This window comes from Engraulis encrasicolus, chromosome 13 (genome assembly GCF_034702125.1).
Source record: "Engraulis encrasicolus isolate BLACKSEA-1 chromosome 13, IST_EnEncr_1.0, whole genome shotgun sequence".
In the NCBI taxonomy this organism is placed as follows: domain Eukaryota; kingdom Metazoa; phylum Chordata; class Actinopteri; order Clupeiformes; family Engraulidae; genus Engraulis; species Engraulis encrasicolus.
This window is the reverse complement of record NC_085869.1, coordinates 41174861-41239860: the sequence shown is the minus strand read 5'-3', so window position 1 is coordinate 41239860 and position 65000 is coordinate 41174861. Positions and strand designations below refer to the sequence as shown.

The 65000-nt window shown below is 42.9% G+C and overlaps 1 protein-coding gene and 1 long non-coding RNA gene across 2 annotated transcripts in view; both read right to left on the bottom strand.

Moving 5' to 3' along the window:
- Window positions 1-43069: 43069 nt before the first annotated feature.
- On the bottom strand, window positions 43070-45085 carry LOC134461782 (uncharacterized). The gene is made up of 3 exons (XR_010037412.1): window positions 44818-45085; window positions 43469-43558; window positions 43070-43363 (listed from the first exon to the last, which is right to left on the bottom strand). It is a non-coding gene; the product is annotated as an uncharacterized LOC134461782 (long non-coding RNA).
- An 18816-nt stretch (window positions 45086-63901) lies between these two features.
- Window positions 63902-65000, bottom strand: part of LOC134460564 (uncharacterized) — a 7135-nt gene continuing 6036 nt past the window's right edge. The window contains exons 3-5 of the mRNA XM_063212942.1: window positions 64604-64695; window positions 64425-64496; window positions 63902-64325 (exon numbers count right to left, since the gene is read on the bottom strand). Of these exons, the coding sequence (XP_063069012.1) occupies window positions 63902-64325; window positions 64425-64496; window positions 64604-64695 (588 nt within the window). The remainder of the gene's footprint in view (window positions 64326-64424; window positions 64497-64603; window positions 64696-65000) is intronic.

The window sequence follows — 65000 nt, the reverse complement described above, 5'->3', positions numbered from 1 at the left end:
CAGTTGCTAAGGGTCTGGAAGCCGTGGCCCCTGCCCTGTAATTGACAACTGTTTCAACCCACAATTCACTTCCAAACAATGCATGCTGGAAAGTGCCTGGCCTCTTACAGAGGGGGAGCGAGGAAGAGGAGCTGGAGGATGGAGCGATGAGGAAAAGATGGATGGAGGTTAAAGAGATGAGTGGAATCCAAGCAAGGGTTCGACTTTAAAGGTAAATGAGGAAGGAGAAGATGTGGAAAAGAACAAGGATAAATGGGAGAAAAAACAGGTGGGAAGTTAAAGCCCCATTTATTATGAGTGCTATATGAATGGTAAACTGGGACGATGAAGGAAGGGGTGGAGGACAGAGAGCACAACTGCATAAAGTTAAGTAGGCCTATGTCTTACAGAGGCTTAAACCAGGAAGTGGATGAGGAAAGGGAGGAGGAAAATAGAGAGAGGAAGGTTGGATAAGAGCCCACCCAAGTTTACTGTATGTATGCCTCCAGACTTTAGTATCAAACTTCGGTAACACTTTACTTGACGCTGGTGTCATAAGCATGTGTGTCATAATAGTGTCATGGCACAGTTATGCACGTGTCATAGACATTATGGCCATGTCATGAACATGTTATGACTGTTGGCCTTCAGTGACATTTGGTTATGGCAAAGACAACCCAAGGCCAACAGTCATAAAATGTTTATGACTTACCTATGACTGCATCATGACACTATTATGACACTGAAATGACATGCTTATGACACCGGCGTCAAATACCCAAACTTCTGTGAATCACCCCATTTGACCCCTGCAACAGTAGTATCAACAGTAGTAACAGCTCCATCTATCTCCCGCAATGTAGTGATGGCTTACCAGAAACAAGGCCAGCAAGCAGCAGTAGCACACTTTCCACATTTGAAGTCTTAATCGCTCTCTTGATCACTGGTGCAAAGACAAAGCCTCAGCGATGCTAATTCCTTGGCGGTTTTCCTCCTCTCATTTTAGCCAAGGCATGGCCTTTAGCCAAACAGAAAAAACCCCACCTAGCCTACTCTCATTTGGCTTGGTCAGGAGTTTTCTTGTGACCTCATAGTGCCAGGAGTGGAGTTTCAAACTCGGCAACCAATTGCTTTAATGGTCTCTCGTCAGGGAGACTAAGAGACAGAGTGTGACTAGCGCATGGCTAATAGCTACCGGCGCCCACAGAATTAATGTACTCAGAGTCACTACCGGAGCGTAGCATCAGTGCTAAAAAAAGTACCTTAGGCTAATGAGGTAGCAGAGCATAATATGTTTATATAATGATACTGCTAAAGTGGTTTATCTATTTTCTCCCCGTATTTCTCCTGAATTTTGCAGCACAGGCAACGGGTAAATTATTTTGTGGTTGGATTCTTTCATTTTCCATACAACACACCCAAACACACATGAAAACATACACAGGCACACATGAACACGCGCACCCACACAAACACAAACAAAATCTTGCTTTCTCTCTTTCACTTTCATTTTTTCTTCTTTCTCTCTCATTTTCACTTTCTCTCCCTCGTTCAGTCATCACTCTGCCATGCAATGATTTGATTAACTTAAACTACTAAAGCCGAGGCTCTTCCGTGTCTATAAAGCGGAGCGTAATAAATGATACAGGTTCCTATGAATATGAATGATTTTCTTGTGCATGTGTTTAGCATCCATATTATTGCAAGTACATACATAGTGTCTAATGCCTGTCCTTGAGAGGGATGTCTCAGCACCCACATCTTTCCCGCCCACACCATAACTTCCCCACCCTTACTTCTCCATTATATCGCTGCAAAACTCTCCATATACATGGATTGTAATTTTTCGTTTTCCCCTGGCTGTGCGCAACTCAACTGATTGTTGGGAACCGCTGTCGGTCAAAAAAATAGCTCACGTGGTTGGCTTCCATAGTCTTGCCCTTGCTCACAACACCATGTTTATAAAAAAAAAAAAAAAGATCCCCTCCCCAATGTCTCTGCACCCTCCTCGTGCTCCCATGTATTACCCCCACATCTCGATCCTACCACCCACCCAACCTGCCAAACCTCCCTCCAATATCTTGAACATCCTCCTCTTACCCTCGAATCCTCCCCCTGCCCTTCAGTCCCTATCCCCACTGCCTACTTCAGCGGTTCTCAAACTTTTTTGAATAAATGTCCCCTGCACCTCATCATAAGTCTCCCAACGCCCCCTTGACCTCATCATAAGCCTGTCAACGCCCCTCTTAGTATAAAAATTAAAATGGACTAATGCCACCGAATGGCAGCTAAACACCGCCCCCTCTCAGCTGTATCCTTCTCCCTTGGACTCACTCTGTTTATCTGCCGTGTCTTTGTAAACATTATGGGCATATTTGTGAGAAATAGAACACACACACACACACACACGCACACGCAGTTAAGACTGAAGGTGCCCTTGACGTCCCGATTTCTTTATTGCCGAATCATTTGCATATTACCCATCAGCCCTCAGCCTGCACGGCCATGCATCAACTACATGTTGTAGCGGTGACCAATGCTCCCGACAGTTTGTGTGTGTGTGTGTGTGTGTTTTTGTGTGTGTGAGACCTTCTTGGTCTATCTCTGTGGTGCTAAGGTAAGCAAACACTAGCACCCACCCACACTCATTCATACACACATCTACACTTATTCTCACGAATACATAGACACCCACACACAAACACAAACACACATGCACCTGCCGAGAACAGGTCAGATGGAAAAACAAAGGAACGAATGAACTTTCTTCTTCACTATGACCACCTCCTTTCTCCTTACCACCTGCCTACACACACGCACGCACGCACACGCACACACACACACACACAGTGGAAGGCACAAATACATGGCATGGTAATTACAACACACATGTACGTATGTGTGCCTGTTTTGTGTGTGTGTGTGTGTGTGTGTGTCCTTGCATCTATGCGTGTGTGTGTGTGTGTGTGTGTGTGTGTGTGTGTGTGTGTGTGCTGAAGTTTGTAATTTATTTCTTCTGTCCTTGTTTTTTGTGGATGTGGGGAAGAGAGGGAATTGGCCTCGGATTGAATTAGATCAGAGAGGGATAAAGAGAATTGGGTGATGCACTGAGTGGTAGTGAGGGTGGGATGAGGAGGAGGATAAGGTGTGTGTGTGTGTGTGTGTGTGCATGCATAGTGTGCGTGTGTGTGTGTGCATGCATGTGTGTGCGTATGTGTGTGTGTGTGTGACTGTGAGTGTGAGTGAGTGTGCGTGTGTGCGTGTGCATGCATGTGCGTGTGTGTGTATTTGTAAGTGTGTCTGTGTGTATCTGTGCATTTATCTGGAGGGGAGGCTCAGGTGGGTAGCGGTGATTTTGTATCTGTGGGTGTGTATGCATTTGTTTGTGTGTGTCTGTCTATAGGTCTGTCTTTCTGTGGTTATCTGTGTATGATAATCGGCATGTCTACATGTGTGTGTGGGGGGGCTCCTGGGGGGGGGGTGCCGGCCCGTAGGTAATGGAGCCGCAGTAAGTCTTAGCTGCTGCTCTTAGCTGGTGAATAAGCAGGGCGATGAGGGCCCTAAATCAGCCTTTATCTGTCAGAGGGGGGCCGCCTGCCCAAGGCTCCCCATGGACAGAGAGCCATCATTCAGGAGAGAGAGAGAGAGAGAGAGAGAGAGAGAGAGAGAGAGAGAGAGAGAGAGAGAGAGAGAGAGAGAGAGAGAGAGAGAGAGTGAGAGAGATGGTGTCATATAGAGAGTGAGAGATAGATATTAGAATGTGTGAGGGAGGCAGGAATGGAGAGAAAGATATAGAGGGAAAATGAAATGGAGAGAGAAACAGAGATACTGGGAAACACAGGGAAGAGGAAGACAGCAAGTAAAATGGAGAGAGAGAGAGAGAGAGAGAGAGAGAGAGAGAGAGAGAGAGAGAGAGAGAGAGAGAGAGAGAGAGAGAGAGAGAGAGAGAGAGAGAGAGAGAATCACATTGCTGGTGCAACCTCTCCCTTCCTCACACTCACCAGAGCCAGGTATTCCAAGTGGTCCTTGAAATCATTTCATAAAAATAAAAATCATATTTGCGTGTGTGTTGCTGTTGATATATTTGAGTTTTATTTGTTATTGTGTCAGAGGTGGCCCCCAAACGTTTTTGCCAATTTCGATTAGGCCCCAATACACTGATAGATAGAGACTCACACAAACAGTTGAAACAGGATGTGTGTATGTGTGTGTGTGTGTGTGTGTGTGTGCGTGCGTGTCTGCTTTTTGAAATGACAGCTCACAGATTGTGAGTCAAAAAAGAAAAAAATGAACAAGGGCAATGTAGAGACACACACACACACACAAGGAGAAACCTAACAGTGAGAGAGTCTGCAGTATGTGGTGGCTTGCTGGGTGAGTAGTTGAACTTCACAATCTCTCATGCAGTGTGAAGGAGAGGTGTGTTTTGTTGGGAGCCTTTGTCTTTTTGCTACCCATTTATCTGTGTGTGTGTGTGTGTGTGTGTGTGTGCGTGCATGCGTGTGTGTGCGTCTGCCTGCCTGCCTGCGTGTGTGTGTCAGATTGTTAATGACCAGGGCAGCACACATATGCCACCCCACCACCTGTGTTTTCTCTCGATCACACAGACATTGCCTCAGGCGAGAGAGAGAGAGAGAGAGAGAGAGAGAGAGAGAGAGAGAGAGAGAGAGAGAGAGAGAGAGAGAGAGAGAATTGAAAATTGTGTTTGTATTCAAAGAGGCAAAATAGATTATGGATTTAACCCTCCACCACACACCCCCTGTGCTCTCCCCGTGTCCTGGCCCACACCAGAGGCTCCCTGGCTGGGCAGCAGCTCTGTGCATCTGCTCCCCATGCTGGAGGTCTGCCTGGCCCACTGCCTTTGCTCTCCATAGCTCTTCTCATCTTCCCACCCGGGGGCTTCCCCTGTGAACACAGGCGGGATCACACACACGCGCACAGACACAGACACAGACACACACACTACCACTGGGGCCTCAGCTTGCCATTCACCTGCCATCCTCACCTCTCCCTGACACTGATGGGGCCTTCAAGCCAGAAAGAATCTGGAGCCTTCTTTTATCTGCTTATTCAGCAGACTTGCACTCTCTTCCATGTGGCCTTTTGAATGTCCTCCTCTTAACTCCTGCACACATCGTGCTTTTCGATCTTTTTCTACTTCTAAATTGTACCCTCATTCTTTATTCTTCCCCTTTTTGTCTTTCCTTATTTCACTTTATTTGCTGTTTTTTTTTTAAACTCTTTTTCTGTTTTCTCAACTGATCAACTTTTACTCTCTTTCCCCACATGTTCCATTAAAATGTATTTTGTTACATTTTTTCTTCTCAACCCGTCTTCTGATGTCCTCATGTATCTTTCTCATTTATTTATTTTTCCTATTCACTTGATGTCATTTTATGGTGTGTCCTTTTCTGTCTATAAAAGAATGTATCTTTAAACCTTCCATTTCATTTCTGTGAGGTCTCTGATCTGCTCACAGTGAGCTTTAATGGGTTATTCAGGTTTGATTCTTTGCGTGGGTGTATGCAAGCGCAAGGCTGTTGGGCTCCTGTCTGCCTCCTGGCTGTTAGTGCCGGCTTGGCTACAAGATGATGACTGCTGCTACCACACTGGAGCCTGCCCAGGTGGTCCCTGAACACACACACACACACGGCTGATCTGATATCTGTATCAAGTGGCATGGCTAGCTCATTGCGAAGGGAGATGAGTGTGTGTGTGTGTGTGTGCGCGTGCGTGCGTGAGCCTGCATGTGTGTGTGTGTGTTTATATTTGTGTTGGATGAATCAAAGTGTAAGTCTTGACTGTTATGTCTTCTCTGCTTCTCCTGTGGCCCGCTGTGTAAGGCAATAAGGCCCCTCTCCAATACTTTTTTCAGGCCGATTAGAACAGTTCTGGTACCTGTTCCTGCCCCAGTTCCGATCGGAACTAAAGTGCTTACCTATACAGCATGTTCTTACCGGGCTCTGAACCTTTCTGTATGTGACCAACCTGCTGACGTCCAAATTGTTGTCACGGTTTGCATGATCACTCAGACTTGCGGCGTGATCTTGGTCAAGGTTTGGTGCGGGAACGGCCACCGGCACGTTTTTGTGTCGGACTTGAATGGGCCTTATGTGTGTGTCTCTGTGAGTACATGCATGCGTGCTTACTGTACATGTGTGCGCGAATATGTGTGGACCCAGGGTGTAGTGTTCTTTCATAGTCCTTTGCACAACTTGCACATTCTGCGACTGCAAAAATGTATTACCTATGCACACTAAAAAAAGCTGGGTTGTTTTCTCTACTCAAGTGCTGAGTTAAAGGTGTTGGGTAATTACATTGGGTTATCTCTACTTATATTGGGTTATTTTATTTCATCCAATGGCTGGGTTATTTATTGGGTAAAAAAATAATGAGGGCAAGGGCCTTGTAACCCAGCCATTGGACTTTTTAAACTCAATAAAGGTGTTATTTTTTAAATAAACTTGTATGAAGCGTTGCTCATCCATCTTTTGACCATCTCATCTGAATGAAGACAAGTACTGACTGACAAAGGGGCCAGTCTCCAGCACAATGGTTTAAGGTCAGTAGGCTATATACCTCTCTATCTTTTTACATTTAACAATACACGATAGGCTACAAATGTGTAGGTTAGTAATTGTATTGGAATAGGCTATCCTGACACGAGTATCCGTTTATTACCTACTCAACCCAATAGCCTGGGGCATTGGGGCATGGGTCCCACAGAATTTACTTGGGATTCCAACATTTGGAATCAGATGAAATAGGGGCCTACCTAATAGGCCTACCAATGACACGGGACAAAAATTATTTGTTTTTGCAACAAGACCGTCGGTCTGGTAACATACAAACCAGGGACACACAACGGGAGACAAAGGATAGGTTGTCATGTTAGCATTAGAGCTCTGGGCTACTTAGAACAAGCGAGATTTGGGAGCTGTCCATTTTGTGAAGCACACCTCGACATTAGGTATGGTACGGTTTACGTCGCAAACTGAAACCGTACGGTTTGCATGTCACGGAACGGGGTAATGCGCAACCGCACGGTGCCCACGGTTTCAAAAAAAAAAAAAAGCGAGTGACCACCGGCGGACAATGCAATTAAAATCCTACTACTTTTACAAGCATACAACACAAAGACTACTTAGGTTATTGTGTGCGGAAAGACTGATTTCTATCAGCCAACTGAAAGGCATAATGTAGCAGCATGCACCAGCAGACTAGGCTACAGTAGCCTGCGCAACTGCAGGTCGGTCAGCAGCGTCTCCCCCCACGCAAGCGACTGCCCCCAGCCTTTATTCTGACCAATTTAAATTAAATGAACATGAATTTACAAAAAATGACAGATTAGCAGAACAAAGTAGACTATGACTTACGTTACAGTAGCCTAGTGTAGGCGATATCCACGTGACATTGAATGGGGATTCCAGACGGCAAAATGCGAGATAATTGAACATGTCCACCCAAGGAGGTCTACAGAAGTCCACCAGATTCACTGCGCTGTCCTTAACTGGAATCAACTGTATTCCTGATATGTAGCCAGTTAAACTCTGATGGAATGAAGGGAACTTTGTGCTGTTGCCTAGTTAACATTGATTTTTAACACTATAACCAAAATAAAATTTGACTGTTTTAACAGTCTCAGCTTCACAGGAGTTTTTTGAAACATTCTTGTGTATTGTATACACTTCTAAAAAAAACGATCTTTTTAAATTATTTGTTACCTTAACTTTTACATTTTAACATAACTTAACCCTCTCACTTGTTCACTTAAAATTGAATTTGACTTCTGATTTTACTTCTATGCTTCTCACGGCCGGCAGTTTCATGATAGGAAGCAGCTGATTCATCCTAAGCGCAAAACTCGCAGAAAGCGGTATCAAAATAAAAGTCCAATTCGTTCTCAGTGTGTCATTAACCAAAATAGTCATACTGCACTGACCTAATGGTCCCATTGCCTACAGGAGCGTAGCTGTTTTATTTTTACACGTCAAATGTGTTATAGTATGTAATATTTGAATATTTGTCAACTTAAAAGTTAGGACTTAGTTCTCCTTTTTTGTGAAATAAATGGAAGCATGTTAAAATCATTGATATCTTTCCTCTTTCAGTAACTTCACCTTGTTACAGGTTAAATGAAGTCAAATTCAACATGATAAGCTTACATTTTCATTCTAATTTTTATATTATACATTTCCAGTGCATAATAAATTTTATTTATTAAAAAATAAAACAAAAAAAAACAGAACCGTACAAAACCGAAAACCGTGACCTTGAAACCGTGACATGGACCGAATCGTGTCTTTTGTGAACCGTACCACCCCTACTCGACATCACTGAACCGGTCCTTTATCCCAAAGACCAAGCAAAAAGATGCTGGCCAGAATGTAACAGATCGCAAACTTATAAAACGTCTTATGTGTCTCAGTTTAACAGGGGAAAAGAGGCGGGAATAAAATACCCAAAAAAGTAGTAGGGGCCATTGAAAATCCACTGTTTTGTTGAACTGAACACAACGTTGGGTTATTTCCCCGTTGATGATAACACCGTGCTAATGCTTATCTCATCCTTTCTGGACCACACCGTTCCGTAGTCGACCACCTTTCGTACTCGACCTTTCTGAGAGTGTTGCGCCTTATAGCCCTATATTTATTTCAGGTCAGTAATAATACATATATGCACAACTGCAATTATTATCTGTGAATTTGTAATGGTTTATGCGTCATTTTGTAAAAACAAGTTAAAATCAAAGATGTCACGGTTGCAAATGCTGAAGGTCACACACTGGCATGGCTGCTGGCAAGCAAACAGATATTGTTGTCAATCTGAAGTGAGTTCAAAGACCTACCTGCTACATTACTTTCCCTGACCAATATAGAATCGACTTTAAGATTCTGCTGACAGTATTTAAAGCATTAAATGGACTTGCCCCTAGTTATATCTCTGACATGCTCTCTTTTTATGCCCCTGCTCGAGCTCTCAGGTCCACTGATGCCAAGCTGCTAAGGACCCCACCCCCCCACAAAAGAAGATCGGCGACGCCGCGTTTGTTTGCTATGCGTCCAAGAGATGGAACGCCCTCCCCATCGAGATCCGATCAGCCAGCTCTGTCGACTCCTTCAAGAAGCAGCTGAAGACCCACCTCTTCATCCTTGCCAACTCCTAGCTGCCAAGGCGTCATAGTGTCCCAGCTGCCACAGCGCCCTTACTGCTCACAACCAGCCCTGGCCGCTGGTCTCTGCCTGAAGTTTCTTCCTGACTATAGGGTTTTTTTTCTCAGACCTCACTGAGCTTTTTTCCCCCCTACAAAGTATGATTCAAGCGAAAGGGAGTTTTTCCTCACCCCTGATGCCACCAGGGGCCGCACCTGAGCGCCCAATCTCTGTGTGACTATCTATGACTTATGATAGGCCCAGCCACTATGGACCTTACGCATCTAAGAATCCTAGTCCTAACCTACGTTGACTTTATGACTCTACAATCTCTGTCTATCTCACCTTCCTCTGCCTTCCTGCTATTTCTGCTCTCCTCTATACCTCTCCTTTTAAATCCATCTCTAACAATGATGTTTTTCCCATTTGTTAAGCACTTTGAGTTACATGCCTTGTATGACACATTGCTATACAAATACAATTATTATTATTAAATTATTATTACCCCCAGGATAGAGCAGGCTAGATTAACCTGAAAATGATTGAGGAAAACTACTATTACTGCCTAGAGCAGACTTAAGCGCTACAATAACTAAATATCTGACACACAACTTAATACTGCTAATTATATTATAGCCCAGGCAATTAAGAATGCAAGGAAAAGGTAGTTAAAAGAATCAATGTGTAATGAAGAAAGTAGTAAAACACCAGGTATAAGAATTCCCCCCAGACAAGAATACTCAATATGTAATTAAAAGTATTTGTAGTAATAATTTTAATATCGGCAGACAAGCAACTCAGGTGGTAAGCACTGCAGATTTTATTGTTAACGGCCGGAGAAGTTACTGCGTGGAGACAGGAAGTATTCCACCCAGAAAGTTCTGAAGTGAATACAAAAGGCAACACTATTTAACCATTTCCCTCCCCCACAGTCCATGTCGTCAGCTTCTTCTGCGCATGTGGGGTCCCGCATGGCCAGATGCCCACTGTCCATTGTCTTGTTGTCCAGCATATGCAGTTTCATATTTGTTGTTCAGCAGCCACACCAAGTAGATGCACATGTTTCCAATAATGTTGAGTGTCCCTTGACCCAATACAGAAAAGCTTACATACAAGAATATGTCACTATATGGGGAGTTCCCCAGCCAAATCATGAGAATAAAATGAGAATATAATATAAGAATAGTAGAAGATTAAGAAAACTAAGATGAAACTAAAAATTCACCACATATTATTGACACTTTCCCAACCAGGTGTAAGAATTCCTCTTAGGCAATAATACTCAATATAACACAATAAAGATATGAACACGTTCTCAAATAGGCATAAAAGTTCACCCCTGGCAGTAACAATCAAAGTACATCATATCAACAACCTTCAGTGTCTGATAACAATACTTCTCAATACCTGACCATTTAAACCCGAGCGGCAAATACACTTCACAGAGGGTTAAATGAAAACATGGAATTACATGAGAGTGGGGCTCATTATAATCACTCAGACCTTACAGTAGGCAGTGGGCTGTGCTGCGCACAGTAACGTGTGTGTGGGTGTGCGGAGGCTCGCTCTGAGGCTCGAAGTCTCTCTCTTTGTACCTGTGTGTGTGTGTGGATGTGTGTCGCGAGGGTCAACGCGAGTTCAGTTCAGTTAGGTCCAGTTGACCCTGCGAGTGTTATGGGCGCGCATAGGCGTGCACAGGTAGACACGAGGTGTTGCTTGAGCAGCACCAAGTTGCCTTTAACGGACAAAAGTGCCCTTTTGAAAGTTCGTTTTTTATTTTTATTATTTTATTCCTTAAATGTAGGGTTAACGCTGTAGTCGATGTTCCCATCATCATTTAGACATGACTGTCAATTAAAATCGCGTGATAATAATGCCTCATACCCCCTCCAACGGCACACATCCCTCCATTTCTCAACGTGAGCGCGCTTGAACTGACAGATTCGGAAGCGCGTTGCGGAGGCAGCAGTGTGGCGGGCAGCCCTCACCGTTCTCCCCTCCAGCCAGGTAACAGTCAATAGCCTATTTAAGATGTTGAAAGTTGCTTGTGAGTGACTTTGGAAGTGATCTAAATAGAGCCTTGACTTTTATAATGAGACTTTGCTAATTGTGCATTTATCAAATCTACCGCAGAAGAGGTAGCCTTATGTCAACAATTAACACAGTGTAACATGATTGTAACAACCGTTAGCCTATAATGAACCCAGAAGTTGCTCAAACAGTTTCAGGTCTAACGATGAACCTGTTCTGTAGAATGTTTGGGAAACAGCGAGAGGATTCATGTAGGTATTCTATGTTTGGGAAAACGTCGGCCTCCTGATGAAATATGCAGCGCGCCAAATCACATTTGTACAGACGGCGGCATGGAACAGAACAGCGGTCATGGCCAGGGAGGGGAAAAAAGTTTGTGGGAGAATGCCAGCAAATCTGCCACTTATAGCCTTCTGCACAGCAATAATAACAGGGTGCACAGTAATGTCTTATGCGGCGGTAAACAGGATTGTGTTTAATGACACCTCCAGAAAAGTGTTATTAGTCTACTTACACGGATACAATCTCCGACCCAAAGAAGCAGTTTTCACTCACAATACCAGTGTAATATGATTTGATGATGTCTTGCAATGACAGTTGGGCTTTATTATCGGTCTTAACAGTTTGAAAACACACATGAACTAATTACAATCAGTACTAATGGAGGAAAAATGACCGGAGATGCTGAGTTTTCCAAGTAAGGAATCTGAATGAATCGCTTCCTGATGACTGCAAGTATGTTCAACTGTTGCGCTGGGAGACGCACAGTTAAAGCGACAGTAGGCCTACACTTTTTAGTCCATGCGGTAAATTATGCTCTCGGCATGGTAATCTAATTATTTTAACTTTCCTACATAGTATTCATACTTTTAAACATTTTTAAATGTTTGGTTTAGCTTACTGTGGAATGTTCATTAAAATGTGATTAAAAAAATAAAAATAATTATAACCGAAGCGTGACAGCCGCCAGTTCCACATGCCCCCCACCATCACCCCAGGACCTGCCCCCCAAAATGTCTGTGCACGCCAGTGTGGGCGCGTGTGTGTCGCGAGGGTCAACGCGAGTTCAGTTCAGACCCTGCGAGTGTTATGGGCGTTGTGTGTGTGTGTGTGTACGTCGAACGTTTATTTTCAATAAGCTGCAGTGGAGCTTCCTACTCCACACGACCGTTACTCAACGACGAACTAACAAAACAAACGTTGTTTTTTAGCGGTACAAAACAACAGTAAGACTATTCCGCGTTTACCGAGCTTAAAACACACTTTAGTTTTCACATGTTCACGGTACCCGGCCAACTTCACTTCATCAACTTCACTTCATCTCACATATTCTTCCCTCCCGCGGCTCGGGCTCCCCCCGCGTTCACGAGAGTCCTCGTCATTAAAGGCACAGGGCTCTTTTAGCACCCGCTGCATTCCCCCCTACGAAACCCTGCCATACCATCCAGCATCAAAAGGTGACGGGGTTTCTGAAAGACAAACACAACAAAAAAACAAGATAAAACATTAGTAACCTGTTTGCATCACTCCATTACGTCACATTAACATGCATGTTACAATCCTCAGGGACCACATCAACACAGATAAGTAAAACACTGGTAAGTATTCAACATTGGTAAATACGCAGGTAAGTAAAGGAACACCCAGGAGAGGTTATTACATACGGTCCCATTTGTGCAACAGGTAAGTATTACAAATTTAAAACATCAAGAATGCGGTAAGATGAACCTGAGAACAAGTAAGTGCATAAGAGCTTTCAGACATTCTAAAACATATCACTCCAACACATAGTCATTAAAGGGGTATGCCACTATTTTGGGGCTCAGTACTGTTAAAATCCCTGCCCTAGGTTTTAGTAAGGAGGAAATTGGTCCTATTTTTCACATCAGTGGATGTCTTGTTTTAGACTCCCTCTGGAAGGCGAAATGTAGCTAAGGTAGCGGGAGTCAATCTAAACACGTAGCACCACCCACTAAACATGATTTGAGAAAAAAAAATGTTTTACTTCTAATTGACTCGCGATAAACGCTCGTTTATACCGAGTACACATAACAAAAAAAGGTCTCCTAATTGCCGTCTTGGCAGTTGGGATTGTTGGGGAGAAACAATGCAATGAGCGCAATGAGTTTCTTCTTGTTGTTTTGTCGCACAAATTGTCTGTTCGTGCAAAACTTCGTGCTGGTAGGCCTACAGGATGTGATTAGGTTAATCACATGATTCGGTGTTCCGAGGCTGTTTTATGCGTTGCATGAACTGACGGTTTCTTAGTAAAAGAGTGGGCGCACAAGCGCTACGGAGCTCGAGGTTGACAGCTCATATTTTCAAGGATCTTCAATTCTTGGTGGTATCTGGCATACCGTCTTCTGGCAGGTAGCTTGATAAGCAAGACCCTCTGGCTCTCTCTTCAAGAGGGGGTGTGGCTCGTCGGACAGGGCCGTGGGTAGCCCATAAATAGCCTACTGGACCGACAGTGTTTTTTGATCATGTGAAAAATTCGGGATATTTCCGGGAAAAAAATCAAATCGGGAAGAAATCGGGAAATGAGTCAAAATGAAGGAGTTTCCCGGGAAATTAGGGATGGTTGACAGGTATGCATGTTTCCCTACTCATTGCACACGGGATGCCTATGACACACACACACACACACACACACGGGAGAAGTATTCCGTGGAGTTGTGGCCTATTTCAGAGGTGCGACTGTGTGGAGCGACCAACTTGGTGGCCCCGCCGGCTCCCGTATTTGGGTATGTAGCCGTCGCCTGTCCTATCGCATAGCTAGATTTTTATTGCACAGGTGCTCAGGCACCGATGCGTTTCGAATCGCGCGCGACTCTTTTTTCTTTTTTAAGTGTCACGGTGTTTTCAAGTTGGACACTGCGAATCGAAGCGAGTTGGTGTGTGGAAAAAAGTAAATAGCAGTGTTGCCTCGGGACCCTCCGTTATGCCATTGTTTTTTTTTTGTTTGCCATATTACATAAGACATAATAAGTAAGTAACCTAAAAGTCAAGTTCTGTGTGCATCATACCAGAGCTCTATGTCGGCAACGTTGTTGCTTTAACTGTTTGCCTGCAGGATATCGGACCAGCGCAGCAGGGGAAAATAGGCTTCAGTTTGGTGCTCTTATTTCGGACCAGCGCAGCAGGGGAAAATAGGCTTCAGTTTGTTGTTCTTATTTCCTCATAATATCTTAAGTGGTCGACATAGTCCATATTAAATAGGCCACATTAAATAGACTACATTAATAGACAGCTGTGTGTGCTTTTGCCAATTTCAATGGCACACCGCTCACATGCCATGTGAAAACTCGCTCAAATTATATTTAAAAAATAAATTGCTGCGTGCCAGTAAGCCCTCTCCAGCGCAATCGCCTTGTTGGTGTCGAGACTCATGCACATCCCTGCTGCAATATAAAAAATAGTCTGTGTGAATGTCATCATGAAGCAATGATTTGTCGGAATAGCGGCAGTCGGAATAGCGGTTGCCCCCTGAATGACGCCACCAGCATCTCGCCTGGGCCCCTCAACTCGTGCTCTCACAACAAACCACTACCCCACTCCACATCCCTTCCACAGACACCCCCTCCCAGTCTGCCTTCAAAACATCCACCAACAAACCTTTGCCTTTCCATGCAAAACACATTCCTTGACAAAACAGTCTCCAACTTTCTCCTGAACCCCCTGGCCAGCATGCCAATTGTCGCCGAAAGCACCACCCAAAACACTCTCCATTCTCCTCTCCTCCAGATACCAACCAATGTTCCACACTGTAAAAAATGCCTGTTGAAATTACGGCAAAAAACTGTCAAATTGCAACAGTCAGTGACCGTAAAATGTAAAACAGTTTGTCTCTGTACTAAATACGGCAAGCTACTATTAAGTCAAAAAGCACTACATGACTTTATTTTTGACAGGTGTCATATGTAGAAAATACTGGACTGTTCTCTGTAAACGAAAAAATATTGGAAAATACCGTTAAGTGAAGATGAATAGTCAAGAAAACAATATACATAACTTTATTTTTCACTGGTGTCTTATGTAGAAAATACTTAACTGTTCACTGAAAAGGAAATATTTGAAAATACTGTTAAGTGAAGATGAAGTAGTCAAGAAACGGTACATGACTTTATTTTTCACTGGTGTCATATGTACACAGCAAATTTGTCAGAGTTAGATTGATCAGACTGGTTAGACTGGTGTTCAGCCAAAATCTAAACACCAAGAGTTGCAGCAAGACTACACAGTGTTATTTGACTCCTCTGGATCGGAGTTGTTGAGCTAAGAGAGCTAGAGAGTTAATTTTTAATTCCCCAGAGAGTTATGAAAACCATGCCTCCTCAAATGTCAAATGTTTTGGCAACATGAGCAGCCATTTTTGTTGAGTCCCCTATAAGTGAACCAAACTCAATCCTCTGTAAGTGAACCAAATTGTGAACCAATAGACAAAGAACTCTGTTCTGCTTTTCTTCACATTGTGTATACTACACAAAATAGGTGCTCTTTCTGGTCGTGTTAGGCTTTTTAAGTCCTCTTTTTGTCCAATAGATCTCTTGTGATTGCACTTGTTCCAGGTGCAACTTGTCAAACCACTGATAGGCTGGTTGTAACAGGCAGAGTTTGATGTCAACATGCTATTTGATTAGTAGCCATCAAATAACTTTGATTACAACCCTCTGCATGTGTTCAATTTCATCCTGCGCAAAATTTCCCTTATTGGACTTGGAGGCTTTGCCATCAGAGTTTTCGAGTGAGAGGCAAATTGACAAAGTAAACCTCTCTAAAACTCAGAATATCCTTATTTACATTCCTCCTACCCAACAGAAAGCAATGGAGGTTATAATGAATTAAATATTAATTACTCCACAGAAAACAGATTGTCTGTCTGCTTGGCTCCAGGTGCCTCCACGTTGTAGATTGGACAACAGTGAAGCTGGCAACTGAATAAACTGTGCAACAGTTAAGGACATTTTGCAATAATTCACTGTAACTTATATATTTCTCCGGTAACAGCCTACAGTTTAGCCTCATTTAATGTGTAAAATATACCTAAAGGCTAGCATGATTTGAAAAACTCTACCTGGGACAGTAATCCCTTGATTCAGTCTCTTAGAAGTATACTAGTCTATTTGAAATTGTCATTCTACTTCATCCAAATCAATCTGTCAATCAATTCCTGACCTCACCTGAGTGCTAAGGGCTGTCATGCAATGATTAACTTACTGCCTGCACCTGCGAAATGCCTCATCACTCGGGTCACATGGTTCACTTGAACATGTATTTAAACCGGGACTGTTGCATTGTACTGCTCACTGGTTGGCAGCTAGCTAGCTAGCTGGCTGACTGGCTGTAAGGCCGACCGGCCTGCCCTCACCTGGCCTGACCTGGCCGGCCCGGCTAGCAGGTCACGTTGTAAGGGTGGCTGTATGCCTGGCTAACTAGCTTGTTTGTTAGCGTGCTTGCCCCGCTAGCTGTGGCCTTCATTTTACTCAAGGTTTTTTTCAGGCCTTTTTCAAAAAAGGAATGCATTTTCATACCCTTGAGTGAGTAGAATCAGTCCAATCAGTTGTCTGATTGTAACTCTATAGGACTCACCTATTATGGGAATTCCACTTAAATGCAACACATATAAACTTTGAATCCTACGCCTGAGCAACACAATTGTGCTGCTGGTTTAGCAATAAATTCTGTGGAATGAATAGAGATTCACCTTAAAAACAAATGCTTTATACTGTAAATTGAACAGTCATACCGTCAAGGCATAAATAATTTCTGTTGTTTTAACAGAAATTGACTGTAAAATAGGCAAATGAATGCTGTGGAATGGTTAGTATTTCACTTAAAAAACAACAGGGTTGCATTGTTAATTATACAGCTGTATACCAAGAGCCTACATGAGTGTCACTGTTATTTAAACAGTAACTCCCCTTTATTGTAACATCTTGAAAATGTTGATTCTACAAGTCTTAATTTACCTTACCGTAAATCCATATACAAGATCTCTGTGTTTTATACGGTGAAAAAATGGCAACCACAGCTGCCAGTTTTTCACCGTAATTTTGACAAGAATTTTTTTACAGTGCAGCCATTCACTCCCAAGGCAACGCTAGACAACTCTTACACAACCCCTTCAACCTTCCAGAACCCATAAAGGACTTTTCCCTTTATCCATTCTCAAGATGGTGTTCAGCTGAACCAATACCCTCGAACTAGCCAACTCACATCCAAATCCCCTTCAAAAGAATCCACCAAGTCCATACAACACCAATACCTCTGTTCACCAACACCAATCCATCCCCCCACAACTCCTCCTCCTGGCGGTCCCCCACCTCCAATCAACACATTGGTCCACCACTGGAGTCCCTTCACACCCCCTTCAGGCCGCGGACCGTGACGGACTAACCAACCCCAGCAACCGAGCTGCACAGTGCTCAAGTGGTCGAAACAGTCTCGATGACGCACCGCTGACGACAGATGTCCCAACACCACACGGCCTCCTAAAAAAACCCCACAGTGATTAGTTCCCTTCAGTTGACCCACAACTCCTTCACATTTTCCCACGACAACACACCAATTTCTCCCACCGAGTCGATCCCCCCACACTGGTCAACAACCTACAATCCTCCACATTCTCCTCCACACCAACACGCATCACAGCCCTGAGAACAAAAGGTCTCCGCTCCAAGTCAAAACCCCCAAGATTCTATCCCGAAGCTTAAAGCCTGGCTCAAACTACGCGACTATCGCGCCGATTCTCGCCTGAAAACCCCCCTTACGACAATCGCTGGAACGTTACCCCCCAGGACCATCGCAGGCGATTGTCGGGAAAGATTTCCTCGTCGTGGGCGATCACGTCCGAAGTTCTGAGATAGAATTTTGCCGGTTCGAAGCGTCGGCGACCACAAATCGCTGATATCAAACACTGTTTGATATCTACGACTCGGAATGGAATGTTGAGCGACCGCGTGAATGGGCTCCTTGGCTACAAACTGAGCTGACATAAAAGTTAAAGTGACATCGGTAAAAAGAAAATAAACCCACGACACGAACAAAGCAGATTTATATATATATATATATAAAGGAAATGAAGTGGACAAACCAGCTGGAAGAAGCACTAGTGGAGCTCTGGGAGCAGTACGAATGCCTGTACAATGTTTCCAGCAAGACCTACCATAACCGAACCGAGAAGGACAAGCGCTGGGGGGAAATTGCAAAAGCGTTGGGTACACCCGGTGAGGAAAACAGCTATAACTTTAAATAAGTGTTTAAGCTATAGGTCTACAGCAGTTCTGTCTGTCTGTCTATCTCTATCTGTCTATCTATCTATCTATCTATCTATCTATCTATCTATCTATCTATCTATCCCTGCCTGCAACAGATATAACTTTAAAGTGGTAGTTCGCTATTTTAGACATTAAGCCTTGTTTGTGTGACTTCTGGGGTGAAGTAGAGATGTTCTCATCACAATTTTGACATTTGGTGCTGAACGGAGCATTTGGGTATTCAAGACTGCAGCCCCCCCACCTTTACATTGACTCCAATGAAGCACTCAAGCAATCGATCATAAAATGTTATTAAACTTTCGTTTGCAGAGACATGAAACTCACCGAGTAGTCAGAGGTGGGCAGCGATACGTTGGCTCGAAAATCACCGCGAAATACGCTTCCAGAGAAGATATATGTATTATTGTCCGTCTTCATTGATTGTATTGGTTTGACTAGTATTACTCCGCGCGACCGGAAATGGGGGTGCGTTTGTTTACGTTATTATCTATGGTTTGTATGCAAGCTGTAGTTTTTGTAGCCAGTCCCGCTCAAAGATAGCCGTTCTACCTCGCTCCTTGATGTCTACATAAACAACACACTATCGCTACCTACTGGCTGGATGTCTACTGCTATTCAACGGCGTCTGGGGAAAAATAGGTCCGCCAAATGCTAAACAACAGTTAGAAGGCATGTTTCGCTGCAATTTTCGGGTCAATTTATCGCTGTCTACCACTGACCACACGGTGAGTTCCATGTCTTCTCAAACAAAAGTTTAATGCCATTTTATAATCGATTGCTTGAGTGCTCTATTGGAGTCAATGTAAAGGTGGGGGGGCTGCAGTCTTGGATACCCAAATGCTCCGTTCAGCACCAAATGTCAAAATTGTGATGAGAACATCTCTACTTCACCCCAGAAGTCACACAAACAGGGCTTAATGTCTAAAATAGCGAACTACCACTTTAAATAACTTAGCTATAGGCCTAGGTCTACTGCAGTTCTAAAATATCCACCTGTCTGTCTGTCTGTCTGTCTGTCTGTCTATCTATCTATCTATCTATCTATCTATCTATCTATCTATCTATCTATCTATCTATCTATCTATCTATCTATCTATCTATCCCTGCCTGCAACAGATAACTTTAAATAACTTAGCTATAGGCCTAGGTCTACTGCAGTTCTAAAATATCCACCTATCCGTCCGTCCGTCCGTCCCTGCCTGCCTGCCTGCCTGCCTGCAGTGGATGAGGTGAAAACACGGGCCAAGAGCTTACGGACACAGTACGTCAAGCTGTTGAGGCCCAAGCCCAGTGGGAGCGATGACCGCCTTCCAACTACAAAACAATTGTGGCTACTACGGTCCTTGGATTTTCTTAAAAAGCACGTCAGTCAGCGAGCAGCAGAGACCAGTGTAAGTTCATAGAATAATAATAATAATTATTATTATTATCATAATAATAATCCCTATAATGGGGGCAACTTCAGCTAAGTGCAATGTATGTTGTAATGTAGTAATAATAACAATGGCGGGGTAATAACAGGCCTACATATAAGAATAATGATGATAATGATAATAATAACAGTAGACCTATAGCTTGATCATATGTCTATGAATTTACTTATAGCTTGACCAGTCCATAAAGGACATGCTTGCAGAGGATTCTGACGACAGCTGTCCAGAAGACCAAGAAGTCCTGACCCAAAGTCAACCATCCCAAAATCCCAACCCACCTCAAAAGCGCAAGGCAACTGTGGATACCATTGAAAAACAAAAATTGGACATTCTCAAAGACATGGCCAGCAAATTGGAATCCCCAGGTAGGCCTACAGACGGGGACAGCACATTCGGTGCTCAAGTGGGTGAGGAGCTGAGATCAATCAAAAACCCCATAATCAAAACAAGGCTAAAGAGGAAAATTATGAATGACATTTATGAGGCACAGGAGTGTGACCAGTCCATGGCCGCGTCTTTTGTTCCACAGACTGCACCTGCACCATACATGCCTCAGCCAACTGGCTCATTAATGCCAGGGCAGACCAGTTATGCAGGCATGTCAAGTGCCTTCATAGGTTACAATGAACAATGAATGAAAGGCCATTAAACGTATTTCTATTCATTACACTTCATTTTATTTTATGCACAATAAATATATAATTATAATATTTCATTCAAAGGAAAATAAAAAGAAAATACTGAAATGGTACATTTGCTGTCATCTGGTTATATTATTTATTTATTTAGGTCTTCAGATCAGACGCAGTTCTCCTGCCATGGCACAAGGCCAGCAGGGGACATGAAATAGTCCTTAAGAAGGTCTCGTTGCTGCTTTGCAACATTGCTAGCATTGCGTGCCCTTCCGGGTGGAAAGTTCTCCAGGCATCCAAGGCCATCCCTCCTCCATGTGCCTTCGTGCAAAATGTGGTCTCCATCCTCCCAATCCACCAAAGTCGATGGCATGTACATTTCTGACCGATTTTCTCTAAGAAAGTTATGCAGGCAAACCGCAGCCCATGTGATTGTGCTGACATAATCTGGGTTTAATTGAATCGTGGTAAGAAAAACCCTGAACCTGTTGGCCAGAATGCCAAAGGCATTCTCCACCACCCGTCTTGCTCTAGAGAGGCGATAGTTGAAAATCCGCTGGTCATGCTGCAAATTGCGAGACGGGTAGGCTTTGGCCAGATCACACCGGAGTGGATATGCCTCATCTCCCACAAGCATGTATGGTACAGCTAGATCCGAATTTGGGAGTTTTTCTGTGGGTGGGACCCCCAGTAAACCTTTGTCTAGCGCCTTCTTAAAATCTGACTTCCCAAAAAGCCCCCCATCTGACACCCTTCCCTGTGTGCCCACACTGATGTACAGGAAATTATAATTGGCATCTACCACTGCCATCATCAACACAGAGAACCTATGTTTGTAATTGTGCCAAACACTGCCACTTTTTGCTGGGGGTTTGATAGTGATATGCTTCCCATCCATAGCCCCAAGGCAATGTGGGAATTGCCATTTTGTTTCAAAAGCCTCTGCCACCGCCCTCCATTCTTCCTCGGTTTTTGGAGTCTACAAAAAAAGAAAAAGTGACAGTGAGGCATAGCCTATAGTTATAGATTTTCTGTTAGTATACATAGAAAGCCTTTCTTTTCATTATACAAAGTATACTGACACTCAAGCTTCCCTACAAGGTGCACAGTCCTGTAGCCTACAGATGAACATTGTCCAGTAAGTGAGAGTTCATTGTTGTAACAGCTTTGGGGAAGAAGCTCTTCTTCATCCTATTTGTTCTGGCTGGTAATGCCTTGTAGTGCCTGCCAGAGGGCAACAGTGTGAAGAGATAATATATTAGACCTATCACAAACCTTGAGATAGTCTTTTTTTAAGACTTGATGCAAAGCTTTGCAGGTGGATTTGATGATGCTGGACACTGTTGTTGCACCAATCCGGTACTGGAAACCCAGTGACTTGAAGCTTTCGCCTTAAAGAAGTGAAAATATATAGTATTAGACATTGTTGTATATTATCAGCCTATTTAGGAAACCACTAGGCCTAAACCTACAATACACACCAGTTGCCAAGAATCTGAGGGTCACGGACAGCCTCTCATTTGCTGTTATTGCCTTCCTCATTTTTGTATCTTTCTTTGTTATGATCGGCTCCACTGCTCTCAGAAGGGTTCCAAACTCTTCAGGGGTCAGCCGCAGCAGCTCCCTGAATCCTGATCTGTCCTCTATCTGAAATAAATAATTGTATGTTGTGAGTCTTACAAATAATTGAAAAACTAAACATAAACATACCATAACATAACATTGAATAGCAAAAAAAATGTGTAAGGTGTGTAAAAGGTAAATATAATCCCTTTAGTTAAGAATGGCATTATTATAATATACTGCATGAACATTAATAGGCTGTTTTGTGTTATTTCACATATCCTAGTGGGGCACTCACAGACCTAGACTATGGTTGTGCAAAAGGAAAAAAGGTTGTGCACCGAAGAAAAAAAGTGTGGTACGACCAATGTAGGCCTAAGGAGGGCTGTAATCTACGGGTGGGCTATATGGGCTTGTCATGGTAAAGTTTGGGAACATCCGCTTTACACCACTAGATGTCAGTCTTTGATTAAAAAAAATACAATGAGAGTTGCGAAGTAGCCTAAGGTCAGAGTTCAAAACAAATCAGTGTCACAGATGAAGCCTCGGTGAACTGCGTATACCAGGACAGTAGACTTGCTATTTTATCAACGGCCACAACCACGTATCAATAGGCTATCGGATTAATGTCAGGACACATAGGCTATCGGGACTTCAGCTGGGTAAGTTGTACATGTGTGTGTGCTACAGAAAAAAAAAACTTTTAGCTGGTTGACCAGTGGATCGTCATGGCTAGTAGGTTAACTGGACCTAAGCTACTTATATTAGCTTCCTATGTAAACTAGCTATGAGATGCTATTGAATGAATGGCAGTGCGTACAGTTTTTTTTGCAGTGCTTGGTGTGACTGGCACCTACCTCAAGTTCTCTTTGGAGGACAGACAACCCATACTGTCCCCTTCCAGCCATCCACGATCGTGTCCAACGTCGCTTTTTTTTTGGCTTTTCTTCCGAGCAGAAAATGGCCATAACAAGACGCACTGCATCAGTAGTAGCGACAGCCATGACTGATTCCGTTTGTACGTTGTAGCATGACAGTTAAACTTTGTGTTTTCTACTACAACAAGCTCGTGAATTATATTCTATATTTGAATCTCAATTCCATTCCGTGCTTACAGTACTGTAGCCTGCTTCACTTTGGGCTACAAAGCTGTAGTCGTAGACCGTAGCACAGCCATAGCCACCTTTAGATTTGTTTGCATCCTACTGGTCTGCCTACCCATCAGCAAATTCAACTTACAGTTAACATAACATGACAAGAGCATTGATGTATGGAGACATGGTGTCAAACACAGATGACATTACTGCTTTCTATCTTCTTATTATTTATTAAACTGCAGCAACACAACGCATTTCAGACATGGCATTCAAGGTTCATCGCTTTGTGGAGTTTTGACATGTTGACATCACTGACAACAGCATTATATTTCAATATCTTGCAAAAGCTCAATTGTAGAGTCTTTTTCTCATTTGCAATTGGGATGGTGAATGAAAAACAGTCCCTCAAAAGTTGTTGTGGCTAGGCTGACAGCTGGGAAACTTTATCGTTTTCTCCACAGAGGGGCCAGGAGGCGGGACGAGGAGACAAGCGCAAGTGGAGGAGGCAAGGTAGTGTAGTCGCTTGTCGCAATCGTGTAGTGTGTGCGTGTTTACGATTGGAGGCAGGATTATCGCTTCCGATTCTCCTTATGTGTGCGGCACATGCCGACTTCGAAATCGCATACGATTTTAAAATCGCGTAGTTTGAGCCAGGCTTAAGGATTACAAATTAGTGGCAACGCATCCTCCCTCGTTCTGCTCCAACTCCTGTGAAAGCTGTTTCGCTTTTCAGGAGGGCGGTTCGTTGTAATTTCACACACACCGAACCCAGCATGTCCCTCCCCTCCTTTCTCGAAGGGATATACAGCTTCCAAGGGACCTCTCACCTCTGATCATCAAAACTAAATCCTCCCTTCCCCATACCACAATTGGGGACATTCCTCCACCAGTGTTGCCAGATTGGACTACTTTTGACAAGTGTCTGCGGGTAAAAACGGGAAAAATTGGCCATTTGGTGGTTTTTTCCCAGCCGTTTTGGGCCCATAGAAGTCAATGTAATTTCTTGAATTTGGGTGGAATTTAGAGCATTTTTTAGGCATTTTGGGCGGGATTTGGTCAGACACATCTGGCAACACTATCCTCCACAGAACCCATTACAACCCTACTCTCAAAAACCTCCCAACCTTAACCCCAAACCACACATCCCTTCAAGTCTATACCACAGTTGCCTCACAGTAAGACTATTCCGCCTTTACCGAGCTTAAAACACACTTTAGTATTCACAACATGTTCACGGTATCCGGCCAACTTCACTTCATCTCACATATTCTTCTTCCACTTAACTTTCCTCCCGCGGCTCGCGCACACACACCCCGGCTCGTGCCCCCCGCGCGTTCACGGGAGTCCTCGTCATTTAAGGCACAGGGCTCTTTTAGCACCCGCTACACAACCCAAGCACAATATCTGCAAGTAGTGTTGCCAGATGTGTCTGACCAAATCCCTACATTCCGCCCAAATTCAACTAATTACATTGCCTTCTATGGGCCCAAAACGGCTTTAAAAACCACCAAATGGCCTATTTTTCCCGTGTTTGCCCGCCGACGCTCATCCCAAGTAGCCCAAATGGGCGAGCACCCGCCCAATCTGGCAACACTGTCTGCAGGCAGAATTTCAATCTTGTGCCACCCCTTTCAAGGGATTGGAGAGTGAGTATAAACAGACACTGTTGCCAAAAGAATATCAGCCAAAGTCACTATGGGCTTGCTGTAAAGTGGCTAGAAGTCGCTAAATGACGTCATGACGTTGCGTATGATGTCACAATGTCACGCACGGCACGTTGATCTACAGAAAACGTGCCCACATGCCATCGTCCACAGTAAAAATGGGCGGTGCTAGTTACTTTTTGGAGATCAGAGCTATTCTGCAGCCCTGCTTAACCAGAGAGAGTAGAGAGAGAGTTTCCATTGGCCCATTGTTTCTTGGTTCTATTATGGCCCCCATTAGGCCAGAGTCCTGCACCGGGTCGGGTACCCACGGGTACGGGTAAATAGTTGCCCAAACGGGCGGGTTTTAACGTTCCGAAATTTCACGGGTGGGTATGCAGGCGGGTAGGTTAAAATACGGTTGGGTAGCTCGGGTAGCACGTCAATCAAATGAATAGTACTAGGAGGCTATTTTCTTCTTTTTTTTTTAATCTATTTAGATTAGGGGTGTGTACGTATATTCGAATGTCACAAATGAAAACTGCTGCAGGGTAACATTAGGCCTAAATTAACCTAGTAGCTCCCCTGTATTAATGTCTCTGGTAGTAAGACATAAGACGAGTGTGTCTGATAGCGTCCTGCCCCCGCCGACACGACACACACACAGCCAGGGAGAAGCCACGCATCTCGTGTATTTCAGGAACGGGCATTGGGCATTCATAAATAAATCGAGGACACTGTAAATCTGCAATTGGTGATGGTTTTGTAAACATGGACTGTCATCTGCAACTGTTCGGGAATAATGTCACATCAATTTGCGTCTGATTTGGCCAGCGTAAACTTCTGCAAGGTAAGCTACTTGTAATGCCTAGCTGTTTGCAATGTCAGCGTCAACAATGGGTTATTTCAATATCTCTAACGCTAATAATGATAAGCTAACAAGCGAAGTAAACTATGAGTACTCTTAAGCTGAGGCCAGTATCTGCTCACTACACTATAATCTGTAACTATTTGGGGGTCGTTTCATATGGCGTTGCTTCGGATTTGTAAAACAAACTTTTCCGAGCCCTGTAGCCGTGCGAATCGGGATACTGTCTGTCAACAATGTCAATTGCTAACTAGTTCTAATGCAGCCCAACTAGTGAATAATTGTTCAGTGGGGCTTACTTTGCCGTGCCACGAGAATGGAAGGAGGGGAAGGGAGTGAGAAATATTTCTAGTCACGGACGCACAGACTCCCTCTTCCAGTGATTGTTCAGAGGTGTACACTCGACAGCATTTTCTAGCTATTGCTCCCCCCTGGTGCTGTAGATGGAAGGCCACTGTAAATAAGTATTGAACTCTTGATACGTCGGCGGAATTTAGGCTACATGTTTTCAAGGGATGACGGTGGGAGTCCATCAATGAAATGCACATCCCTTATTTAGATTTATCTATCCATTTTACCTATTTTTGATATCACCGCAGCCGTTATGACATCAGTCACGTCATACCTACTTTCGATTTGAAGTAGGCTATTTTTTTCACGGGCACGGGTGGGTAACGGGTAGAATATTAACGGGTCCGGGTGGGTACGGATTTAACCAGTTAGCCGCGAGCTGGTCTCATAGGACTCAATGTTAACTGCTGGCATGGAGGTAAAATTTGCACTGCCATACCCAGAGGATGGTTGAAAGTACAGGAGAACGGTAAAACCCTTTTATTTAACTCAAGGGGAGGCGTAAAATGAGCTTATTTCAAAAAATGGGACAGTATCACTTTAAGTTCGATTTAACTCACTTTAAATCTGATTAAAACTTAATTCCACTCTAAAAATATCATGTAAACACTTACCGAACAGGATTTAAGTTTATTCCGATTTAAACTTAAGTCTGATTAAAGTGGGTGGTTTATTCCTCTTTTAAATCCGATTAAACACGTCCCTCTGTCATGTAACCTTTTATTCGGAATTACAATAAATCCAGTCGGTCCACGCATGCTCGTTGACCACAGGATGGCGCCAAGAGACCGTGCTCTTTGCCAGTGAGAAAAACATGGCGGCACTTCCTGTTGATTTTCACATGAAAGTTTTGCTTAATTTTAAGTCCCTAAGCGACTATAAATGTTGTGGCTTCCATATATTGATGTAAAAGTGCCCCACGAAGTAATGAAGCACAACAAAGTTACTCCACATTACCATTTGACCACTCGTTTTTCTATGCTAACAGGGTAGCTAATGTAGCATTGTAAATGATCCAGGGAGAAAGGGGGAAATGTTGTGATTTCAGTCCGCCTGAGGCAACGATTTTCTTGGGGAAGATGACCTGCATCTCGGTGGCATTGGACCACGCCCCCCTGCCTTATTTGGCTCGCTCAGCACGTGCGTCCTCAGTCCAATCGCAATGCTTTATTTTCCCCAGACGTTTAATCGCATGTAAGTGAAAATGCCATGTATACACATCGCAAAATAACTCTTAATCCGATCTATTTAAATCGCATTTATTAAATCGGACTTGAAAACATCATGTACACGTAGCCATAGTAGGAGTATTATGACACGGCCCTTTAGGCAGACCGGAACCTGGTCGCGTTAGGTGCCCATAGAAACCTATTATGTTGGCATATCTCTATACTTAAAGAATCTGGCTTAACCGTGGGAAGCGCTTCTGACGGTGGCGCAGAGTCAGAATTATGTGGAAAAACTATGAATTTGTCACTGAAAATGCACGTTTAAAAAAGTCGCCAGATGCACCAAAGTCAGTTTTTTGTCGCCAGTGCCCGGGATTCACTGTGGTCGGTGCGGCCAGCCTGCTAGTGCTCATTTAAATTAGTCGTACTGGTATGCATATCCCAAGGAGCCGTTGTGGTAGTTTTGTGAGACGCACCGGATTCGCATGGACCCTGTATCTGCTTGTAGGGTAGACCGAGTAAAGTTAAGTGCAGGGTACAGTTGAAGTAAATCAAATATACCTGTGTTACAACAAGACTCTGATCTAATTCCAAAGTGTAGGCATAACATAAATGACAGTCCCAAAACATTTGGTGACCATATCGAAGATTGTGTAATCTCGGTTTATGTTGACATTTGGTTCCTACCATATCTTTGTCCCATATCGCTCGCCGTAGCCTCATACAAGCAGATGTACACGTGCATGAGAATTCCTGTGCGTATCACAAAAGCTGCCACACCGTAGTGCATCATGTGTCACATCTGTCTCTACCCGTCACTGAAAATGCATTGTGTGGTGTCGTGGGGAGGGAGACTGATTTGCCTCTCACAAGACAAGCGAAATAGTCGCTAGATTCGGCCAGATTGAGCCTGAAAAGTCGCTAAGTCGCTAGATGATTTTTTTTGTCGCCAGAGGTGGCCGAAAGTCGCTAAATCGGCAACACTGTAAACAGAGTGAATTTTTGTAAAATCGGGAGATTTCATCTCACCCATCACAGAAAACCTGCCAGGCATTTCATATATGCAGCAGACAGATCCGACAACAGGATGTGTCAAGCAAGTAGCTATGCCCGACACATTTCAAAGAACTCCCCTTACACCACTCCTCCAATGCCTCTTAGGTTTGCCTGGGGTGCTCAACACGATGCTGAATTGGCAGCAGAGGCAAGGTGATGGCATGAGTGACTTCTTCGATGGGAAGTTGTGCGAACAGCCCCTGTACAATACCGGTACAAGCATGGCCGTAGCCCCACCACCACCATCACCTCCTTAATTAAAACACCCATCAGTGCTGCCCCTGCATCTTCCCAACCAAGAGGAGAGACGCCATCCACCACCACCCCCTCCACCAGGGCTGTTACCTCCACCAACAGTGGCCCCACATCCACCACCACTGCTGCATCTTCCCAGCCAAGAGGAGAAACACCATCAACCTCTACCTCCACCAGGGCTGATCCGTCCACCAGCCGTGGCCCTGCTTCTACTGCGACTTTGAAGTCTTTGTTGGTGGGAAAAGACTTCAATTCAAGGACATTGGAGAAGTCAGTCAAAAAACTGCTGGCACCACCCCACGCAAAGTTTCAGCCTTGTAAGTATTGAAATAGAAGCTGGCTGATACTCATATATACTCAATATGTTAAATATGCAGAAAAATTAATACAATTTTCTTACACACTATTTTCCTTTCTAGCCCTGCGGTGTCTGCAGCACCAGATAGAGGCCTTTACCTAGCAGCAGAGACTGTGGAGGAGTCGTTAGCAACACGTAAGATAATATGTGATTTAATGCAGTGACATTTTGGGGCATTTATGGCATAGTAATACATGAAACTTTGTAGATTCACATTCTACTTGCACTAACCCAAAACATACATACGCACAAACAAACATCTTTGCCCCTCATCATTTACAACGATGACTGAAACAGTGAATGTTCTTGGATCCAAAACGGGCTCACACAAATTAGGCTTCATCTACTTCACCATCAAGAGCTTGCCACCACACTTACTTTACAGGCTTAAGTCAGTGTTTCTTTTGGGGGTGTACAAGACAGATGATGCAAAGACTTATGGCCTTGATTCCATCCTGAAACCAATAGTGCAGGAAATCAAATCTCTGGAAATGGATGGACTTAAAATCAATTCTCCTGACTTTCATGGCATTGTAAAAATCAGCATTGCACAAGTTGTTGGTGACAATTTAGGCCTAAATGCTCCGGCTACATCGAAAGCTTTGCCGGCCAACACATGTGTCGCTGGTGTAGCGTAAAAAAGGACGTCCTTAGACAACAGCAGTCAGAAGACCCAGCATTGCTTCTCATTAGGCAAAGGAGAGAAGTGGAGATCCGTGGCTGCTCCATCGATGCTGTGGAACAGATCAAGGAACATCTGTTGCAGCTGGTGGCCCAGAGTGATGGCGAGGTGTGCCACATTAATTCTGCCCTCATTGACTTCTACCTGTGGCCTTATGCCAAGGAGCACCACAAAGAGATGGCACATATCCCCATCCACCACACACGCTGCATCTACTACTGACCCACATTTACTTTGTACTTACTGATTTTTTTATATACTGAATAAATAATGGTTCAAATAAAAACAACAATTGTTTGGGTGTCTTTTCTTTTGTTACTGCCAGCATACCTCCTTTCAGACAGAGGTATTCAATCTGTTTTTGGAGCTCTACCACCACCTACACTTGCGTCATGAGCACCATTTTATGTTCCACTATCCTGCTGCCATGAGATGTCTCCAAACTGTGAAAGTATCATGTCCCAACTCCCATTACTTTTTAAATGGCAGGTGTGTAAAAACGGCAGGGCTGACCCAATAGAGCTTGAAAGTGACGTCACTTGCCCCGATTTCATGGGACCTCAACAGCGTTTTTAGCCAAAAATCGTAGCATGTAATCCAATGGCGGTATTAAAATGATATTTCGATCCCCTTCGAGTTGTACCACGAGCTCCACATATGTTGTTTCTGATATTTCTGTTAAATTTTTCGTACGAACCCCCAAACTTTTTAGAAAGCTGTGTTTCTTCACATTTTTCATGCAGACGGCCTCGGAACAAAACATTGATATTGCATGAAAAATCTTTATCTAGCCTCTTAAACAGCATATTTGTAGCCCAGCGCATATTATGACTAAGATCAGAAGATATTTACTCGCTACCATGTTGTTAGATGGTCACCTTAGGTCCCGTGAAATGCGGAAGAAAGGGGCGGGACTTTCAAGCTCTGGCTTTTCCCATTGACTCTTGAAGTGCCTTTCTGAAGAGGTCTGCGCATCTTCCACAAGAGGTCCATTTGTGACGGAACCGTTTAACCTATAAACTTCATTCAAAGACTGTTAGAAAGATCACATCTATGACTTCACTCCGTGGGAGCGTACCAATGTTCCCACGCCCCATTGGTCCCACAGCCCATTGCTCCCACGGCCCACTGGTCCCACAGCCCATTGGTCCCACAACCCATTGGTCCCACAGCCCATTGGTCCCACATCACTAAGACTTTTTTTCATTTTTTAGGCCCATTGGTCCCACAGCCCATTGGTCCCACAGTCCATTGGTCCCACAGCCCATTGGTCCCACATTGCTTTTTTATTTGAATTTCTAGGCCCATTGGTCCCACGGGACTCACTAGTTCAAGGCTCTTTCGGTACTTACCGCTAACGTCATACGACCCTAAACCTAACCATAAACCTAACCCCAACCTTAACCCTAACCTTAATCCTAAACCTAACCCTAACCTTAAATCGCTTGTTTGAAATGTTTGATTATCATGTGAAGTACCGAGAGGGCGTCAAACTAGTGGGTCCCTTGGTCCCACAGCCCATTGAAGTGTTTGTGATGTGGGACCAATGGACTGTGGGACCAATGGGCTGTGGGACCAACGGACCTAAAAATAAATTAAAAAATCTTAGTGATGTGGGACCAATGGGCTGTGGGACCATTGGGCCTAATTTTGAAAAAACGCAAAAGTCTTAGCAATGTGGGACCAATGGGCTGTGGGACCAATGGGCCGTGGGAACATTGGGCTGACCCCCACTCCGTGAGCAGGACACGTGCCAATTCTTTTTAGTTTTTTTAACAACGGCAAGCTAAAGACCTAGAAACTGTTTTTGATTCTGCCCTCTGCCTTAGAGCACCACACTAACTGCCATACAGTCAATCAGAACAGGTGCAGCCAATATAGGGTTCCATCTCAACTGTCACTTTCTCATAACATTCTATTCTTAACGAGCACCTGCAACTACAGTTCTAGAAATCTATTGTTCAGCTCTTCAATGCAATCTGATATAGACCCCTTGCACCTCCCTTGACAACCGTCGTCAGGACGAACTCAGAGGACAATCGCGCTCCGAACTCTGAACGCAGCCCGTTGGAATAACCAGGATACTAGATCAAGCACGTTTGCATACGGGACAATTTCCCTCTAAGAATTAAAATTATCTGATTATAGGGGGAAAAAATGATCTGCATTTGACAGTAGACCGGTATTCTTCTGTAAGCTTCTGTTATAACGGTGCGTTTCAAACTTTCTCACCAAATGAAATGATGCGCTCGAGCTACAGGCACTGCAAGTTCATTTCGCTTGCTTTGTTAGACACATGTAGGCAACATTTCACGCCTTGCCTGTCTTTTTTGAGAAATGTCTCAAATAGGCTACGGGACTATAAATGTGGGTGATGTTTAGACATAGTCTAATCCACTCACGTACCACAAGCCTATTTTGCAGTGGTGGCGCCAACTGCTGGGAAATGAGATCATGCGGATGCTGGCAGGGAAAAATAGATATAGGCCTAGCCTACGCGTAATTTGAACAACATGCAATGTTTAGGCCTAGGCCCTATGCTTTATGTTAAAGGAATAGGTCGGTATTTTGCATTTGGGACCTTAATTATGGTGTATCATACACTGAGCTACCCACTTGAGATTTTGGGTTTGGGCGATATCCACAAACCACCATACAACGGGAGTCAGCGGGGCACAGACTTTAAATCCGTCGTACACGCATAAACAGTATTTTCTTATTTTGTTTAGGGTCATTGGGATGATACAATTACGTTTCCGCCTCATTTCAATATTTAAATCTCCCGGGTTCAGTGAACGAATTAAAAATCTGTATTGACTGAGGTGTGCCACGTCATCTTTCTGCGACGCTCATTCTGACAGCCAGCCAGCTCTGCTACGGCAGTCGGCAACATGATAAAGTAACAAGAAGCAGAGAAATTAGAACACACTGGGAGAAGGCTCAGTCTCATTGGTTCCCATTGTAGCCAGTTAGCTTTGCGTGCATTCTGCAGTAACGAGCGTAGGCCAGTCCTTCATGTGGGAAAATGTATGGAATGGAAAGGGGAACCCATGCTAAATACATTGCTACTGCCATTTCCAGTCACAAATATTATCAACAAAACATTCCTGGTAAGCACTATGACTGTTGTTTAACAATAGGCTGTATTGACAAATCGTTCAGGTGTATAGTTTTACAGCTGGTTAGAAGATTTCAACCTGTACTCGCTAGCATCGTGCTAATGTTTATGAGTTTGGCCCCATAAAAATTGAGCTTTGTGACCCAGTATATAATAATCTAGTGGCGCAAAATAATCCAAACGCTACTCAAATGCAGGGCTGTACGTTAAGCTTTTTAGTTTAGTTTAGGGGGGGTTCATCTTCATGCAATAGCCTAGGCTAGCCTATATGGCAGTGTTTTTTTCCAACACTGGGGTATGGGGTCACCTGGAATTCCAATGGGCTCCCCTGAAATGTCTAGGTGTGAAATAAAAAAATACCAATAAATATCACTAATTAACAATCCATAGCTATTGTAGTCTTATACTGTCAGAAATATCCACTGTTTATTTTTTTTTTGTATAGCCAGCAAGTTTGCTCAGTCATGGTTTTGGTTGTGAAAAAATGGGGTCCCCAGAAGTTTAGGATAAAATGGCCCCAGTGCAAAACTTGTTGGGAACCACTGCTATATGCCATAAATCACAGTTCCCATTACTATTATTAGGCCTATTATTATTATTATTATTGTTATTATTATTATTATTATTATACCTTCGTGATTAAAAGCATGTAAATCACATGCTTACTGAACTAGATTGACTAAATCTTAAACATAGCCTACTACACGTTAATCCAAGGGGCTTTATTATAGCCTAGTTTTTGTTTCCTCAAACGCATGGGTTGGAACGATGTGAAATGAAACTGGGAGCAGCAAATTATCTCACTGTGTTGGCTGCTCTTTTTGATAGCCTACAGCACCGGTGGCTAATGGAACAACTAGACTTTACATTTGCGCGCGCTGCACACTACTTGTGAACGCTCCTCGAACTATATTTTGACTTGATTACTTTGATTGCGATTGCATTTTTTTGCGGTCACTGCGAAGACAGCGGTTTGGGAACACCAAAACAGCTCAAACAACGACGTCTTTTCAATCACATGAGCTGGCAAACCGAGTGGCTATTTCACTATCGGATTCAAGAGGTTTCCTGTTAGCAATGCAAACTCCCGCATTTGAACGTTTTAAACAGCAGTCCATTTCGAAAAGCTGTAAGAAGTTTTGACACAGAACATCCGACTGGGAGATGAGTCATGCGCGCCTTGTAACTGTTGCCACCGGGGATCTGTGCGAAGCGATTCTGTTTTTGTTTTTTTTGAGCTACGGGAGCAGAGATGGCTCAATCTTAGCCAACACGGAATTCAAGCAACATTGACCGTCTTTTTTGAAGTGCGTTCCCAATGAGTTTGATGCTGTCTATCAGACAGGCTGTGGAAAAAATGAGCAGCTCTCGCAATCATGCACTCGAACTCAGGAGCAAAATGCGAATGAAAGGGTTGAAATACATACTCGCACAAGTGCGACCGTTTTATTTTTCTTCCTCGCACAGTCCAAATTTTAGGGGTAATATGCGACCAATTGGTCTTAATGTACAGCCCTGAAATGGGGTCTTATTATTTCTAGCTTCGAACTTAATATCAATATTTCAGGACAAAAAAATATAAAAAATCACAAAAATTATAATGGTAAAAAACTCCATTGACACCCATTCATTTTGCACTGTCCCGTGGTTAGGGTTAGCCAATTGTGGCTAATAGGAAGTTCCGTGAGTGAACAGCCCCTGCAAGAAGCAAACGTTGAAGGGGAGCGTACCTATGTTCCCACGCCCCATTGGTCCCACGGCCCACTGGTCCCACAACCCATTGGTCCCACAGCCCATTGGTCCCACGTCACTAAGACTTTTTTCATTATTTAGGCCCATTGGTCCCACAGTCCATTGTTCCCACAGCCCATTGGTCCCACATTGGTTTTTTATTTGAATTTTTAAGCCCATTGGTCCCACGGGACTCACTAGTTCGACGCCCTTTCGGTACTTACCGCTTACGTCATACGACCCTAAACCTAACCCTAACCCTAACCCTAACTTAACGCTAAACCTAACACTAACCTTAAATCGCTTGTTTGAAATGTTTGATTACCATGTGAAGTACCGAGAGGGCGTCAAACTAGTGGGTCCCTTGGTCCCACAGCCCATTGAACTGTTTGTGATGTGGGACCAATGAACTGTGGGACCAATGGACTGTGGGACTAACGGACCTAAAATTAAATTAAAAAATCTTAGTGATGTGGGACCAATGGGCTGTGGGACCAATGGGCCTAATTTTGAAAAAACGCAAAAGTCTTAGCAATGTGGGACCAATGGGCCGTGGGAACATTGGGCTGACCCCCGTTGAAGCTCTCGGTTTTTAACAGTTCTTCGGCTAGAACTTTGCTATGGGTTGAATGTGCGCATATACTGGATGCTGAAACTAAACGACAAGCTTTATGAAACCGTGGCATTTTGCGTTGAGATGGAAAAGGAAGGCGCCACACTCTCCTGGATACGAGGCTACGTGTGTTCGGGTTTTGCGCCAAAGGTCTTTCTACCAGCAAAACAAAATAGCAGGACAGAAGTGACAGCGTCAGAAAGAAAACAATGCTGTTCCGATTGCTGGTGGAGACAACAGAGGTAAGGACATATTATGTATCTAGAGTTTTTGAATGGCTAATCTTGGTGTCGCCTCAAACTAGCTCTCTTCTCGGTGCCTTCGTATTGGCTGTTCATGCTACCAGCTACAGATAGTCAAATGAATCAAAGCTACGTTTGGTCTCAAACAAAATTGTACACGGAAAATACGAATAGTATTCCTTCAGTAGGCAAGACAATCACAATCATATGATAAGCCCTGCACCAAATCATGGGGTATACTTATAAGTACAGTTGACTTTTACTTTTACTACTAGTAAAAACATTCAGCTGTCTAGCCTACTGAGAAATGGTAGGCTACATTGATTCTCATGTCATATCACTTGGAGGTTTTACAGTGTGATACTGATCTGATGTAGTGACACACTTCTTTATTTATTTAGGAAGGTGCCAAGTAACTCTGGAGGATATTCTCGCCATGACGAATCGAGCTGGTATCAACATTCTTCGAAGTTGAATCGGAGATTATAGCCAAAACTCGCAGGAACACACAGCTTTCAATTGAGTAAGTCGCAGAGGAATTTGTAAATTCTGTTTGATTTACTATGCCCAGACAGCTTTGTCGATATTGGGGTCAGTCAGTGACGTAATTGTAAAATTTTGCTGGAATTGTTTTCTGTGATGGACACACAGAAGTGCTCTCTCTATACTCCTACATCTCTATGTTTCCACAGTCTTTGACCTCAGTCAAATATTTTTTCTCCAAAAAACATTTCTTACTGACAGGTTAGGGTTAGGGGTTGTTTTGGTCTGGGCACAGCTAGTATTCTTTCATTCATTATATGAATTTAATAACCTATCAACCAACTGGAAAAGGTATTTCTCAAAAATATGTCTTTAATGACAGGTTAAGGTTAGGGAATGTTTTGGTCAGGGTACAACTTAAATTGCTATATCATTATTTTGCTTAGGATTAGCATTTGGTATGTATTTTCTAATGATAGAATTAACACAGTACTGTGGAAATATAGAAAGCAGTTCCAGATTTTGTGTCCTTCACATCCGTGTCCAGGAGCACAGAATTTTTGGAGATCAGGCTGTTTATGAACATGTACTTGAACGTAGAAATGTGCCTAAATCTACGCACACCTCAGACCATGCGTGCGAGTGGAAGAAACACATAATTGCAAATAATATTGACCGTGCAAGGTACAGTGTACTTTGAATGACAATGGTGTATGACAGTGTGCTATTTTACAGTTTTTTCGTACATGTGTGTCTCCTTCTTTTACTTATTTTGAAACACTGTCCTCCTCCTGTCGAAAGCAGTCCACTTCTGCCGCGGAAATGTTTCTATCTCAGCACTTCCCGTCAGCGCTTCGACTGGTGCGTGTGTTCATGTGTGTCCAAACAGGGTGGCGCCTTCGAATTAACATGGCATTTGAATATATTTTAATACCATATATGGTTACTTGGAGGCGTTTCGGGATGCAAATTACCCCGAATGTGCGCATGCACAATGATTTGGAAGGTGTGGGATTTATCATGCAGACGTGTGCGTAGGAGCAGCCAACGCCCGTTTGATGAATCCCGATTTTTCTGTACTTGCGAACATTCTAAATTTCACTCGTAAGACACAATTTAGAAGACATTCTACGAACTGATGATAAATGAGGCCCCAGGTCACCGGCATTCTGCCACTTACTTGTTCAGCAACAAGTGAATGTTCCAATCTGAGTAAAATAGAGGGGTGTCCGCCGTTTGGCGGACCAAACCATTTTGAACAGGGGTGTTTTTACTGGTGGGATTCTTTGCAATGTATTTTATAATATGAAAATAAGAAAATGGTTTTACTTGTCCATGTGTTTTGTTTGCATTTCTTTGGTTTGTTATTTTGGGCTTTTGTTTGTTATTTAGTTGATTTCATTTATTTTGTGAAAGGCCCTAGTAAATTAAGTACACCGATAGGCCTACAGGTAAAAAATAAAAAAAAAGGGCATCAATATTTAAACCCATAATAATCTTGGTCACATTTTCCAAATTTACAGTCAAGCTCTATATGCTATTGTACCACTGTCAGGCCACAGTCCTTTGGATGTTTAATGCCTTATGTATACCTTTTTAGGTGGCTATAATACTTTATAGGCTACAGATGCTTGAAAAACTAGTTGCTCAGTGTGCTTTGTACATGACAGTTATTTTCCTGTTATTCACGTTATGGTGTGATGAGAAGGTGATGGATAGGATTTTTAAAAAATGATACAGTACTAATTTTTAACACTTTTTCTAACAATATCGGCATCGGCCGTATCGGGTATCGGCCAAGGGTGATGGAAAAAATATTGGTATCGCATCGGCCTTTAAAAAACCTGTATTGGTCGTCCCCTAGTGTATATAACCCGTACGTTCAGTAAAGCTGACTGTGCAACATCACGAGCCCAGACAGAAAGATATGACAAACCCTCGTCTTCGCGTGTAATGGCATTGTACAACATTATGCTGTGTTGTATTATATGATGTTGTTATATATTATTATAGATACACAACACTTACGGCAAACGAAGCATCACATTATTTTCGACACTTATAGAAGTTCATTTCACATACAGGAAGAACTTTGCTTATGGACTGATGAAGTCATTACGTAGAAGTCTGTGGTTACTGAATCTTCACCAAGATGGTGGTCTGCTTTAGTCTGATTGCTGAGAACTCAGAAAATTTCGAGGCCCATTGCCAGTCTAAGTTGGTATACGTCTGTGGTTTTGGGCTATTGTTTCCATGACACCAGCCGCTTATTTCTCGTGCTACACCTGGCAACATTGATTTTCTAGCTCCGTGTTGAGCTTGACTCGCGAGTAGGTAAACAGCGGAACAGAAGCCAAAAATTACTGAAGAGCCTCGAAAAGCAAGTGGATTTACATGACATTGTGTGAATATTTTCATTGAATTGAAGGCCAAATGCAACCTAGAAGGTATTTTGTTTCCAGTGTTGCCAAAAAAAATCACAAGAAGTTGCTATTGGTTCACTGAAAAGTCGCCAGAAGTCGCTAGATAGCGTCATGACGTCACGTGTGACGTAACCACGCGGCCAGGCGGAACTATACTTTTTGTAAACGATTTTTACTACCCACATTTTACCAAAAGATGACACTGTTTTACCAATTTTCACTTGGCTTGGTTTGACCTGACCCTGGATCTGACCGCTGTACCGTGAACTGGGTTTAAATCCGTGCAGGCAGCATTTCTCCTTCTTTACTAAGCACGGCCAATGTTTTGATGATAATAGGTTTCACCAGAGCTGTATATAGAGAGAGTCTGGCCAACTATGGATTCGAACGTTCGAGCTATCCCGCTATTTTGATTGGTTCTGGGCTGGTCACATGTTTTATGGACGCCATTTTCGTTCCCCACGCTCCCATTAATGAGCATTATCGGATATAAAAAATGTTGTGCATATGGCTGTAGTGCAGGGCCGGGTCAGGAGAAACAAACAGCATCGTTTAACTTGTGATATAAACGGAGGAGGATGTGGGACATACATGGATATAAACTCCCTTTTATGGAATATGAAGGTCAGAATTAATAATCGGAAAGCAGCAGATTTCTCTGTGTTGCGTGTGAGGTAAATGTTTTTTTTTTCCCCCTTCGACTTTTGTTAATTACTTTTGAAGTTAGGTTTCTGTCTTGAAAGCTTGTCAAATCTTAATTGCCACCTGTAACTATGTTATAGGCCTACTGTGAAAACTTTGCCCTCCAAGTTATTATTTCTGTCGCGCTAAGGGACTGTTCGTTATTTATTTTCGGGGTCACCGGAAGAATATGGGGGAGGGTCGTGCCATTTTTTCCTGTGTTGAGGGGAGGGTCAACCAACATTTTTTGATCTAAAGGGGAGGGTCATTCATTTTTTTGTGTGTGTGCCTAGATTCATTAATATATATATATATATATATATATATATATATATATATATATTCTCTCTCTCTCTCGAAATATGAGGCAAAAAACATGCGAACTCAGTGTAAAATCCCCGACTCTCCGCTTCACAGGGCGGTACCAACTTCCTCCAACACCCGCTGAATACAGTCTACTCTAGAACTCTCGTAGAGCTAGATCCATCGACGTGGTCGATGGCTAGAACAGCTAGGCCAGAGCCCTCTGAGCCAGCCGAAACAGCGGTAGTCAGATTCTGATTCATTCGTGAAGGAACTTCAGGCAGTCCCAGCTATGGCTGAGCCTCAGGATACGAACAGATGTAGAACTGACAGGAGAAACGGGAGCTGGAGGCACAGGAAATTAAGAGTTTCTTTACAGACGTTATCGGCAGAGGACATATCTGTTAGACTCGAATATTTTCGTGAAAAAAAAGACAACCCCAGACTGCAGGGTATTCAGCGGGTGTTGGAGGAGTTGATGGTCCCCTGTGAGTCTGACAAGAAGGTGGCGGGAGTTTTGGAATACCAATTTGCATACGAACTTTTTGCCTCGTTTTTTTCTATGTTACTCTCACAGGTCACAATGTCATGCCTGGATTTTATTTTGAATTTTTCCTCCAGAAATCTCCCTGCAGCGGCAGGGTTCTCCCCTCTGATGAATTCAAGCTTCCTTTCCAGTTGGTTCAAGTTGTTATCGAGCTCAAAAGCTCTGTTCCGCTCAGAGAAGAATTCTTTTTTGAATACTCTGTCATCTGGCACACTTACAGCTGCCTCATAAAAAGCTGGCAGGAGGGCATTATTAAACAGTGTCTTTGCAGCTTTGGGGTGGGGAACCCATCCCAAGGCCAGCTTTCTCTTCTCGGAGAGCTATGGAAAAAAATAGACCATTGATATATGAAATTCAAATACACATTTGAAATACGACATGAAGTACACATTTTATGAAGTAGCAAAAATACTTTAAAAATGCATTGCATATGTATACCTAATTCACACATTGCAACAAGAATTCAAATGGGGTTGCCTGAAATGTATAGGGTTGAGAAGATCACTAATAAATATTAATTAATATAATATAATCATTTTCTGATTGACATGCAGCATACAACCTTAAATTTCCTAAAGGTACACTGTGCAGGAAATGGTCAAAAAAGGTACTGTGACTATGCAGGGACAAAACAAATGGACTTTTAAAAACAGGATAATTTGTCAATTCACTTAGAATTTGATGGTAGTGGTAAGTATTCATGAAAAAGGTAACATTAGTGAACGGGTAGCATGCACAGCACGAAAAGGGGGATTTGTGACAATGAACTCGTCCCAAATCGCCCACGGACTTGCCTAACTTTCGTCTGATTTTGAGCGCTGAGAGAATGCGAAATTAACAGTTTTGGTGACACGTAAATCGCCCGGAAGCGAATCAAAGCCGTGGAGAGGTCTCACAGCAGGGTGTTAATGGCCCAACGATTAACATGAAAGGCAATGACAGCCAGCCCGGAACGCGGACTAGCCTTGCTCTTATTGGACGAAAAAGACATAGCAGGGTCGGCAGCTACGACCTTCTATTGGTCACGTTGGATTAATTTATGCATACCGTAGGCCTATACAGTAGGTCCGTATAATTATGCAAAAATTATTATTACTAATATACCTAGGTTGATTTTACTTTGTATATTCACATCATTATATTCACATCATTATAGACTGCACTGTGATGGGGCTTCAGCATGCATGATGTGAATTTATTGATAAAATGAAAATGAATGAAATGAAAATGATTTTTTAAAATGCTTTTAATATCACACCAAACAATGTCACACTTAGACAGGAACCGTGCATTTCATAAATATACATAATTTAAAACTACACACATACCCTGCAAACAATATACTCTAGGCTATATGCAGTGATGTACAGTAGCCTACTCAGGTCACAAATGTACAACTCAGAAACAAACACGCATCTCTCTCCCAAGCGGCGTTTCCGATTGTCTCCCACGTCCTAACACTGGCCGTCAGAGCATTGAAGAAATCTTAATACTCAACAGCACTCAAATTTTGCCAAGTCGAACAGGTGAGGTCAGGCATAAACGCGTTGTCCTGACCGTCTGTTAAGACAATGCGATGCGACACAGAAAAGACGGGCGGCTCTCCGTGCATAGTGACTAAAAGTTAGCATCAACTTTGAAAAAAGGGTCAAGTCACCATCAGAAGAAAACGGCCGTCTTGTAAAACATGTGTTTGAGTGAAACGGTAGACGGTAGGGACTTTGCGAGGCTATTTATTTAATGCCTACATATAACGTGACCCAAAATGTCTCTAAGCTGCACGTTGCAATATAGCCAAGTATTCGAGAAAACCTGATGCAGCCAGAGTCCAACAACTTCAATGCACCAGAAGTGAATTCGCCTTCTAGTTGGGTGCGTGCGTCACGTGTATTTAATAGAATATATGCGCATGTACAATTACAATACAGCTACCTTATTACCTGGAATATTTTTGAGGGCTGATATTACAAAAAGCTAGTAGGTAATTTTACTTTTCTTTTCTCTACCTACCATTCAACCATGAGTAGTTGGCTCTGTCCACACACCAGTTTGAACTAAATAACTAAGAATTTATTTTTTATTTTTATTTATTTTTTTTTGGGGGGGGGGGGATGAAAGGGGAAAATAAGTTCAAAAATGTAAAAAAAAAAAAAACAATTTGGCAAAAAATAAATCAGAAAAAAACTGAATGAGGAAAAATAAAACGGATTTCATAGGCCCCTACGACAGGTTAGGTTTGGGAAGGGCACAATTCATAAAACTCAGAAACATACAATGCTTTTTCAAAAAAAGGGTTCTATGTTCCCCGCTGCATCCAAGTAGACTGCTGCCACATTGCTAAGAGCAGGTTGTTATTACACCTCTGACAGGTTAGGTTTAAGGATAGTTTTAGTCAGGGCACATACAAAAATGGATTTGAGTAAAAGTTGTCAATTCATAGTAAATACGTGGTAAATATGAAAGTAAGAGGAAAAATAGTACAGGTACAGCATTTTAGTGCAGACTATACAGGTATGTACAATATTATAAAGTAAACATTGCTGTTGATTATGTTCTTCAGCCGCCAATCATGCCAGCAGGGTCTACTGAAGGTCTCTAGTCACTGCTTCCTCGTCATACTGCAACAGGCACTCAGTCTCACTTCTGGGAGCTGTAGAAATAACAAATAAATAAATACTTCGTCATGCACCTCATATTGACATAGCAAATATATCAATAAGCAAGACATATTGAGCCCAACAGGGATAATCTTACACTATATCAGTTTTCTGTGGTCTATTGTAAGATTGCCCATCACCATCCTGCAGGACACTACCGTCTCCCTGCCAGGATCTGTAGGATGTAAGAAAATAAATCAAAACATAGCAATGCACAGCATTGACAACTTATCTATAAAGTAGCACAAGTCATATTGACAATGTAGGACAGGGGTGGGGAACCTATGTCTCTAGGGCCGTTTGCGACCCTTGAGGCTGTTTTTTCCGGCCCCCGATATAATTTTAATGCAATTCCATCTTCACATGAAATATGACATATTTTGTAAAGGAATCTTAGAAAATACATTAGCAATACAATTAAGTTATATTCAGGGAACCTGAAGTTGGCGTTTGTTTAAATGTGGCTGCCTTCAATATAGGCCTAAAGTGAAAGGGAAAATCCTGGTTTGTGTTCATAGTACGGCCCTTGGAGGACTTTTATGGCCCCTCGGATGAATTTGAAGTGGCCATTCGAATGAGAAAGGTTCCCCAACCCTGACGTAGGCTATAGGTTAAGCTTACCCTCTTTCACTCTACTGTGCCCATTTCGGGTTGACCTCCACACGCGTCTGTAGCACAGCACACAGGATTGCAGGACACAGCATCCGGCAGGACACTGCAAAAAACAAGGGGAACGAATAAATGACCTGTCCAGTTCTATAAAAAAGAAAAGAAATTTGATGCAGTGCCAGAGCTGTGGTAAAAGTAACCTTGGTTGTATCATCTAGGACTAGGGTGTGTGTGAGTGTGTGGTAAATCCAGTGTTCACATTATTCAGATATGAGAATTAATTCATTAATTTTAACTGATATCACCACATACCGATATCAGTGCCATTTCACCCTGCCAAGACACTGGACCTTCTATGATCAGGGCGTCCTCGTCATACTGCAGCAGGCACCCTGTTGTTTCTACAGCTCCTAGAAGAGAGACAAATAAATTAAATACTTCGCCATGCATCTCATATTGACATAGCTAATGTATCAATGAGCAAGTCATATTGGTCACAAAGAAGTTAATCTTACATTCTTTCAGTCTTCTATGGCAAGACTGCTCCTCATAAGAGCTGTTAGGCCTTCAAGTGACTCGTCTTCGCCATATTATGAGACAGCAGCCTGTGAAAACATGGTAAACAGAATAACCCATTAACCTTGGGTCCTAATATAATACATGGACATAAACTAGCCTACATTATTTAGACAATGTCAGTAGACCTCCACGTGAAACAATAAGAAAAAGTGACCATGCATAATTTCAATTTCTTGAAGAGGCCAGCTACACTTATTTGTGCAACAAGTGCTGTTTTGAGGACCCATACGTTTTAAGGACATGCTGCCTGCCTACTGTTGCAAATGCCAGGGTATTTCACATTGATTTCGGGGTGGCGTGCTCTATTGCAACACTTATTTGTGCAACAAGTGGTGTTTTGAGGACCCATACTTTTTAAGGACAGGTTGCCTACTGTTGCAAATGCCAGGGTATTTCACATTGATTTCCAAACTATTTCTTTCCTAACTACAGGGACGTTAGTCGAGTAATGACGCTACGACCAACCTACTAGGGAATGTAATTAAACTAGTCGCTTCGCTACTGCCCAGCACTGAAAACCAACATACCCAGACGGCACACCAATCTTGCCAACGTCGCCTAGATGCATTTTTGCCGCTGTAAAATACATTGGCAAGACGTCCAAGCGTTAGTTCATCAGCGAAATGCCGGGCAGACGTGAAAAATGAGCAGTGCCCAGCAACTAGTTGATGAGCTAACGCAATAGCATGCTAACGGTAGCCTTTGTCAATCTTAAGCGCTGGGAGATGGTCACTCCCATGTAAGATCACTCCCGGACGTGTAGTCCCAGGTGATTCTATCAATCCCAGGCGTTCTATCCCACCCGATTACATTTCTCGTATTATCATACACTACCACATACAAGCAATTTAGGGTTAGGTTTAGGGTTAAGGTAAGGGTTAGGTTTAGGGTACGTAACAAAAAAACTAACATCAAAAAGATAACTAGCTCGGTGGGCTCGATAGTCTGGCTAGTGGGAGCGAACCGACTGGGGATCGAACCGCGCTGGGAGCGACAAACTGGGAATCATCTTTAGGCAGGGGAAAGGCAATTGAGAACGAGCAATGTCAAACAACTTTCCATCAACAAGTATACTTAACATATTCACCGTTTCACTACTGCATTTTGTCATTACGATGCTCGCAAGTTATCAGAATTTACTAGCGTACAGCAGCAACAAGAGTAGTCACATTCATTGAGGGGACTTGTGCTACAACTTAGCAATGGCGGATCTGTGTTCAGAGGAGCTATTCAATCGCTCTTGAGTACTGAAACTTTAAACCACAGTTGAGTAAAATTTACTTACATGTATGTGAAGCCCATTTTCCGTTGGTATGTGAGGAACTTTCCCCCATATCGCCAAGAAACTTGTAACAGTGAAACCACACAGACAGCGCGTGGTGCTGTTCAGATAGGTCGGTGTTGTTGACCGCGGTAGATGGCTTCTTTGTGGCTTGTGTGTGGAATTCGCATTGTGCGAATTAGTTGTACTGCCACCTAAAGGCTTGGTGTAGAACTAATTTAACCAGAGACAGTCTGTTTTGAACTTCCTTGAACAATCCTTGCTAGTTCAGAATAATTAAAAAACCAGAGTGGCCAAGCACATTGATGTTTTTCCTCAAAAGCAGGGGTGAGGAACCTTTTTAATTCAAAGGGTCACTTCAAAATGTAGGCTATGTCCAAGAAAGATCATTCAGATGTTTCTATTCTGATTTCTATTCGGTTCATTTAAATGTTTATAGCACCGATCGAATTGTTTGATCAACTTCATTTCTGAGCTTATAGTATCATAATAAAATGTACTGACAGCAGAGCTGTGGCTAGAAGAAAGGTTTAATGCAGGGGTGGGGAACCTTTTTCATTCGAAGGGCCACTTCAAATTCCTACCATGGTCATAAAATCCTCCGGGGGCCGTACTATGAACACAAATCAGGATTTCCCCATGAAATTTAGGCATATATAGACACCATTAGGCCTATATAGACATATAGACACCTTTAAAGGTAGACACATTTAAAACAGTCCCCACCTTTTCTAGGTCCCCTGAATATAGGCCTAACTTAATTGCATTGGAAATGTAATTTCTAAGATTCCTTTAGGCCTGCAAAATATGTCATAGGCCTATTTCATGTGAAGTTGCAAAACATTATAATGATATCAGGGGCCGGATAAAACGGCCTCAAGGGCCCTCGAGACATAGGTTCACTACCCCTGGTTTAATGGTTAGTGATTCTGAAAAACACCACTGGGCAGCGTGAACAAACATACAGACACACACACACACACATTTTAGTAAAAGGCCAAAAAATGCCCAAGGGCCCCCAACAATCCCGTTGCCTAGGGACCCCAAAATCCTAGAAACAGGCCTGCCGACCCCCCACTCCCTCCCACCCACCTGACCTCACCCCACCCCACCCCACTTGAAATTGACTGTAGCAGCTCCCGACCTGATCACTGGCATTTACATATTAAAGGCTCTCCTCAGAAGGGGATGGGAGGGGGGCATGGGGGAGCCGCAAATGCTGTGGCTTGAGGTATGAGGCAATTTAAGGTGCAAAACTCATCCACATATTCCTCTTTTCATGCAGTGATGGATTCAGGAAATATAACTAAAAATCTTGCACAGTGTCCCTTTAAATAGCCTACAAGCTATCTATGCATGCCATGTTCTAGTGGGCAGTGTTGCCAGATTGGGCTGTTTCCCGCCCAATTGGGCTGGTTAGGATGGCTGTGTGCGGGTAAAAATGGCATTTAGCAGAAAAACCCGCCCAATTTTTGCCATAGAAATCAATAGAATTGGGCGGGATTTTGTGCTTCCAGGCGGGTTTTGAGCATTTTTTGGGCTGGAAATCATCAGCCTCATCTGGCAACCCTGCTAGTGGGAGCTCTCGTGCAGAGAAAAATATCACTCGTACTTTTTAGGTCACCACCAATATAACTATTGAGGGAAAATATGTCCTTGTGCAACTTTTACGTCTATATATTCACGAGAATAATTTATACAAATCGGTATAGATGACTTTTCATTCAGGTATAAATAGCAATGCAGCTGCTAGTTGGCATTTTTTCCCTCAAGGGAAATATGACGTACCTCATTAAATCTCCGGGTCTTGCCAGCAGACATCTCTCTCTCTCTCAATTCAATTCAGAGCTCTCTCGCTCGCTGTCTCTCTTCCTTGCTTTACGGCAAAATGACGTGGGGTCTCCAAGTGGCCATAGCAACCATGCTGCGGGCTCACGTACAGTTTTGACGTTACACCAAAATCATGGATAGCTTTTACCCATTATGCTTTGTTGAATGGTCTGCATATGTTCTGCCTTTTGGCGTGCCCACTAGATGCATTTCAAATAAAGGTATCCTATCCAATACTTTCCATGTTTGATATAATCATGAATAAGGAGTTGTTATTTGTTTGTTTTGTTTTAGTATTGTGTCTAAAGCCAAATAACGTTTGTCAGTACTGAAATCGCCACCGCCTTCGTGAAGTCTAGTGTTCAAGATACCTTAACAATGGCGTTGGCTTTAAAGACTAGCGTTGTCATGCAACGCTTTTTGTGAAAAGAAAATGTTTTGCAGTCTAAAACTCGATGAAGTGTGTGGGGGAGGGTCATCGAACAATTTTCGCCGTTAGAGGGAGGGTCATGTATTTTTCGTATACATGAGGGGGAGGGTCAAGCGATTTTTTTTGAAGCCCTATGTCAATCTTCCGACGGCCCCTTAAATAAATAACGAACAGTCCCTAATAAGGTCCTTTTCCCCTGCGATGTAAACTCACATCCAGTTTCATACTATGAATAGGCTATCCGACACAACCTACGAGCATCCAGACTCATCCTACATTTCTACTGTCTGCAATCGCGATTATGCACATCGTTATTTTTAAACTATTAAATCTCGACACAACGTGAAATTTTGGCGCAAGTATCACCAGGGTCCTTGTACATGAACTTGACCATCGTTGAGAATATTATTTCTGCACATTACTTAAATACCGACTTTGACGTTGGCTGTACCGAGGCATCAACAACTCGGAAGTAAGGCTTGAATGCACTGCTGAGCACATCAAAACTATGCCGACAAAACCCTCTTTTAAGCAAACCCCTTCTATACAAACGAACTTGTTAACGTTAGTTTTCATATGTTGGGATCTTGATAATACTACAACCAAAGTTTGATGGTCTATGAAGCCTTATTTGTATTTTAGATCCAGCGATTTTGACGGTATGCTGAGGTATTTTGAGGGTTACACTGCAGAATCCTCGCCGTGGGGAATGAAAATGGCATCCATGATTAGAGTTGGCCAGACTCTCTCTATAAACGGCTCTGGGTTACACGCACATGCACATTCGTGCTGTCGAGACGAGAGACACAATGTTCCCTATTATATATAAGTTTTTTGTCTTTTTGAGGATTGGGGCGGAGGGAAGGATTTTTAAAAAATTATTAATTAAAGATATCCTATGCAACTTTGACATGAACACACCGATATAAACAACTTTATAGCGGCCTATAGTAGTTATGCCGAAAATCTGCATTGAACTTAATTAGACAGACATTGGCTTCGAGATTTTGTGCGAATTAAATTTCTTCGTCTTCTGTAATTAGCCAGATTCCCTTCCTTGCATTCAGCTCTCTCCACTTCTAAGGGGCTTTATCATATGTGCGATTTTTCCTCTTGCTTATGAGTTCGCTGCTTCGTCTACCTTCACACAACTGCAATCATGTTTGCACTTCCTTCAGATGGATATTATTTGATCCAATTGTTCCCGGCAGATATCCCGTCTTTATTTCACATTTCCAGTTGCTATATAGTACCTGTACATTAGAAGAACGAGGAAACAAAAGGCTATTGCTAATTATGTTGTCATAATAAAGATTTCGAAGTCGAGGTGACAAGACACGTTTTTATCTTGAGGTGTTGAAAGTGAAAGTGGACATCCATAAGCCGGCTAGATATCACATTTTGTCTCCTCTTGATCGGCAACAACATATATTTTTAGCCTCGCTCGACTGATTGTGTCCTTTGACATCAAGTAAAATGTGCTAAATCAGATTTCAACTCGTAGCTTTGTAAACTAAACGAGGTGGTGGGCTTTGAGAATGCTAATGCATAAATCCCAGTGCAGTGAATGAATGACAAAATCCACATCTTTGCTCTTTTGGCGTTCGGCTCTGCGGTTTGAAGCCCTTTTCCAATATTCACACAAGCGATTCATTTGCCTGTCCAAACCTTTCATCTCAATTAGCTCGTGATTTATTTTGCAGTCCCATTCGTTGTTTTCGCTGCATGCCAGCGTGATATTTTACAATCAGCAAGCCAGTAGCCAGCTTTCAGCGAGCTGCTGCTGCTTAGTTAGCAAACGAAGGGGAATGGGTCTCGTTCCGCTCATACAGCATAGAAATCTAGACACCCCTAGCGGCCGCAAATTCCACAACAACAAAAGGCGATCAAATTCATTGTCTAGTTAGCCTATATTAAAAACTAGGTAACACTTCCAAATAAGGGGCCATAATTAACAGTAAAGTAGCTATAACCTAATACTTAAGTAAGGGTTAATAATCATTACTTAACGCCATATAAGACACATATTAAGTAAGGGTTAACGTTCGGCGAGAAGGTCGCTACCGTGGAATAGCAGCACGACAGAGAGAATCTTTAGACCCCGACGCGGAGCGGAGTGGTCTTGTTCTCTCTGAAGTGCTGCTATTCCACAAAGCGACTGACTCGCCGAACGTTAACCCGCTTATTATATGGATATACTTAAATGATTCACACATGGCGGGGGCATTTCTTTAGGCCTATTTAATGTTAAGATTGTTGCTGCGCAAAACAAAACAGTGCCGTTGTGGAACACCGCTAGGCAACAGCTAGGTAGCCAGGACAACAGGTGTTGTCTATCACAGCAGCTGATTAGAGTCTTGTTGAAAAGTCGCTTTAGCAGTGAAAAGTCTTGTTGCCATTGACAGCGGTCTGTTATAGACCAACCCGTCCGTTATCGAAAAATAACAGACGTGCGAACGATGGGGAGCCCCGTTGAAATGAATGGAGCATTCGACCGATGACGTCACAACCAGATAATAATTGTTATTAATGCATATGTTGAGCAGTTAAGTAGCTATCAGGTCATACTTAACTAAGGACCAAAATTAATACTTACTTAATATAAAAGTATGGCATAACTAATGGATAAATAATACATAAATATTGGGGTTTGGGACCCTTATATTAGAGTTGGCTGTGGATAACTAATGGTTAATTAATCCATAGATATTGGTGTTTGGGACCCTTATAATAGAGTTGGCTGCGCATACCTAATAGTATGTTAGTTAAGTAATTAGTCTACTGTGACGTCTAGCATTCACTCGTTCAAATCACTGTAATAATGGCAACAGGAGTAATTATATAGCAATGATTGGACGTACACTTCTCAATGATGGTGGGGTGATGAGATGTAATTTGTTCATATTCCACTTATTATTTTTAATGGTAAAAACCCTACAATAAATGCAGAACATTATGAAGAGTAATAGTTTTGAAGCGAAACTAAACCATTCCTTTGTGATAATTAAGTTAATGTCTGAAAATATTAGCTCCAAGAAGTGCAGTGCATAATGGGTACTCAATCTACAGACAATATTTCGGTATTATTTATTCATTAGTTATGCCTTACTTTTGTATTAAGTAAGTGTTAATTTAGGTTCTTAGTTAAGTATTACATAATAGCTACTTAACTATTACTGTACCCTTACTTATCTATTAGTTAAATAATTTTAATGCTATGAACTTGTAACACAAGGTAATAGTCATCTAATAGTTAAGTAACTGCTTGCTAATGTTTGACATACGCATTAATAACAATTAATATGTGTCTAATGTGGCGTTCAGTAATGATTATTAACCCTTACTAAAGCATTAGGTTATAGCTACTTTGCTGTTAATTATGGCCCCTTATTTGGAAGTGTTACCAAAAACTATAATTTAAATGCTGGGTCAATTAATTTAATTTTCTGGTGGCTCTGTACAAGTGTCAGGGCAGGGGCTCAAATCGTAGTGGTTTGAGCGTGAGTGACATGTGCGTGATTCATTTGCATTCACAGTACGTCATCACGCCTCATTTGCACACGCAATACAATCAGTCGGCATTTCCCCCTCATTGAGTTTAATCTCATGGTGGTGTGTTGGTTTTATTTTTTTTAATTATCATTATTTTTCAGAGGGGTGGGTTTTTTTTCTGGACGTTTTTTATGCTGTTGTGTTTTTTTGTGGGGTGGAGGTTGGGAAACAAAAGTTAAACATACCGATTACAAGACTAAAGGTATAGTAGTAATGAATTATTTTTTTGTGTGAGGATTGGGGGTGGATAGAAGGGTAGGGTTTTTTTTTTTTTTTAATTGAGAACTGATGATGGTCAAACCATCACATTTTTAAAAGGTAATTAATGCTGTTTTATGATTTTTTTAAAAATTATTTTTATTTTGGAGGGGGTGGGGGTTGAAAAAAGGTTCACTACTATTTTATTTATTTATTTGTCTCTGGGGATTGGGGACGGAGAAAATAGTTGCAAGATTGCTTGTTCTGGTCTATTAGGATCTGGTTGTTTGGAAAAGGCCTGCTTCACTGCTTCCATTCCTAAGTCTGTCGGAATGTTTGTATAGAGTGAGGTAATATCGACTGTAAACAAAAATGAATTGGGAGGAACTAGCATTGATCTGATTCTTTCTAAAGCCGGGCATACACTGTGCGATATTTTCGGTCGTGGGTATTAAGCTCCTGCTCACACTGCACGCAGTGTTGCCAAGTCCGCTTATTATAAGCGACCTTGGGCTTCTTTTTTTTGAGCAGTCGCTTTAAATTTAGAAGAGTTGCGGGTTGCGGGTTTTTTGGGCTTGTTCTTTTAAGTATTGGGCTTGCTGTTTTCCCCTGCTCTGCCGGTGATTTGAATGTGTTTCTCAATGTCAACTCGTTTTTTCTCACTCATCCTTACAAGTGACCCTACTACAACACTATTAACTCTCACTTTCTGTGGTCACTTGTTGGGATTTTAGCTGCCACACAGAGCCCCGCAAAGAGCAAGGTCTTCCCTGACTGGGCACGCGACTGACAACCCGCCCCTTTGGTCGCTTCTTTTGGGCTTGTTTTCACGACGCCCGTTGGTCGCTTTTTTTTGGCTTGTTTTCACGACGTCAGTCGCTTATTTCTCGTAGAAAATCTGGCAACACTGACTGCAGGAGGACATTTCGTGATTTAAAAGTTCATATCTCAAGACTCATGTCCTCACATTATACAAGCCGACAGTCGAATGCGAGCAGAATGGTCCGACTGCGCGTGGTGTTTCCCGGGGCTGCAGAGGACGGAACATGCGCACCTGAGGTTGATCATGGCTCTATTAACTTGTGCATGTGTAGTGTCAAACCGGGTCATAGCACTGCTTTAACTGTGCGATTTGCTCACAAGGCACCACCAGGATTTCAAACAGTTGTGATTTTCTTGCGACCCTGCGATTGCACGATCGTGAGGCGAAATCGCTTGTCTCTACCCCATGTACACACCTGTGTGAAGTTGGCACCCCATATGTTGAAAATCTGATTAAAAGCATTTTGGTTCGATTGTGCATCGTTTGTGCACGATTGTGCAGGCAAAATAAGCGTTTGTGCACAAACCCTCTATAAGATATTATTGTTTGGGCAGGCAGAAATAAAGTTTGTGCACAAACGGTTTTTATGCTATCTCACTTTTACTGTTTTCAAAATCTTTTGTGCTTTATATTTGTTTGTGCTAAATGTTTGTTGCCATCATGTGATTGGCTGACATCAATGAGAAGTTGGAAAGGTGTGCCTAATAAATTGGCCATTGATTGCAGATGTAGGCCTATGCAAATTATTTTCTTGTGTACAATATGTCATGCTTAATGATTTTATGGATTTTTTGCTTTTTGGTATTATTGCAATGTTTCTTTATAGATGCTATACATAGAAATGATCTGAGCAGGAATACAAACAGCACTTTATCTGAACGAATATATAAGACAAAATGTCTGACAACTATGTAGTGTTGAATCATTTATTTGAACAACAATAAAACTGGCCTGGTATAAACAAGGCAGACTAGAACATGAAACATTTTGTCTGGCAGTGCAAGATTAAAAACTGCAGGCTGTAGGTTGCTCCAAACCATTCAAGCTGCCTCTGCATGGGTTGCCAACTTCACACAGGTCATGTACAGTGTTGCCAGATTGGGTGGGTGCCCACCCAATTGGACTACTTTGGATGAACGTCTGGGGGGGGAAATGGGAAAAATTGGCCATTTGTAGTTTTTTTTCCCCAGCCGTTTTTGGCCCATAGAAGTCAATGTAATTTGTTGAATTTGGGCAGAATTTAGCGCAATTTGGCGGTTTTTGAGAAGCTTTTGGGCGGGACCGTGTAAACCCAGCTTTAGAAATGATGGGTATCTTTAATGTAGCTATTATGAAGTCGCGAAAGATGATTGAGGAAAGAGTCTATGTACTGAGCTATTCTGTAAGATTCTGAGTTGGTGTCACTAACAATCGGTCTCCCCCCCGCTGGGGTAATATGTCGGACCGGCCATGAAGCGGAGTCTTTGTGGATTTTTGGGAGAAAATAAAAATACCTAGGTTTAGGTATATCTGGTCCACTAAAGAACTTAAGTTGTTTTTTGGTGATATATTCCCCCTCACTTAAAGGGATGTATCTGCATTTGGTGGTAATCGTATTAATAACCACTTTCAACAAATGTTGGGTCTGCATGGGTAGGCGGTCGGAATAGTGGATGAGCGGGACATGGATAGAAGCTGAGGGAAAGATGGAGTGGCAGGTTTTTAATGGTTGATTGGGCGTTTTTTGTTTGTTTTTTTATTAACTACACAGAACTGATTCTTTCTCACGGTCCTAAACGTGAACCAGGAATAATGCTTTCTGTTACAATACCAGCAGTGCAGATATAACCTCATCATCCTCATCCTCACCATGCCCTCTCTCTTCCACAGAGGCAGAAGGAGTGACCTGCTTGGCCTGGGAATGGAAGGAGTAGCCTGTGGTGGAGCCAAACTGCAGCAGCACCCTGTCTGGCAGTGTGTGACTGCAGCAGCAGTTTCCTGCTAACCTCAAGCCGTACCGCACCTGGAGGATGGCACTGAGGGTGGTGAGGCACATCCTGTTTCGTAGTTTTGATTTTACTACGCTCATTTGGCTGAAGACCCTTTCCACCTCTGCATTGGAGTGAGGCAGTGACAACAGATCGCAACTGATCCAAGTTCAGAGAACGGGTTCAGACCAGCCGTGTCTCTGTATTGCCACACCTCATACCAAAACTCCATAGTTGTTTTGACATCCCATTTTTGGAGGTGGATGGTGCGCCATTGCTGCATGGCTCTGTCAGTTGCTAGGTCAGATAGCATCTTAAACACCTCCACAATTTTACTGCCCTTGCTTTGTTTTAGTGTCTCAGAGACACTGAAGTTTGCCATCTGCCTAAGCGCCGCAAAGTTGGACGGAAGCCATGCCTTTAACTCTTTCAGCAGGGACATTATGTAGCACACACATCTTGTGCGCACATTTTCCTCGTCCTAGGCTGGAACTTTACGCTCCTCCACCTTGGACTCAAACAGGTAGCCCAGGTATGGCTTGGGCTCAGGAAACCATCAATTGACTCCTTCAAAACATTGACCCTAGCCATTGTGTTCAAAACCCGCATTGCAACCGATTCGATCAGCCTGGTCAATGTTTGGAGGAGCATCAATGGGTCCCCTTGCTCTGACTCTAATGCCTTCACCGCATCCCTACCTTCAGACAGCACTGAGCGCAAGAAGGTGAGGTACAGCAGATTGACAGGGTCAGCATACATGGCGTGCAGGGTTTCCGCCATGTAGCAATTCTCCGCCCCCTTTGCAGCTTCAGCTCCTCCCATTGTGCCAGGATCCGTTCCACAGCCGGCTCTATGGACAGCCACCGTGTAGAACACACCTGTGTTATTAGAAGGGGTTTTTCCCCAATGTTGATGGTTCCGTAGAGTACAGGCCAATTTATACTTATTGGCGCTGACGGTTGCAGAGCCTGTGCAACCGTCTGTGCGCGACCACGCCCCCCGCGCAGAGGCTCTGCAACCGTCGTCGCGCGCCTCAAAAAAATCCTGACTACGCGACAGACGGTTGCGAAGGTTGCAGAGAAAACCGCTGTGATTGGTTGTCTCGCTACTTCCTTGTTCTCTTGGCGGCACAGTTCTCCGGTAGTTTACGAGAGTCAAACTGTCAATATTCTGTGGAATACGAACGCTTTCTTTCTAGTCTGTGTAAATAAATGAAGCTACAATGACTGAATTAGTAAGTAACAAACAAACAATACATCAGTTTAGCACTCGCGGCACAATGCCTCCAGTCTGACTACTGTACAGCCTTGTAGCTATGTAGCCAAATGTAGCTGACGACATGAGACCTTGTGCGCAGATCTATAACATCAACAGTGGTTAGCGACCGTAAGCAACAGGCGCCGTTGCTGAACTATAATCTGCCCTTACTTGCTAAACCTCCCTACGTTTGGGCGAAATTGAGAACCAATTGTAGGTTTCTCTTATCACGTACTCTACACATCGGGGAATGGTGTCCCTAGAGGCGTGGCTCACGCCCAATTGAAGGGAGTGGCAGACGCAGCGAATCAGAACCAAATTGGTAAGGCCAAATTCTTCCCGTAAAATGTTGTGTACCCCATTATTGATCCCTGTCATCACAGAGGCATTGTCGGTCCCTATCCCAATAAAATGTTCCTTCCTCATCCCCGATTTTTCCAAAAACCCCATTAGTGCTGTGACAATTGCCCTCGCATCTCCACCCCCTAGCTCAAGGAGCCCCAAGTAGGTGGACACCACTTTTGCCTTAGTGTGGCTAAAGTACCTGACTACTACACCAAGGTACTTAGTCATGCTAACGTCATAGGATTCATCCATCAGAAGGCTGTACTTGTTGTCCCCTTGTCGGTGATCAAGTATTTCAAGAAATGTGGACCAAGGATGCCTGTGATCATTTCACAGCATTTTGTGCGGTGCATTTTGAATTGGGGGGCTGCCGCAGAGTCTGCAAACACTGCCTTGCACGCCTCCCCAAGGTGGTCCAAGCTTAGCATGGAACAGTGGGAGGCGATAAACATGGCCATGGTGGCCTCTGCTTTTTTTCCCCTTGTCATGAGGATCGTCTGCTGTTTTGTCCCGTAAGGCTTTGCCTTTTCAAGGTGTTTTGTTTTTGTAGTGGCATGTTTTTTGATGTCGCTAAGTTTGGCATAAAAGTCAGCCTTACAGTAGGCACAGTATGCCCTGCTGCCATCCCCTTCAAAAGGCTTAAGCCAGCCCTTAAAGTCAGCCACTGACTCCCACTCAGTTCTGTATTTTTGTTGGTATAATTTTGACATCATGTTCAATTTTTTCAATGTTCTCTTTTTGTTTTGTGCTAATATTTAATTCAGTTCGATGTTCTGTTTTTGTTTTGTGTAAATGTTTAGTTCAGTTCAATCAGTGGTTTAGTTAAATCAAGTATTGTTCTTTTTCTTTGTCCTGAGACTTTGAGCTCCTCCACCCTGGACTCAGATAGCCCAGGTATTTTTTGTTTTTGTGTAAATATTTAGTTCAGTTCAACAGTAGTTTAGTTCAATCAATTCTGTTAGTTAAAACATTTTTCTCTGTAATTAGTTAAGTCTGTACATGAAGTTTTCTCTCTGTGTTCAAGTGTGTGAATGATTAAAAACAAAATGAAATGTGTTTTAGTAGTACTCTTGTCTCTGTCTATAATTTCCCCCACTCTCGGACTCAAACTCCACCACCAAATGTTGCAATTTGCCTGCCGTTGCAGCTGCTGTGTGGGAAAAGGAGTTGGTGAAAATACATTGAAATATATCTGTCCTTACACACCAACTGGCGGTAGTCGGGCGTCAGCGGCGTGGGAGCCAGCTCCGCGCCGCATTTGGAAAATAGAACTCGCGTGTTTTTCACGCTGGCGACCGGCGGTGTCTCATTCAAATGAATGGCAAAGTAGCACGCTAGCTTTAGCTGTGGGTTTTTTTTTTTAAACAGGACTGGCCGCGCACGCCGACGCTGTCAGTGTGAAAGGCAGAGAAAAACACACCGGCCGAAACTAAGCAGAAAGACCGCGTTCGTCCTGCGACCGTTCCGTTCCGCCTTGGTATGTTTTGGCCCTAAGAAATACTAGGTTTTGATGTAAATACTTGTCGTTGTGTGTTTGTGTCTTAAACCTCACAAAATACAATCGGTATTTAGTGTGAGGTGGTTTTCCACATTTATTTTTGGATATGTTAATTGATTCACTTAACATACCCAAAAACAAATTTGTGGAAAACCACCTCACCCTAAATAATAAAGGTCAATATAGGTCAATAGTACATTTATTTCAGACTGTAGGCTATTTTTGACTAAATCGGATGATCAGTGTTTGTGGAAGGAACTGGGATTTTATTTACTATTGACACATTTCACTACATGGTGTCAGGAGTTTGTTCTTCACTTCAGTCAAGCACGCAGTGCAAAGCAAGCTACTAAATGCACAAAAAAACCCAACAGCTTAACTTGTCTGCCCCACAGGAGCTTGTTGTAGATCACATGCTGAGAAACTATAATGTGCTTTAACTTCCCTGTTCCCTGCTCATTTTCATGAGTTATTCTAAATGCTCAAGGAATTACTATTTGCTTGCTGTCACTAATCCTAAATAAAATGTTGGTGAATACATAGATTTCCCGGCGACGTCACTATGGTAACAACTGCGCATGCGAGGGGCAGAAAGCTGCGCAGTTCAATATTGTTTTCTATCGACGCTGTGGATAACTTCTCTAAGAAAGTGTAATTTGAAGATGCTGATCTATTTTCAACTGTACTTGCAGAGTTAGTTATGTGATCGGGATGATTTGTATACATATATATATATTTGCACAGGGCATCCGGTTTTTAGGAAATGTTGGTTTGAATGAGTTTAAAGGTTTTTTGTGATAAAGCAGGTTGTTGCACCATAGCATTTTGATGTATTGTTATTGTAACAGACTTTAGCACTGTCTTAACCCTTTTAATGCCAATGTTATTTGGTGAAAATGCTCGATTTGGGCATCACATATTCAACAGGCTGTGGCTGGACAGTGGTAATAGATAGAGCCTAACTGTAAATTACAAAAAAGTTGCGGAAGACCCAAAGTTAATTTCTAATTAAAATTAATATCTAATTAGCATATTATGACGCCATTTTGAAATTTTAATTAGTAATGGGAAATATTGATAATTTTCAATAGATTTTCAATAAATTATTGAATTTATTTAGAAATATGTGGCATCCCATTACTGTCATGTCGTGCACATACATTATGGTCAAGTAAAAAAGTAGTTTTAAGCCTAACATATAGTAAATATTGTAACTAATATTGTAATAATAATAACATAGCAAGAAACAATAACTGGGAGGTTGTTGCCTGGAGTGCCAAAAATGTTTGTATCTACCTGTGACTTTTTAGTCTGTGAAAACCTTTTTCAGACAGGGTAAGCACACATATTCAGTACACATATATGCCTATATAGCCTATTTTACTACACCTGTGACCTATATAGGCTACTGTAGGCTATTTGGATAAGGCGCAGGGACAGTGACCTCTGTATGCATAGGATCATCCTGGATGATCATCAGCATAGCTCAGTGAATGAATGTTACAGATTTTAACTTACATTTCAAATAACTCATGGGCACAGTGTCAAGATAATGGGCATAAAACAGGCCTAATTTGTATCATGAGGTGTACCCTCGTGAAATCAGTTTCAGGGAAAGGGGTGGAGAGGCGGAGAAAATCAGCACCACCTCTCCTGTTATCTCAGCTCTATTGACTTATAAACCGCTTCTATTCATTTTGGTATCGTAGGCTACTGTTAGGCATACCGACATGGGTCGAAAATACACACAGCCCAATTAGGCCGACGTTATCACGTTATAGTATACGTTATAAGTAACACCTAAAGTCGACCACCTGAAGGCAATCAGAAGCGGCACTCTCCCCCCTCACGCATAGCGCAGCGCTTTCCCCTCCAGTCTCTCCGGTTCCGCCCCCTCTTCCATGCTGCTTTAGTGACTAGACAAACTCTAATAAAGACAGTCCAACCACGGCGACCAGCCCAGTTTTCAACAAGTCTAAAATATTCGTGTTATAGGGTATGCGTCTTCATTTCGCCATGCGCGACGGTGAAAAAAAAACTCAAATATTTCCCCAAGCCATGTAGCCTATCGAATTTCTACGGGATGTACTAACGTCTAACAGGATAATCCATTCTTTTTGTAGCAGTGGTTTTACTTACTGTCTTTCATAGAGGGAAATGACATACTTTATGTTTTAGCTTTTTCGCCTACTTCAGCTTTAGGGGAAGACGCACGTCAAAGTTCACCACCAAGTGAAATATAGCCTATTTCTATAAACACATCATTACTGCAATCACTTTAGGGGCGACATGGCATTGTATTGCATATTTCGCATGACAAGATAGGCTACTTTGTGGTTACCTGTGCTATTTAGAGGTTTATTCAGTGAAATTACGCATATCGCCCTGTGGGTTTGGATGACAATAAACGCTTCTTGCATGTTCTAAGGAAATCCCCCGTAACCATTTACAAATCGCCAAGCAAACACATTCTCACAACCACGCAAATGTTCATTGGTTTGTGTTCAGGAATGTTTCCTAGGTCTACACCGTGTTTCTGTGTTTGACAGGGGAGGTTCCAAACAGCCGATTGATCGTCTGTGTTGCAATCTCAGCAGCAACATCTTTTTTTCTTATAATAATGGCTGCAATTACTTGAGGGGCGAAATACGCAATTGCATTGCACACAAAACATCAAGACAAGTTGTCGTCTGGGGGCAGGTCTACTTGCTTTAGATTTATTCAGTGAATGAAACCAGTCGCATGGGTTCAGCTCGCTTGGAACAGGGCTTCGCCTTCGCGTCGCCTGTGTTCAAATGGGAACTCCCCTACGTAGGCTAATGAAGTCTCCAAATAAACCACTTCTCAATCCCTAAACTTTCCATTGAGTTGTGGTTAGGATCATTTATGTTTGTAAAACTGTTTATGTATGTAAAACTGACGCCATGTTTCTTTGTGTTTGGCAAGGGGATCTATTTCACTCCCTATTCGAATTGGCTGTTCTTCTCTGTAGCCACGGCTAAGCTAGCAATAGGAGACGCATTGCCTAAGGCCATATTATAAATGTCTACACATATACAATCAACTTGTGGGAAAATATAATGTCACTACACATAAACCACCAAGACAAATTGAATTTGGAATGTATTTGGGCTTGAATTAGAGGAAATAATGTGCACAATCTCACAACGCCGATCGTCCTTTGTTTTGAAATAGTGACTTGCAACGCACTTCTGCGTCTGGGTTTTCAGATGGAAATTACTCGAAAAAAATGCACAAAGAGGGGTCAAAATTCTTAGAAAGGATTGAAGTACCACATGTCTGCCACCCAGTGGAAAGGAGTATGAACAAGAATTTACACTCTATTCGACGTGACAGCCCACCTCATTCAATACCGCGACGACGGCAGTAAAAGGGTTAATGCTATTGATTATACACTGGAAAGGGCATTCATATTGTTAATAACCGAATTACCAACTTCCAGCTGTAATTAGATCCTGGTTGTTTTAAAACTGGTAACTTGCTTTAACAAGCTCACACACTAGTGGTGGTGCTAGCTAGCGAAAGCTAGCATAAACGATTGCAATGTTGTTATGACATAGATGTTTAAGTTATTAGAGATCTGTTGTCCGTTTTTCATCTCCTTACAATTGAAATACAAAATGTAGATTAATCTACAAGTAGAGTCTTGAGATCTAGTAGCAATGCAACATCAGAAATGGGCTGATTTTGTCCAGGTAATGTAGCGGGCTAGCTAGCTAGCTAGGAATGTTTATTAAGTATCGGTAGGTAGCATTGCTAACAAGCTGTACAGTTTCAAATGGTTTATATGTCAGGTCATATATTCAACAATATCCCCTTTAATCAACCAGTGCTCTCCCCCATCCTCCTCCATGACTGAGGTACCCTGAGCATGGTACCATCCCACCGCACTGCTCCCCATGGGGCGCCACTGAGGGCTGCCCCCTTGCACGGGTGAGGCATAAATGCAATTTCGTTGTGTGCAGTGTTCACTTGTGTGCTGTGGAGTGCTGTGTCACAATGACAATGGGAGTTTGAGTTTCCCAATGGGCTTTCACTTTCACTTTCTTTCACTTTCAACTTGAATTTACATTTTATGTAAGATGGGAGACTCATGTCTGACTTGGAGGTAGTGGTTAGTTGTCCAGCTAACACGCTAACGTTCGCTAGCTAGCTAATGTGTAGTTATTAGGTGTTAGATGTTCAAATTCACCAGGTTATTTATTTGGTACGGTCGCCTTTCCGTTTAAATGCCGGTTAATCAAGTTTATGAACATATATTCTATGGACAACTATCTGCCAAGAGTTGCACAAGCAGATGTTTACATTTTGTATGTATCTCATCAAGTCTGCACCAAGCACAAACAGCACACTGCCTGAAGTTGTAAGCACTCCTGTTATGGCACATGAATGATCGTTTTACATCCAAGCAAGATCCTTTGCCCTCTCGCTCACTCCCCCTTTTTCCTCAATGTAGTGTACAAAAACATCGGAGACGAAACGTTATCACCTACGGCATTTAAATTAGTCATATGCATATCCTCATCTAGCCTGGTTCACACCAGACGGTGTATGTGTAGCTTTGGCGCCCCCTGGCGGAGCAGAGCTTCACACACTACCATCTGGTACACAGCCATAGAGCACGCTCCGTCTCCAACCAGAAAATAGACAGAGCATTTATTTCTTAAATATAAACGGTAACTCACATTGAGGAGTCACAAGAGAGATTAGAGACTATATTGACTCTGACTTTAAAGATTAACAGGAAGGTTTTTGAAGGAATTTGTTGGTGAGGAGGCCGTGCAGAAGCAATAAATTCTCAGCCTATTTTCTGGTTGGAGACGGAGCGTGCTCTATGGCTGTGTACCAGACGGTAGTGTGTGTAGCTCTGCTCCGCCAGGGGGCGCCAAAGCTACACACACATCGTCTGGTGTGAACCAGGCTAATCCTCATCAGCCTGATCTCCAAAAATTCACGGATGTTAAGGACACGAAATCCGTGTCCAGGAGCACGGATTTTGCCAAAACTCTGTGCTCCTGGACACTGAATTGTTTTCCATGCTCCTTGACACAGAATTGTTTTCCGTGATGGGCACACGGAAGTGCTTTCTATAGGCTATTACCACAGCACTGTGTGACTCTATCATTAGAAAATACATACCAAATGCTAATCCTAAACAAAATAATGCTATAGCAATTTAAGTTGTGCCCTGACCAAAACATTCCCTAATCTTAACCTGTCATTAAAGACATATTTTTGAGAAATACCTTTTCCAGTTGGTTGCTAGGCTATCAAATTCATATAATGAATGAAAGAAAAGCAGCTGTGCCCAGACCAAAACAATCCCTAACCCTAACCCTAACCCTAGGGGAGGAGGCCCCGGCACCCCCACCAGCTCCCCAACCTGCTCCACCTATGGGCAGGGCTTTGAACCGGTTCAAGGAACGAAAACGAAAACCGGGAACTTTTTGTATTTTACAAGGAACAGAAACGAAACCGGAAACGTTATTATTTTTTATGTTCTGGAACGGAAACACTTATTTAAAAATAATGGTAACCGGTTAATACCGGTTAATACCGTTCCTCAAACAAAGCAAAAAAGTTATTATTTTCCTGCACACGTTACCATGACAGCTGAGGTTCACGTCCTGTGTGACATCAGACATTCTCTGACTGAATGGAGAGAGAACTGTGGATTACAAAGTCTCCACTCCACATCTTAAATAAATAAATAAATCTAAAAGAAACCACTGTCATACAAAAGGGCAGAGTTTCCATTGCATCATTGTAAGACATTGCAGAGAAGCGCATGTAAAGCGCACCGAGAATGTTCGGCGTTATTGGGCATCCATGGCCGCTTCAAATATGCACAAACTCACAATGTCCATCATAGCGCTCCCTGTGACCCAAGTCAGCGTGGAGCGTGCATTTTCATCATTGAGGTTTATTCTCCGCTTCTCCGCTTAGGTCGTCCCTGAATGACAAAATTCTGGAGGATATTCTTTTCATCCGCTTGAATAAACAGTTTGGAATGTAGGCTGACTTATTTGCACTTCCGTCTTTCTTGGATAATTAACGTCAGTTAGGCCTATGGGGAGTAATCAGCTGACAGGAACGAAATTAACCGTTCCGGGAACAATATTTTTTTGTTCTAACCGGTTCGGGAACGTCAATTTATTGGTGGAACCCATAACCAGAAACGTTATAATTCCGTTTCTGTTCGGAACGGAACGTTTGGAAAAAAATAACGGTTCAAAGCCCTGCCTATGGGACCCCCAGTAGACGACGACGGATACCTCGCAGACGACGAGGAAGAAGAGGAGGAGGAGTAGGAGTAATACGTTTTTATGTTGGACTGTCCAATGCTGGACAACTTGTAATACGTTTTTATTTTATTTGTTTTTAGTTTTGTTCGCTCCAAGAAATAAAGTTAAGAAAAGTAAGCAGTGTGCGGCGTCTCTTGAATTTTGTTCATTAATAAGTTTTTATGTTGGATTGTCCAATGCTGGACTTGTTAGGTAGATTTGGTGCTGAATCGCATCATGACCCTCGCCAGGAGTTGCACCTGGAATTTCCACCCATAGGGTGGATGTGTTACTGTTACACCACAAGAGTTTTTTTTTTTAAACAGCACCAAAAACCTTCGAACTCTTTTAGTTTGAGCCTCAGCTCGTAAGCCCCAACACCACGTCAAGGTAGAGTTGAAGTAGTTTTTTTTTAATGCTGTGAACTATTAAAACTATGAATAATTAAAATTTAAAATGTTTAAGAACTTTTTTGGTTTTTTTTGTAATAGAATAAAGTGCAAGAACTTTTAAACACACACACACACTCTCACTCACACGCACAGAGGCACACAGACACACACACACTCAGTCACTCACTCACTCACACACACAGACTGAACAATTATTAAAATTTAAAATGTTTAAGAACTTTTTGTTTTTTTTCTAATACCTATTTTAACACACACACTCACTCACTCACTCACACACACAGAGGCACACAGACACACACACACAGACTGAACAATTATTAAAATTTAAAATGTTTAAGAACTTTTTTTTGTGTGGTTATTTTGGTTTTAAAGAACTTTGGTTTTAAAGAACTTTTAAAAACACACTCACACACACACACTCACTCACTCACACAGACACACACACACAGACAGGCACACATAAAAACACTCAGAAGGTCTGGGACGGGGAAGGGTGAAGGGACTGGTCAGGGGTGGGTGCTGTCGACCCGTCAGGGGAGGGAGGGGGATCCGCTCTGATGGAAGGGGTTGGAGCACGGTCAGGGGAACTTTCAGGGGAAGGACGGGGATCTGCGAGGTCAGGGTAGGATTGTGAACGAACGGGGTGTACAGTCACGGACACATTCATGGTGGGGCGGCACAGGGACGGGGTTGTAGAATGAAAGGGGACCATTGCAGAAGGGGCGGCCTTGACGGGGGTTTGAGCAGGGTCTTGGGACGGGGTTGGAGCGGCGGTGCAGACGGGGGCTTCGGCGGGGTCTTCGGGGGGGACTGGGGTGGCGCTGTCGGCGGGGTCTTCAGGGGGGACTGGGGTGGCGCTGTCGGCGGGGGCTTTAGCGGGGTCTTCGGGGGGGCTGGAGCGGCGGTGCAGGCGGGGTCTTCAGGGGGGACTGGGGTGGCGCTGTCGGCGGGGGCTTTAGCAGGGTCTTCGGGGGGGACTGGGGTGGCGGTGCAGACGGGGGCTTGTGCGGGCTCTTGGCGGGAGGCTGGAGCGGCGGCGTGGCCTCTTTGCCTCTTCGGTGTGCCTACAGGCAGGAAAAGTATTAGTTTGCGAGCACAGCAACTATTAGTTCACTTCTTAATTTTAAGTGTAGAGTCCACATAAAAAGCAAGATTAGGCACAGTTACGTACCGGGAGAGCCACGGAGGCGTGATGGTGTCAGCTTGCCACGGAGGCGTGACGGTGTCAGTTTTTTTCAAGAGAATCTTCGGCTGCATCATCATCTGGAAACTTAAAAAAAAAAAATGAAATTAGAAGTCATTATTTCCTTGTGTGTCTGTCTGTCTGTCTCTGTATATATGGAGTTAGGAAAATTAGGATTGAGTTTCCGGAATCGGGGTCCGGATGGAGTTAGGGGATTGAGAAATGACTTTTGGAAAATGTTAGGAAATTATTTTTTTGAGAAAAAATATTTGAAATTAGAAAAATCCTGAGAAAACACAAGACTGTGGAAACATAGAGCTGTGGGAGTAGCCTATAGAGTGAGCACTTCTCTGTGTCCATCACGGAAAAATTCTTTCCCGGGCAC